The 72,089-nt window shown below is 37.5% G+C and overlaps 3 protein-coding genes and 1 long non-coding RNA gene across 4 annotated transcripts; 2 read left to right on the forward strand and 2 right to left on the reverse strand.

Moving 5' to 3' along the window:
• Positions 1-16,954: 16,954 nt before the first annotated feature.
• On the reverse strand, positions 16,955-23,885 carry LOC105446995. Its single transcript, XM_030977576.1, has 4 exons — positions 23,674-23,885; positions 20,710-21,045; positions 17,391-17,732; positions 16,955-17,050 (listed from the first exon to the last, which is right to left on the reverse strand). Exons 1-4 carry the CDS (start codon positions 23,729-23,731, stop codon positions 16,956-16,958), a joined length of 831 nt encoding a protein of 276 aa, XP_030833436.1. The 5' UTR covers positions 23,732-23,885; the 3' UTR covers position 16,955.
• Positions 23,886-42,089: 18,204 nt separating this feature from the next.
• Positions 42,090-42,989, reverse strand: LOC115921219 (craniofacial development protein 2-like). The gene has a single exon (XM_030978470.1). It carries the CDS (start codon positions 42,987-42,989, stop codon positions 42,090-42,092), a length of 900 nt encoding a protein of 299 aa, XP_030834330.1.
• Positions 42,990-57,556: 14,567 nt separating this feature from the next.
• On the forward strand, positions 57,557-59,164 carry LOC100894003 (uncharacterized protein K02A2.6-like). Its single transcript, XM_003726912.1, has 3 exons — positions 57,557-57,815; positions 57,917-58,206; positions 58,865-59,164. Exons 1-3 carry the CDS (start codon positions 57,557-57,559, stop codon positions 59,162-59,164), a joined length of 849 nt encoding a protein of 282 aa, XP_003726960.1.
• A 6,913-nt stretch (positions 59,165-66,077) lies between these two features.
• LOC105444862 lies at positions 66,078-70,036 on the forward strand. Its single transcript, XR_004062872.1, has 3 exons — positions 66,078-66,093; positions 68,580-68,673; positions 69,969-70,036. It is a non-coding gene; the product is annotated as an uncharacterized LOC105444862 (long non-coding RNA).
• Positions 70,037-72,089: the final 2,053 nt, after the last annotated feature.

Here is a 72,089-nt window from a genome sequence, read left to right on the forward strand (position 1 = left end):
GCATATTTATGTATATGTGTAGTCAGAATAAAGTACTTTGAAAATTGCCTTTCATCGCAGAAATCGAATTTTCACCATTGATTTTATACAAGCACATATACGCTGTATATACTTTTTACACACACTCCTCTTTCTCTTTATGTGTATTGATATTTTATGTAGCTGTTATGTAGAGTATGTACATAGTTTTTTTGTATCATATGTTTGTTTTGTTTTGATGACCCCACCAAAAGCGTTTTGCTTTTCGGGAATGTCGCCTCCTTCCTAAAAACATAGCAAATATACTGTATATTTCAAAGTGAAACACAAATACATACTCTCTTTCTTTCGATCTGACCTTTTCCCGGCTGATATGCCTGAAATATGACATGAGAAGTATGTGTGAGAGAGAGAGGGACAGGGAGAAAGAAAAAGAGAGACTGAGAAAGATGAAGAGAGAAAAAGAGAGATAGAGAAGGAGGGAAAGAGAGAGAGAGAGAGCAAGAAAGAGAGAGAGAGAGAGAAAGAGAGAGAAAGAGAGAGAGAGAGGGAGGCAAAAAAGGGAAGTGATGTACTCATTTCATGGTACTTTTGGCAATCCCCTTTATCGCAGTACTCGAATTTTCTCAATTGATTTATATATTACAAAATATTAATCTCTTTTCTAATAAATATTAGAATCTTAAATAATACATGTAGAGATGTCGTCAACATTGTGAAAATCTAAAACTACTTCACGTAGTAAGCCTGGATGGAAATTTTGATAATGAACATAGTCTGCTTTATCTTACAATCGCACAACAGTTCATTTCCCTGTTTACTGTCTATTTACAAGGTATGAATAGGGGATTAAATGAATTAAAAACTGTAATTTCTTTTAACATAACGCGAATGTTCCTTTGTAAGCAAGCATCGGAATTTCGTCAAACTTGAAGAGTATAATTGGGCTGGGATAAACAATTGATCGTGGTGGATATCAAGATATAAATGCTCACCTAGAAAAATGAGAAGACGATGGTTAATTGAAACAGTATTGAAAATAAATGAAAAAAAAGAAGGGAATTGCTAATTCGCTGAATAAGAAAGTATGAAAAAGCTCAACAAAACGTTTTACACATTTCCCAAAACTCAACCTTTTTTTTAAGACCTGATGCAATTTGATTGCCCCACGATCGATAGAGAGCATGCAGAAGTAGACTACAACGCCTACGGATGTGGAATTCCCCAGCTTTCTGGAAATACATGCACATCGTCTGAAATATGACAAACAAGGTTCCAAGGTTGTTGACGTGGCGGGTTTCAATATTTTAGGAGCACATTTTTTTACCCATAGTAGACATGTAACCGTACTTTGCCCCAAGACCACAAAGATGGCAACGGTTTACGTGAGGCAGTTTTGAACTTTGTATTTAGGAGCACTTTTGATCAGAAAACCAAAGTAATTTAAGTCTGACTAAATTCATTTCGTTTGCTTCTGCTCTTGATGGGTATGGGCAAATCATAAAATCAAATTACATTTCAACAATACAACATATGAAAAATATAACTGATTTCATGAACGTATACACACTATAATAATGATAGAAATGTTGACATTAGAACAAAGTGTAAATGATAACAGGCTATAAAGAATTAATCATTAATAAAGCTGCAGAAGAAAATTTGATATCATACTATGCGGTTTGCTTTCAAGCACGATAGCCCGATGGGGATGGATGATTAAAAGATTAACCAAAACTGATGGTGATGATGGTGATGGTTGTGGTGGTGATGTTAATGATAAAGATGATGAGAATGTAAATGAAAATATGTTTTAAAAAATCTGTCTTACACAGAAAACTTGTATAAGTATACAGGAGTTATAACATGAAGTGATGGCTGTTTAAAGAAACCTGAAAAAATATTTAATCAGCACTGTGTTCAAACTAGATCAAACTATGTACTTTAATAGAATTGCCTTCTTCGTATTGAATTTAAAGAATTTAAGGTTTTAAATGATTTTGTTGAGTCTGGGAGTGCATTCCATAGAATGATATGGACTATGACGTCTTATTGATTTATGCAGGATCAATAATTTAGGATTTATCAAATGAAAGTTTAATGAATTCCAAGGAGGGTAAGAATGGATAGTGTTATTTTATACAAAGAAATTCTAAGATGAATCATTGAGCAGGTTATTTATTCATGTAAACACAAAGATCTAACTCTTTTGTACGTTAAATTCAAGATAGTCAATGTTTTGACTCTCCCCAATGTTAAATATTGAGTATTTAGAATGAATTATTTTCTGATGAAATCACTGTAACTAATTTATTACCTATTTCTAATTTGAAACCTCTTGTTGTTAAAACAAATTGGATTACAATCGTAACACATACCATAATCTTCTCAAACGCATTAAATAATAAGCATAATTAAATAATACACTAGGATATTTCAGTTCATTCTCCCGATATTTATCAATTGTCCGAATGTTAAACACTTATTTAAATCTCCTAATAAAGAATAAATAACACGACGTAAAGAAAATAGTGTAATAAAGAATTCACTTTCCACCCAGGTGTATTTTTATTATAATTATCTTGATTATTATCGATATAGTAAGTATCATTATAAACGTCTTCATCATCGTTTTTTCGCATTGCTTTATGACATTTTATCCAAAATATAATTAGGTAAAACAAAGGATAGAGAAGTTGAATTTGAATTTAAACAACAAAACTCACGTTATATACTTTCCTACCACTGCATGGCGTTCAAGTAATGGGTGCTTACTTTTTGTATTTAGCATGTTTGTACAGTTGAGTTCCATATTAGGGAAATGCAGCATTTAATGATGTCAAATCATTGATGAAAATGCGTTACTGCATTAAAGCATACTTTGCTTAAGTCATGAGATCATCTTTATCTAAGCCACTAAAGTTATAGAATTCATGTGGATGAACAAAATAATTACGTGTTAAAAAAAAAAAAATCAACATTCCTTATTTTTGATAATATTAGGTTGAGTTTTTTGAAAGATGAAAGATAAAAGTAATATATAAAACTAATAATACAATAGCTTTCATGTCAGCGTGGAAGAAAATTATAAGAATTGAGTCGTTTAAGAATAAGTGCTCTTAAAGTGAACTTATAATTGAAAAACAGACAAGATATAACTGAAGTATTTGGATTAGAAAAGATCATCCAATATGTTTGTATAGTCCGTATATGCACATGGAATGAAATGAACATGAAATATGAATTGATCTTTTGTGGTTAAGTTTTTAATAAAGATAATTGCTATCAAAAAATTATAATCATTGAAAATGTGTCCCCTAAAATTTACTGCTCTGAAAGTGCCCAACCTGAATATTTGGACATAAATTTCATTCCACATGTTTTATTTATGTGCAAGTGCAAGACTGAACAAATATCTTATCATTTCTATGAGTGTAAAACCTCGCAGTAAACATGAATGTCTAAATGATACATAATCAAACTTTTGCTGTCGATTCAAAAATATTTTTTTGGTCACAATACAATTGCATTTTAGCCTCTTTACATTGAATGATTGAGATAAAATGATATATTATTGATACAGTTGTTATGTTCTCAGAATTGTATTGATGAACCTAAAGAGTCACACAAAAATCGATAAATAGAATTCCAAGATGTTATCAACTTTATGTATAAAGAATAAACCAGATTGTCACAAGCATTGATGAAAAGAGGCAAGAAAATATTATTCCAACTATACTGTATGGGCGACACAGTATATTCGCCATATATACTGGTATACACCTCGATACAGTGGCTTTTTAAACACATGTTTACTTCCTGATACATATTTCATATTCAGTGAAAAGGGAAATGCCATAGGAATACTGATTTTCTTGTATCCAAACACAAATGCATTATTTAAATGTACATAGTTACGCAGCTTGTAGTCATAGATATGGTATTTTCAATTTTCAAGGGCCTTTGTGTTGATCTCATCACGTTTGCTTTGCATGCTCTATCAGTCGGTCATTTTTTGGATTCGAACAATCATCTGTGAACAAAGAAAGCTCCACGAAGCGCTGTGTAAAGTAAGCGTTTTCCCGCTCCCTAGTGGCGTAAAATGGGCTCAGTCATTTTGTTTGTTGTTCGGGGGGGGGGGGGGGCACCAGTCTTTAGTCTACTAGATCATTTTTTTCAACCCTTTTTTTAATGTCAAGGCACCTTTTTAAGAAATAAAAAGCTTCGCGTCACCCCAATCCCAAATTCATCACAGAAGATTCACTTAACATGCGTGCGAATTTTCGCGACGATCACCCGTTTCACGGCCAAGATTTTAAGGGGGGGGGGGGGCATAGTGGCCCCCGGTACTAGAAAGATTCCAAATGTTCTTTATACAATTTTCAATAACATTATAAATAGAGGATAAAGAACACCTATAGACCTTTTCGGCAGTTTGGACAGGTATTTTTTTTTTTTTTTTTTTTGGGGGGGGGGGGGGTTGTTTTTATTAAATCTTAGAGTACCATACATACTGGAGATACTCTTTTTATTTCTATGCCTATTACCCTGATCCTATTTAGCATTACTTATCTTAAAACAAAATAATCGAGCGTCTTTTCTTCCAAAATGATTATCGATACTGATGTTTTACTTTCATCGATAAAGATAACGAGATTCTATAGCCACTTTAACAAGAATATTTGCGAACAAAGAATTTCACTTTTGTTGGATAAACTGGATTAATAGGACCATGCAAATGTAATAATTACTCCAGTTTATGACTGAAAGTTAAATTTCATTGACTTTTCCATGCATGCATCATAATACTTCATGGTCATATATGGACATGACTCAATGTACATCGTGACTCACGTTACGGAATTTAATTACAATTTTAATTATCATGTTTTTAAATAGCTAACAATTTACATAATTGCATTTCGTACTTTTTCATATATTTCATAGTCCCTTGAGCATGATGAGAATGTCAAATATCAGACGTGAACATGGGGCACTTCTTGCACCTGGACAGGGGCACTCACCAGAGATAAAACAGGCTTATGAAAACGGGAAATGGACATTCGTCGACGCCGGAAAAGGGGCACCCATCAGATTTTGAAAGAGGCATCCATTAGAGCTGACAAGGTACAAATAGTAAAAGGGGGAAAGGGCCCTTATTAGAAAGTAAAAGAGGCACGTATCATTGTAAACAGGGAAGTTATTAAAGGTGAAAAGGGGCACTTATGGCACCTGAAATGGGGCTCTCACCAGAAATAAAAAGGGGCACTTATAAGAATGGAAAAGAGCACTTATACTAAAGGAAAATGTACATTTGTTTAAAGAAAAAGGGCACCTATCAGATTTGATTAGGGGCATCTATCCCAGGTAAAAGGGGGCTTTATGAGAAGGGAGGAAGTGGCTCTTATTAAAAAGGAAAAAGTGCACGTGTTAAAATAAAAAGAGTACTTATCAGATATGAAAAGGGGAAAATTATGAGAAAGGAGAGGGTCACTTATCAGAAGGGAAAAAAGCATTTATTAGAAACGAAAAAGTAGCACGTGTCAAAATTAAAAGGGCAATTATCAGAGATGAAAAGGAGCACTCAGCAGAGAAGAAAAGAAGCACTTAATATAACGGGGAAGGGGCAATTCATACAAAGGAAAATGGGCACTTGTCAAAGTAAAATGAGCAATCTCTCAGATTAGAATAGGGGCGATTATCAGAGGTAAAGGAAACAACTATCAGATGTGAACATTAGTAACTTCTCGTACCTGAAAACAGGCATTTACCACAGATGAATATGGACATGTATGAGAATAAAAAGGGACATTTTTCAAAGGTGAAGAGGGTCATTTATGATGAAGGTAAGAGGGCTCTATTTTTAATGGGGCACTTATCATTAGGAAAAGGGACAATTATTAGTAAGAAAAGTGGCACGTATGGAAATAAAAGGTGCCTTGTCCGAATTGAAAAGGGGCAGTTATTAAAAGAAGAAAGGGCACTTCTCGAATCCTGAACAGAGGCACTTACTAGAGATAAAAAATGCACTTATATATATTGAAAAATAGCAATAAACGGAGGTGAAAAGAGGAAGGGACACTTCTTACAAATACAAGGGAACTTGTCAAAGTAAAAAGGGCACTTTTACTATGTAAAAAGAGCCACTCTTTGGGTATTTCAAGAAGTGTGGGGGGGGGGGGGGTCGCAGTGGTAGGAGCCCGCTAACCTGGTGGGGTAGCTGTGTAATTTAGTATTTTCCCCAAACGTTATTAAAAGAGCTTCCAGATACTAATTCAAAACGAGCAAAATCCCCAATTCATGAATTTATGAGACAACAGGTCACTTGTCTTTAAAATTGCGTTTGAGTGAAAGAGTAGATATGTGAAATGCTCGAAAGCCTGAATAACTTACAATTCGTTTGGCCTTTTTCTGTCTCTTTTTGGTAACACGCTGACACATCTGATACCAGTCAAAATAGTGAATACTGTCAATCGTAGGGTTGTTGGTTCAAACCCCAGCTCCCAGCATTGAAGTTCCTTATTGGCCAGACTTTAATCCACATTTGACACTCTCCACCCAGGTGTATTAGTATTATCATTATCATAATCATGGTTATCATTATCAGTTTGTTTAAATTGTAATCAATATTATTACTCATTTAACTATTGTTATTGATATTTGTTATAATTATTATTTTTCTTTTTATTATTATCATTATTAGTATTGTTCTTATACTTTATTATTGTTATTATTATCATCAGTCAAATGAAATGAAATGATGACAAATATAGGTCTCCCATGGCCGCGTCTGATCTGCTGTTCTTTTCTCGTTGTACACAAGTAATTGCAGTTTAATTAAATATGATGATATTGTGATGAAATTGTGATTACAGGCTATCTGTTATGATGAATATTAATTGTAAACAATACATTAGACATCACTCCTTACATCTGAATCTGAAATATTTATCACCCAAATGAAATTGGAATCAAAGGAATTACTGAAGTTAAAATGGTACCCTTAAATGACAATGGGTGGTGGGGGGGGGGGTGTCTTTGAATAAACTTGAGGGGCACATGCACATTGTGAATAATTATCCATATTCATGTTCATCGTTTTCTATTGTTGAATTAAGTATTGTATTTTCTATCATTTGTATAAGAAGAAAAGCCATTGGAAGCAAAATTTCGATGTAATGTTTGCATGCATGAACCAATAACATAATCTTGGAGCTTGAATCTTGAATCTTGAATCATATTTTTTTTTTGTACTTTACCATTAATAGAATCAGGTGAATGTAGAAGGCTTAATTGTATTTGAATTTAAACCCAAAATATATTTGTATACTCTGCTGCTACTGTATGGCGTACAAGTCATGAATGCTTACTGTTATAAACATGTTTGTACAGTTGAGTTCCATAAAGGAAATGTGGCCTTTCATGATGTCACATCAATGACGAAAATATCACTGCATTACATCATACTTTCTTGAGATCTCTTTTATTTAGACCACTTAAGTTAAACAATTGATGTGGATGAACATTGCCATGTGTAACATTCCTTGTTTCTTATATAATTAGGTTGACTTTTATGAAAGATGAAAGGTAATTTTTTAAAGGTGACTGGTAATACATACAAACTAATTATACAATAATTGTTATGCTAGTGTGAGAAACATCATAGAAAATATGCCCCTAAGAATTACTGCTCTCAATGTGCGCTCATATTTGAGAAAAACGACAAAAATAGCAGCAATGTTGGGATAAAAAGTTCATTCAATCTGTTTGTATAGTCTTTTATACACATTTCTCTCATTTTTTCTGCTACTAGTTGAACCAACTCGATATCAGGATGGAATACCTTTTTAAGCTCTGGTAAGTTTCCATCTTCAAGGGCCTTTGTGTTGATCATATCACGTTTGCTTTGCATGATCTATCAGTCGGTTTGAATGGAATTGAAAAATCGTTTGTAAACAAAGAAAGCTTCATGTGGCCATTCCCTTTATGAGGTCGACTACAGCGCCTACGCATTTGGAAATCCCCAGCAGTCTTGAAATACATACACGTTGTCTGAAATATTACAAACAAGGTTCACAATATGTGTATATATATATAAATGTGTGTTTGTGCGTACACATGTTTATTCATGAACTTTATATATATATATATGTAGTAAAAATAAAATAATTTGAAAATTCCCCTTCATCGCAGTACTCGAATTTTCACCATTGATTTGGTAGTATATTTATATACACTGTTTCTACATTGTATAAATATACAGACTGACACTTCTCCTCTATCTCTTTTAATATATCTATCGATATTTTATGTACATTCTATGTAGATTATGTACGTAGTTTGTATGAATCATAATTATGTGTGTATTGTTATGGCGACCCCACCACATGCGTCTTGCTTTGAGGGAATTTCGCCTCCTTCTTAAATAACATAAAAAAAAAATTGCTAAATCACTAACATAGAAAGAATGAAAAAGCTTACAAATACATTTCCCAAAGCTAAACCTTTTCTATAAGACCCAATACAACTTGATAGCCCAACGATCGCACAAACAGAGCATGTGAAGTAAAACTACTGCAACGCCTACGCATGTGGGAATCCCCAGTTTTCTTGTAATACATACACGTCGACTGAAATAGATCAAACAAGGTTGAAACGTCACTGTTGAAGTATTTGGGTGGTACGGTCATTACCCAAAGTGAACATGTAACCGTACTGTACCCTAATACCATTAAGTAGTTTGTAACTTTGTATTTATTTAGGAGCTCGACACTTTTTCGTAAATTGGATATCTCATACGCTGAAGAAAAAAACGGTATATATTCACAGTCTGGGATTTCAACCTTGCTATGAGCACAATACCCAGTGCTATTTTCCCAAGTACACAGTGCATATACAAGTGTACACAACTTTGGCAGTTTTTAATTAAAAAGTTAAAATGTATGTCATCTTGAATCATATATCATTGTAAAGAGTAACTAAGACCATGTCTACTAATACAATAATTGTGCTGCCACGGACGACTAAGCAGCAGGCTTTTCAAAACGTATTGTCAAAATACTATCGTACCAATTTTGGGCATGAGTATTGGATTTTGGTCACGTAATTACATCGACTATTAAGCAGTTGAAGTAAAAAGAAAAGGTGTTGATATCAAATCAAACTCCAGGAAAAGCTTACTATAAGCAAAATGTATAAATTTTGTTCACTCTTCATTACGATGGTTACAATCTTGTCTTTATTTGTATCCCTTAGGGAGGGATGCAGCCACGACCAACCTAAACGAAGTCTGTTTCGTTATGTTGTTGTTTTAGTTTTGTTAATCCCTTTTTTTGTTTTTTTGTTGTTGTTCTATTAGTGTGTCTTTTCTCTCTCTCAGATTTGTTTGTAATTCTCTTGTCTTCTCCATTTGATTGTTTTCATTGACTAACAATTTTTTGGGGAACAATATTTTCTATTTTTTTCTTTGTTAATACTTTTCATTAGTTTGACAACTCTTTCCGTTTCTTGTTTGCATTGACCAACACATTTTGTATTACTTTTGAGTACAAACCTTTTCTGTGCTTATTTCGTTTTTTGTTAATTAGGCCTATTCATTTCTTTTTAGTCTTCGTTTTACTTTCTCATTATGAAATAACGAATTTATTTCATTTTCACTTTTACCGTTTTGGAGCGTTTTTTAGATTTTCTTTCTTGATTTTGTTACTTTTTAGAGTTTTCTTTGATGATTTTTCTTGTTGTACACTTATTCAGTTTAATCTATTTCCATGTGTCTTTTCATATATTTTTTCCCATTTATTCTGCATTGGCTAACATTATTCTAACTCTATTCATTGGGTATTTCATGATCCGTTAATTACAGTATTCGCAATAGACTCTTTGTAGGGGACAACAAGGGAGGGTCAAGCATCACATTTTAGTAACAGAAAGCTACTACCTCTATAACGCAAAACATACACAAACACACACACCCACACACACAAACACACACACAGAGACAGTTCAAAACAGACAATCGGTTGCAGAAGGGTTATTAACAAAAAAGAGACCACAAGATATTTTTTGTTTTTTTGTAAAACAGTATAATATGATATAATACAGAGCATTATTAAAGCATTCTTGTAAAATATAAAATAGGAAATCAATATTGAGTTTGGGGGTCTTAAATTAATTAGATTATTCCACCACCTGAACGTTTCCGCCTGCTTGCCATTCCCCTCTCCGAGAGCGCAGGCCGGTAGACACAAGGATCCACCGCACCGCGCTCGAAACACTGAAAAGGGGCATGAAAATACCAAAGACGGAGACCGCAAAGGCAGTGGACCATGCTCAAAATACGGATTAGTGCGCTAGGAAAGAAAATGAACATTTCATGAATGAAAAAAGAAAAAAAGAACAACGTTCATTTGATTTCGTTAATGAGACTTTTTCATTAATTTTGAGGGGGTTATATAAAGTTCTTAATTAATGTATTCGCGAGTGGACCCCACTTCTTGACATATACACTTACTTCTCTATGTCTTTTGCTATGTATAACTCTTTTAAATAAAGATATACTAGCAGATGTGGTTTTACAGTTAATATATTTATACATTTTTATACTACAACTAAAAAGCGATTTAAAAGCATTTGTACAGTTTTCTAATAGCCCTGTTATTACCGTCTTGTCATCAAGGAAAGAGAAATCAATGATATCAAGAAACAACTTTACATAATTCCAAAATATTTGTGTGACTTTACAGGTCCGCGTAATGTTTTCGACTGTTCCATATTCAGAGCATCTGGACGAGCATAAAGGGGACGAAATTAATTAATTTTTTATTTAGCTTATAGTTCAGTGCCAAAATATAATTCGATACTTTGAACTGAAATTCTCTTCTTTTGTATCTATTGAAGTTTGAAATATTACTTGGCGTTCTTTGCATACATCTTGTTGGAACATACCAAATCTATTTTGCAAACGAAAAGTATGTGGGTCTTTCATATTTTTCATCTATTAGTATCTTTTAAAAATTTCTGCTATTAAGAACGCTCTTGAGCATCGGTTTCAGTCGAATACATTCGGGAATAATAATTTTCTCTTTTGCTTCTTCTTTAAAGTCGTCGTTGAACATTTCGATATTTAAATCTTTACGCTTTTTGACAGCACTATAGATACATTGAATTCTAAAGTAATCATTGAGATCAATATTGAAGCTGTTCTTCAATGACTTGAAGTTTTTTCAAAGACCAATAGATGAAGCAAGTATATACCTTTCTCGAAATTTCTGTAATTGATTTTTTCAAATCAACTTTGATAAAACAATAATTCCTTACAATATGTTGTTATAAAGAGTTGGTCTGTTAGCATTGTAATCGAAAAAAATTCTCTAAGAGTAATAATAATAATAGCGGGCCCTGCATAACATAATATGTTATTACTACCCTTCTCCAACCTAATATGCTGAGCGCCTATAGCTTGAAGGCGGAAGGTCCCATTGTTGTAAGTCTTTGGTATGACTCGGCCGGGGATCGAACCCACGACCTGTGCATGTGTCTACGATTACATCATATAAATGACAAATCACTTCAATACTAAAATAGGCAGTGCGTATATATCATTTAAAAAAAAAGGAAAATCAACGACCAGAGCTTCATCCGATAACATTGTCTTAGGAAATATACAGATTATACCAAGCAACAGCTGAGGCGTGTACATAAGTGCTCCTACTACAGACTTACCGCTATTATTATTGCATATGCCTAATCTCTAAGAAACTAGTAGCCCATTATATATACATTACTTTGTAATAATGAGTTACTTGTATATCTAATGTGTTTGCACTCCTGATTTTTACATATACTGTATCTATATATATACATATATACATTTCATCAATTCTCATTGTGTTTATGTAAATTTTCGCAATTCGGCTTTGCTGCAATGTATCTTAATAAACCATTTTGAATTAAATTGAATATTTCGAAAACGTGTGTTTTTAGTTTATTGCAGGAACATGAATTGCAATTGAAATTATGCATCTATCCTGTCTCTATATACATTATAAATTCCTATATTATTTGCAGCACTTTTATGACTAATTCACAGGTAGCGAACGCTGTTACGGCTTTTTTTCATTTCATTTGATCAATAACAGATGTTGCTGCAGTTCCAGTATGAGGTAAACATAAAGCAAAGATGATCAATTATTTTGGTATACATTATACGGTATTATTAGGTATAGCACACCAAAATAATTACAACAAACACATGTTATTTGATGGTTGCAATGATCAAGCTTTATGAAAGCTTCAAAAAAACAAAAAACAGAATTGAAATCGGTCAATGCGTTCTGATTTTATATCATTTTTTTGATATCGCAAAATTACCGAAAAACCTGCCAGAAATGGTCAAATGTCAAAAATGGCATAATTCGACAAAGTTGACAACTTAATTCATCACTTTCTTGGACACAACTAATAAATTAAATTATCAAACACTAAAATATCATCTTTGTGGAAAAAAAATACAAAAAAGAAAATTCGTATATCTATTACCGTTTTGAAAACAGAAGCCAACAAAATAAGTCATTTTTGCCATTATTACGAATCTGCAGATATAAAAAGTTGTGAAAATAACTAAGTCCGCCTAATTAATATGCGCATATGTAATCAAATCAAAACCGAACATGATACATCAGTGAAACATATGAATATCAGACAGGTATGGAAATATATTTCATTTGTAATAAAATAGAATCATGAATATTCATCAAATATGCAAATTAGGTCATTTCTGCTAATTATATATTCGCGCACTCATTATGCAAATCTTTAAATCATATATTCATAGATCATATTTACACCAAATATTGACCTTAAATTCCTAATATTTTTGCAATGCCATACAATATGGCGATGGAAATTACTTGGATCACCGTCACAGCTATTTCCTCTTGTGTTTCACAAATAATTCAAAAAACCGATCATATGATTAGAATTTGTAGACTTTCAGCTACATCACAGTATATCTGCCTTTTTCATAGATGTCAGATTTGAGGATTTATGAAGATTTTCCGAGATACCATTCAACTGGCCATAACATTCCACAGGACTGAATTTTAGAGTGACAGAAACTTTAGTGACCCCAGTACAGTTGTGTCTACCTTGAGTGTAAATACATATTAATTCAATGAGTGAAACACATGAGGATATTGCATTTTTGTAGGGAATTTTATACATTGAGGTGCATTTTTTTCACCACGCAGAATAGCAGCGCGAGTCAATGGCGATCAGTGGGCCATGTCACACATGGCTGAAAATACAATATTCTAATTCAATATTAACATATTTCCACATGCCTACTACAATAACACTACACAGAATTGTAGTTAAAGATATGCTTGAATATATGTGAAATACAATTCAAAATATTGTTTAGTTTTTTTTAAAATACATTTACAAAAATTGCTATTTTCTACCACTGACTGCCGTTGTGTGTGTGTGTGTTCGCGGGGCAAACTGTTTGCACAGGCAGTGTGATCACCCTAGTATTATTTGAATCTCTGTTTTTACTCTATTGTTATTTGTTTAATCTTATCAAGTAATTTATCAACTAATCAGTTTTTTCTCTTTTAACAGCTACATGTACTGTACTTAATAAGAGTACGTACATTTTCAAAAACTGTACACTCTAATGGCAAACAAAGAGGAAATGAAAATAAAATCTACCGATGCCATACGATGTTTAATGCCGTTACCCGAGTAATGCATACGGAGTGTAGTAATAATGATTCATTACACGATTTGAATAATATAGATCACTGGAAGTTGTTCCAACACCAATGATAATGTAAAGCTTGAAATTACCAGCAACACGAAGTACAAAAAAAAACTCAAAGGTAATTTCAATAGCCTAATGCATGCCCCACACAAATTATTTTCGGATTTCGTAAAATGACATTGTCATGTTTTCACATTTCCTATGTAATGCACATGGCTACTAAATTTGCATTAGGTTGATTTTTTTTCTCAAAAGTATCTTATGGTTTAACAGTAAATATTTTGTATATACATGGTTCAATAACAGATCTTACAATCCATAGACAATGCCATTTTGAGTGATTTCATTTTTATGGAAATTTTAGGTAACTATTGCTCGATTAAATCAACTGCTGATTATTTCAACAGTGTATTTACACATGTATACTATGTTATTCAACAGTGTATATATACATGTATACTATGCTATTCAACTGCAATACATGAACAGGAATAGTCTATGCTGATCGAATATTATACACAGACGATCACACACAGAATGAATTACAGCTTTGTCTATATGATAAAAGATATGAAAGCTTAATGCTGTCAACAAAAATAATGCAGGAATAAAGTTTAAATTCAATATGTTCAGGGTACACAACCTGAAATTTCTAAGGACTCTTGATTCGACCATTACTACAAAACATACCATACATATTATATATATATACGTATATAACGAGCATTTCCATAGAATAGCCTTAAAAACACCACAAATAGCTATATAGATCACCGAAGGAAGTATATTAAATTCATTGTGTCGAATTTATCTTGAAATCATTGTGCTCAAAATGGTAATGTTTTGAAAATTTAAATCATTGCCTCTTCAAACACGTCGTATACGTATTTATTCGCACTTTCTCCCTTCTTCTTACGTTATAATTATCACATTATGCAACAATGAACTTTTACTAACGTAGTATACTTTTATCATGCATAATTATTATGCAATAAAATTACGTATTTCTAACATCTTAAATTATTTTGCGAATATTTATACATGTATATGTGTAGTTTTTACTCATGTGTTACGTTTCTCTTATCTCTGCATGAATTTAGATGTAATCTGTTCATTTCAGGCTTTGCTACTGTTAATAATATATCAACGATCGAATAAAGGTGGGGCTAAAACCGGATCGGGTTGTTTCATTACAATCTAACATCAGCTTTATGCCGGTGTACATTGAAAATATATAACCGTCATGCCCGTAGCAAACAAGCATTATAATTAACTAGAAATAAGTTAGTAAACTAAAGATACTTTTGTTTCACTTTCCTTATATTTACTCAACGGTGATTTATTTTAAATAATCAATCAAATGCCAGTTTAAGTATATTTCATTTAATAATTTCACAAAATTATATTTAATTAACTAATGGAATGCTATATTAATTCCGATGTCAGGCAGCCAAGCCTGAACTGTTCACATAATCACCCCCCCCCCCCAAAAAAAAAAATGCAATTAACATTCCATCACAATACTATACCAATATGATACTTACAAGGAACACCACAAAGGATAGGCGATTTGGAGTGGTGTAAGAGCATCATAGTTAAATATTTCGTTTCCTTCCCTCTGGATAATGTACTTTTTGTCTTCTCTCGGACTGAGCGATCAGAGCCGGAGAAGCACGTACACTAATCCTCGAACGTCAGATTAGGCGGTGTCACACAGAGGCAAACATCAAGATTTTAGTTATCCGGATTATTCGTAGCCTGTCTGTCACCAGTCTGGGCCAGTCTGTCAACGACGTAAATGAAAAAATGGATTTCTAAAATCTAGTTTATTCAAGATGGTCGGGATTTTTCTGTGTGACACCGCATATTGAGAGTCAGAAAATAAGTCAAATTCTGTTTTTTTAAGAACTTAATGTGCGTATATAAATGGTGCGTATAAATGATGCGCGTATAAATAATATTGCACATTCACATTACACTGATAAATCATGTAAAAAATACATTTAATGCTATCAGGCCATGAAAGTAATTATACAGTCAAAGATCATACGGAGATAATACTATTGCATGGTATTTAATTGAAATTAGACAAAAATATTTTGTAGTGAAATATGGAAGAATTTAGTTAAAAGCTAAGCTTGTAAATTCCCTCGTACTGTATAAACAAGAGCAGGTTATTGAGCATCTGGATTATGTTAATTACAAATTGAAAGAACGAATGGGGCCATCTCGAGCCGTCACTTACCCCCAGCAATGCCGTAGGGAGCTGACGCATTACCTCCTCGCGCTCCGTGCCCCTGCTGCAATTCTGCACGCCACCGATGACACTTCCTCTTCGCTCTTCTTGGCCCTGTTGTAACTATGCAGGCCACCAAAGAAATTTTCTTCTGAACATTAATATAAAAAAGTGGAATGTAATAAGAAAGAAATAAAAAAATAATAATACCAAAATGAATTTACATAAAACAATAGATGGTTACATGAGGAGTTATTATGGTGTAAGAAAGAAATCACTTGTATCAGTGATTACGCCAGGGCTTGGAAACATTCTCTTCCATTCAAAACAAATTCTAACCGAATTACTGACTTGATGACAGAAATGGATTAATTAAGAAAGGATCAAGTACAAAAGGTAAAGGATAAAGAAAATAATTTATCAGATTTCCTCCTTTGAACTTTCTTTAGTATGTGTGGTCGACGTAACAGTGCTATACATTCCTATTCAAGTAGACATTTTTCATCTTCTAAGAACTCCCATAGTTAAAAAAAAAAAAAAAAAAAAATTGTTATGATACAAATCCTTGAACAGCCTGAATAACAAACTAGCTGAAAGCCCCTCTAACAATTAATTTAAGAGAATTAAATAATCAGGACAAATTGTTTATCATGCTGGATCATACAGGTAGGCTTATAGACTGTTCATGGTATATACTGTCCTGCCGTTATCCTTGTATGATGTTCTTCTTTGTCCTCCTATTTCGTTTCCTTGTCTTTTTTCTTTCTTTATTTTCTTCTTCTTGTTTTTTTTTTCTTTTTTTCTTCTCACTGTTCTTTTTAAAATTTCCGTACTGGTAAATAAAGTCCTTAGGGAAGGGAAACGAAACCAACAAGAGTCAGCACACACAAACGCACACACACACACACGCGCGCGTGCTCAGGCACACAAGCATAAAAAAATGTTATGGTTTGTGAAAATATAATGTATTTACTTACTTCACACGATTCGCATCATGAAGCCTGCCAATGTCAAACCTATGTAAATCTTCCAATCAATGAATGCTGTATTGTGAATCGTTCTACATCCATTGCCTAAAAAAGGTAAGAATGTATATGGGTGTTGAATGTATCAAAGATATTATAACAACTGGAATACGCTTGATTTATAAAATGCAAATATATTGAGTGCTATTTGCACAATCCTGAATAATTACAATATACCACTCATGTTGGTCAAAGAAAGATGAACGATTAAGAATAGATGCGTAATATAAGCTTTGTAAACAAAAAAGAAATGGAAAAAAAAAATCTGCAATTTAGTTATTTCTTTATTCAGTTTTCTGGTGATATAACGCACATACATGTAAAAACAAAATCTATTTGCTGCTCTCAATTCTTAATAATGCTCAAAGGAAAACGTGGTTTATCTCACCTGCAAATGGCACAGATGTGACCAAAGTTGACACCGTTGTTGTTCTTTTTTCCATCAGGCTGCCAGTGGTGATATCACGCAAGTCCGATGACCCTCCTCCCTGGTAGTTTAAGTAGGAAAAGGAACAATCTACTCGTGATGCACTCTTGGTCTGAGGCAGTGTGCAACTGACCGATATCGTGTATGTCCCGTCTTCATGCACGACTGCATATGTCTCAGTACTGTCAGGAATTCCGTCGAAATTCAACACCGGGAATGTCAATGGCTTCACGTGCTCAACAGTGCAATGAACACGATTCAACTCAGTGTCCAAAGCTATCTTCGGGTCGATTCGAGGCAGAGCTAAACAAATGTAAAAAAACGAAAAAATACAAAACAAAAAAAGATTAACGAAAATTAAATGATAATTGGAGGACTTTAAAACTTCCTGAGCGAGTCGAACATTTGACACGTAATCTTATACTCCCAAAAATGTTCGGAAATTTGAGTTGTACTGAAAATATCTGTCGGATCCCTACCGTTAGCACCGCGCTTTTTCTTGTATTCAAGGAAAGCCTTTTTATTTCCTATTAGAGAATGGCTCATGTTCAGTGGTCATTATGTTTGTTAACATCGGTAGATATGAACAAGAGAATGAGTCTGAAGTATATTCCTGCATGCATCGCTATCGTTAGAGATGTACTTATAATATTTGTTTGTCTGTTTAGTACATTCTGTTTGGTAGAAGTTAAAACCCTGAACATGGAAGCACCTCAGCGGTATGCCATCTGTCCCATGCTCTTTTATATCTATACTTGTAACCGTGTAAAGCTCTTCCTCAAGCCAACTTTTCAAGTATGCAGATAAAACGGTACTTTTAGGTTTTATGACTGACAATACAAGCAAAATGCTCTTGTAAGCAAGTTTGTAGAGTGGCGTAATCGACACCACCTTATTGTTGAATGTCACGAAGACCCCCCCCCCCAAAAAAAAAATTATCACTTTCTGAGAAACCCAAACAAAATTATTACCTCCGATTACTATTCGTGGGCAGGCGCGTACGTAGTAGGGGGGGGGGGGGGGGGGGTGTTTAGGGGGTTAAACCCCCTTTGGGTTTTTTTATGTGTGTAAACCCCCCTAAAAAATCCCTAACCCCCCCCCCCACCCTTTGGATTTTTTTTTTTAATAATAAAAAAAAAAAAAAAAAAAAAAAAAAAATTACCCCCATGGCTGACCTAAGAAAGGTGACCTTACCCCCCCCCCCAACGGAGCAAAATGTCAAATTTTCCCCCCCCCCCCCCCCCCCCCCCCCCCCCCCCCCCCCCCCCCCCCCCCCCCCCCCCCCCCCCCCCCCCCCCCCCGAGCGACTTTTTGGCCGGCGCGATTTTCAAATTTCCTGTGTCGTTGAATTTTGGACCCGATTTTAAAACCCCCTTGAAAAAATCCTGCGTACGCCACTGCCAGGGGCGTAGACAACGGGGGGGGGGGGGGATGAGGGGGATGCATCCCCCACCTCACAAGGTGGGGGATGGCATGTACAATCATCCCCCCAGGTTTTGGGGAATGATATTTGCTTACTTAATAAGTCATAATGATGATAATAATAGTAATAATAATAATGATAACAATTATAATATTAATAATAATAATAATTATGATGATGATAATAATAATCCTCATCATTATTGTAATTGTGTTTATTGTTATTAGCCGCATTCACACGGTGAAAGCTAATTCAGACGGTAAAAAAAAAGAAATCTTACAAGTATTTTGTGGTTATCTATTGTGGTTTGGAAACCACAAGATAACCACAAGATTAAACAGGCGCGGATCTACGGGGGGGGGGGAGGTTAGGGGGTTTAAAACCCCCCTTGGGCGGCCCAAAAAACAAACAAAACAAAAAAGGAAAAAAAAAAGAAAAAAAAAGAAAAAAAGAACGCACGCTGGAGAAAAAACCCTTTCAAGTGCAAATATTGTGAGAAGATATTCAACTCATCTGGTAACTTAACCAAACACATGATAACTCTGGATATAACTGTGTATTTAACTGTTACTTGATTTAAAAAGACGTTATCATGCACTGCTTTTTATGGTCTCCATTGTGTTAATAGATGCCAGGAAAACATCACTTACGGGGTTCAAAAAACACACAAAAAAAAAAATCGGCTCGCCGCTTCGCGGCTCGTGGACGATGCTCCGCATCGTCCACATCGTCATTATTTTGGTCAACCCCCCCCCCCTTAGCAAAAGCTAGATCCGCCCCTGAGTCATCCCCCCAGGTGTACGAACCTGCCTACGCCACTGTTTTCAACAGAGCCCTGATTGAGAGTATTGCGACGTACACCATATTATTCTATTTTTGGGAATGTAGTAATGCAAGCAGACAAGAAAAAAGAAACCGTGCTAGGAGAATAACACAACGTATCATTGGCAGTAGTCTATATACAATACCCAATACAATTCTGTAAGAGGAAAGAGAAGTAGCAAAAATCACACATTTCGATAGATGTATAGTTGTATATAATCATAAATAATTATGACCTATAATGCCCGTCATACACGCACACGTATCTTACATCCATCGAGTGGATGTATAGTTTTATCCAATCAGAACGCAGGAAACTGTACAACTATACAACCCTACATCGTCAAATGGATGTATAGTTTTAACCAAATTAGTGCTTACCACTGCGAGATCCCATGCATTATATAAACTTAATTATTAATTTCGTTTTACCCTTTCTTTTCTCTCACCTCAGAATCTTCGGAACAATTTAGCACTGATTGTTTTCTGTATGACATTATTTTTTCCCCGTTTATCACCATCATCTACCATTTGATGTTGACTTTCTTTTTCGTCAATGCTCTATCCAACTCCTCCACAACTACCTACATTTGGTCCTCTTCTACTCTCTTACTCTGTCGACATCCTCATCGTAAAAAACTTATTTCATGTAACTTACCAAACTAAAGCTGTTATAAATGTATTTTATCATTACTTGAACTGTCTAAGATTGTAACTAATTATTTTTGTAAATGGATTTGTAAACTTTTACGAGTGGAAAGCAAATTTCCGAATGGATAATAAATAATCGGTTTCAGTTGTACTGAAGAGTGATATTTTTTCTTTACAGCAATACCATAATGCAATGGGTTTTTTAACCACATGTAAAGCATGCATCTTTTTCGAATGTCTAATTAATCGATTAGGGTTTCACATATATACATGTACATATGTATGTGCATTTTTAGTGATCATGTTTTTCAAACATTCATTATATTCTTGATCATTGTCCGATCTTGTTTATACGAATTGCCCTTTAACAAAAATGACACTCACCATACATAACCGTACGGGTGAAGTACTCTGACTCAGTTAAGGATCGTCCACGTACCACGGAGCACCTGTAGAGACCTTCGTCCTCCAATGTAGCCATGTCAATGGCCAAGGAGAAAGTGGTTTCGTCCATGTGGTAGTTCGGTAGGATTCGTGATTCTCCTTCCCTCCATGATGCCAGACTGGGATCACCGTTTTCAAATGCATCAATGTTCCTGCTCTTGTACCACTGTACTAGACGAACATCTTCATCAACGTTTCCCAAACCGTCACAGGGGATCTTTCCTGTAACTCCTATTTCCAGTGGCGTGACTTCGAATTCCATTGCGTAAATTAGGCCTAGAGAAAGACAAAAAAAATAATTAAAATGGGTAAACGGGTAAGTACATTTATCAGTTTGAAAAAAAAAGCAAATCTATTCAAGCTAATAAAAGAAAAACCAATCAACAGACATTATACGTGATACGTACAGAAATGATCAACCGATCAAGATTATAATCCTAAGACCTGTAATTAAAAGCATTATATTTAGCGCATTATATACTACTTTTGTTATAGAAGCCTATAGTCATCTATTCAAACCTTACATTTTCATACATAAGGTATAAGCAATTCGCGCACACACAGACAGACACCCATTATATTCAAATTATCAGTTTAAAAAAATCATATAAAAGTCCATAGTATCAGACAATATTTACTTAAAGATAAAGTTGAGTTCTGGTCATATGATTGCATTGTGACAGAAACGTTGTGGAATCGCTCAGAAAAGGTTGATCATCTAGCATATAAGTATCGGTAAGTACTGCAAGGTTCTGGAATCATCAAAATGATAAGAAATTTGGCCCAGTCTTGGTAAAGTTACAAGCACTGTACACGGACAGATGTATATGGGACTATACGAACATGTGGCATAAAAATCCGTCCCGATTTTTTGATGTTACACGCCTCATTTAGAATATTAAGGCATTTGAAGAGCCATGCTTTTTCAGGGAACATTTGTTATCTGATGCTGTTCCACACTTGCTTAATACAATGATAACGCTCACAAATTATTGTTCACTTCTTCCTAGAACTCAACCTTCTCTTTAAGTTGAAACTTTGAAGTAGATTGATGTGGATTCAAAGTAAAAGAAACTAATCTATAATTTATGAATTAAAAATACACTTCATGTTTCGATATCTTTATTGCTCAAATGTTTAATACAAGTGAACATAGTCATTAATCTTAAAATCATATACAAAATAGCCTCATATTCATTCGATGATAGTGAAACTAAACATTTATCGAGAAGATTTGTACATAACAATGTTGGTAACCCACATTTTGATAGCCATATATCACATTTATGATTTAAGTGTACCTAACTATGGTTAGACGATATATTTTCTTTGTACATAATTATGTTTAAAATGTGTTATACTAAAGGCACTGGTTTATTTAACCGATATTACATCATTTTGAGGCACCTGAGGGGACCCCACGGGCCCTGAAACTATTCTTCGCGGCCCAATAGTAAATGCTACCTCCCAGGTTGCAAGGCGAGTACAAAACTATAGGGAGAATCTCATGACAAACGAGAGCAGATTCATCCGCCCTATCCAGTGGCACGTTCATGTACGTACACCAGGGGTTTCAGCAGCGCAGCGATCGCACTACGCCGCGGAGGTAAAATGGTCAATGGGCGCGGCAATCGGCCGGCTGCATTTCGTTGTAGCTGTATAGCACTAGCGAACTCCGAAGCGACACTACTATGCGATGTACGTCGGGTAATAATAATAATAATAATAATAATAATAGTGATAAAAACGGTGCTTATTTAAAGGTACTATGTCCCTTTAGCAGCCAACCTCATATTCTGTAGAACTTTGCCAGAATTATGAATATGTCATGTACGTCCTATCTGTGAAATTTAAACGTTAGCAGTGTCCTCATATTAAAATTATGCAAGGAAACCTGTTTACTTGCTAGACTTCACTGTCAGACACTATTGATTGACTGACAGGCATTTTTTCTTCGTTGGTAATAACATACATGAAAAGAGTTGTAAAGGGTACATGAGCATTTTTCTACATCAATAACCCACTTCTTGTGATGGCCAAGATTAAACTGATTGAATCTTTGCGCAGCATAAAACGTATGACCATTCGGTCCAATTGTCTGAAAATCAAGACTATTACTTTTGGGCTCTATAGCCCTAAAGTCGATTTGACAACTAATAGTCATTATTTTCCCATTTGAAGACATTTTCAAGCCCTAACTTTTTCAGGGAAGTTCTAAATTAGTATTATCTTTCAAATGCAGTTGGAATTTAACTTTTTCATTTTTTTGGTCTGCAAATGGGACATAGTACCTTTAAGCAGTGTGACGATGAAGTTGGTTGGATATTCGACATTCATATTCAAAGTTGGTGGGCCCTAAACCCCGATGGGCCCGGGCAAGCATATTTATTTTAAGGAGCCTTGGCCATGGGGCTAGCTGCATGCCCCAGTAAAGACGTCATGTCATTTCTATAGCCCTATATATTCATGGGATACAATTCAGAAATTCTTTGTATAACTTGCCCATGAAAAATCTTGTCTTTGATACCCCTAAACCCCATGGACCAGGGCAAGCTAACTAATTTTCATATATTTCCATATTCATATTCATATTTATTTCATTTCCCGGATCATCCTTGACCCGTTGGGATAGCTGCCTGCCCTGGTAAAGCAGTTAGACGGTTTCTACACCCGGCACCCCTACAAATAGTGCAATGGCTACATATTTGAATCACAAATATTGTATATCCCACGAACTTTGAGTATAAATTTTGCTTAGTGAACGATCTGGTTGTTGACCAAACGGCAATGCACATACGGAACCACAGTCACACCTTCATTTTTAAACTCTCATATGAGTCATACACCTTGTAATTTTAGATGATCATATTGGACGCCTTATTTAGTTGAAAATTTGAAACTCACCGGCTAAAAACGTTAATTCCACGAACACAAAGATTATCACGTATATCCTAATGAACATATCCGATTATCCAAGTTTGGGGCACATATATCCTTATGCAACTGCAATCTTTACCAATCAAGTCTGATCTACGCACGGTGATTTCTTCAGTCAGCACTATTTGTTTTCCGAGCATGCAATGTTACTACTGTAAATTTTCGAAGGGCGAACTAAATTGGTGGTTCGTCTCTCGATTATATATATACAAATTCTGTTACGGTACGCGAATGCTGTACTATCACGCATCCTGTACGGTGGTACCACAGCTGCAGTTCTTCCGTGAACCGTTTCCGTATCGTGCGCCCAATCAGCTGAGAGAATAACAGTCACTGGGTTGTAGGTGGGGGGGGGGGGGGGGGGGAAGAGAAGGGTGGCGGTGGTTGATGTACGGCTGACTACGGCGGGGTGTAGGCGGTGGCGGCGCACAGTGGGCCAGGGAGGAACCAAAGTGCGCCAACATTGTTTTTGGTGATTTTTTGTTCTTCAATTTTTTTCTTGCCCAGTTGAAAGGTAATACATTGAGGAATACCTCAGTAAAATATGTAATTCCGGTTTGCACAATAAGGGTATAAATGTACTCCCTCAAACTACACAATCATTTATATTCACAGTTTTTGTGCAAACGTGACTTATTTTATAAATCTCTCAATTTAGCTCTCACATATTCCTGATAGTTCATTTCGTTTTATGAATGGGTTAACAATGGATAGAAATACAATCTTCATCATATATTATATGGTAGTTCACTGAAAAATGGACTAATTATCCACGTTTTTTATAAATCCAGAGGAAATGTTTGGATTTCCAGGGATTTCCGCTTTAATCTTATTACCAACATCTTTTCTGATGTCTAAGCTTTAAGTTGATACCAGACTAGGCTGCCCGATTCTTCCCGTTGTTATGTTAGAGCCGATTTGCCTTGCAACATTGCCCCGAAAATGTGTTTATTTTGGTCCGCGGCTGAATCATCACTGAAGCATTCGCGGTCATAAATTGCGGGTGGGGGCGCGTAACACTTGTTCTGACACCGCGGACCAGAATAAACACATTTTCGGGGCAATGTGGCAAGGAAAATCGGCTCTAACATAAAAGCAGGCTAAAGAGGGCAGCGAAATCTGGTATTATATCAATGCGGACTGCACACAAAGTCCCGCTTTTTGTGTTTATAGTCTTTTCCTCCTATCATAAATTTATGCTGGAAAGAGTCACAGATTTTAAATGATATCCTGGAAAAATGTACACCACTTGCACGAATTGAGTTTACAAATTCGATTTTTCTTCAGCTTGTCAGGGGGGCACATCCCCCTCAGACGACCCCTTGATTTTCTCACAAATTGCCCCCCCCCCCCCCCTCGCCGCCGGATGGATCCGCCCCTGGATGTGTTCGTGCATTGTTTGGCGTGTTTGACGATGTCGGACTTGTCCCGATCACTGCATGAGTCTGAAGCTGGTTTTGTGTCGTTTGAGTCGTGTTTCTAAATTTCTCCCCGGCCCCCCACTCCGGGGTCGGAATGACCGCATGCGTGTTACCAAAATGTCCGGTAAAGGGGTACTTTTCACGCACCAAAGTCCGGCTCGTACATAAACATTATTGACTTTACACACCGGACTTAGGGGGGTGTTTTCAAAAGGAGGGAACACGCATGTGCGTACCCTAAATAACACTGAGTGGGGGGGGGATTTCTCCCAGATTCGCCAATGTAGTCTTTTCCGCATAGAACACTTTCCAAATTTCCAAATTTTCACTTAAGGCTCAATACCATCTTACTATTTACCCATAAAAAGAGGTAGCTTCAAGTAATATTACAAATAAGAGATTTTAAGTATATGCCTACAGGTAAAGTAAAATAGGCCGATTAGTGTTTCCGCTTCTTAATATAAAAGAGGCTATAAGGAGAACATTCGTTTAAAGGAAATTAAAAAGATCAAAAGAAAAGAAAACTCCTGCTTCTGCTTATAGTGAATTTAACTACTACTATCTGGTGTCCTACTTACGTAGTCTGCACCGACGTTCTGCAAGAGCCCATCTCAGGATCCTTGCGTTTACTACCTTCGATTTTGCAATACACTGCAGTGGTTGGTGGTCGGTTTCCAAGTAAAATGCTTGCCAGTGATTTTCTCATTCTATAAGGAGAACATTCGTTTAAAGGAAATTAAAAAGATCAAAAGAAAAGAAAACTCCTGCTTCTGCTTATAGTGAATTTAACTACTACTATCTGGTGTCCTACTTACGTAGTCTGCACCGACGTTCTGCAAGAGCCCATCTCAGGATCCTTGCGTTTACTACCTTCGATTTTGCAATACACTGCAGTGGTTGGTGGTCGGTTTCCAAGTAAAATGCTTGCCATATGGTTCAAACTTCTGAATTCCACATACTACTGCTAAGCATTCACGTTCCATAACGCAGTAACTCTGCTCTCTTGAGAGAAGTTTCCTTTACTGGCGTAGGTGATAAGGAACCTTTTCCCCTCTGTCTCCTGTAGCACAATTGCAACGTACAAGACCATTATCTGAGCCATCAGTCCTCAGGATGAAAGGATGATCAAATTTCTGGAAGATGGAGAATGGGTTCACTACCAAGTTTCTTCTTCAAGGTAATGAAAGCTGCCTCTTCCTCATCTTCGCATTTCACTAGAAGTGGCTCTCCTTTCTTCGTGTGGTCAGTCAGGGTTACTGCTATTGCTGCGAAGTTGGGAATAAACCGCCTGCAATAACCTACACGACCTAGAAAGGATCGAAATTGCGCCTTGAACTGCATCGACTTTGTCTTGCACTGGTCGAAGCTCTCCTTGACCTATTTGATGACCAGGAAATTCGATACTTACACCTCCTTTACCGTGCACTTGGTTGGTCTCGCCGTCGAGTAACTCCTGGAGGGTATCTAAATGCTCCTCAAAACTTACGCATGTATATGCCCCTTTCAGAGCCGGATGACCACTCACTGGCCACGAAACTGACGCCGCGTAGGGGCATTCCCATTTATATATTCGAATGAAATTGTCTACACCATGCAAGCCACGGAACAAAACCCTCATGATACGACTGAGGCTTTCCGGAGCACTAACCAGCCCAAATGGCATGCTTCGAAATTGATACAAACCATCCGGTGTCACAAATGATGTGAGTTCCTTGGCATACATACCTTCTCTTAATGAGGTAGAGACAAATATTCTTGATAAACCAAAATATGAAAAAAAAATTGTATAGTATTGTATAGTATTGCTGCAAATGAAAGCCCTGGAAATGACTGCCTTCCTGTCGAGTTTTATAGAAAATTTTGGAATATCTAAGAAGATATCCATTTAGAATCAGTGAGTTTAAGTTTGGAGAGGGGATAATTTACAACTTTGCAAAAACAAGCAATCATCACGCTGATTATAAAAGAAAAGGAAAGGATGAACAGTACCTGAAAAATTGGAGACCAATATCACTACTCAATGCTGATATTAAAATTGCATCGAAAGTTGTTGCTACCGATTATGTAAAATTCTGCCACAGTTAATAAATTCATGTCGGACAGATTTCATAAATGATCGTTACATAGGCGAATCAATTCGAACAATTTAAGATACTATGTTCTATACAAAAGAAAAAGACATTCCAGGTCTTCTTTTATTCTTAAACTATCAAAAGGCTTTTGATTCTTTGGAGTGAGATTTTATTTTCAATATTCTTGATAAATTTGGTTTCGGCCAGAATTTTCAAAAGTATTTTCGGTCTTTTTATACAAATATTAGCAGTTGTATTTGTAGCCATAGACATTCATCAGGATATTTTGAATTACATAGAGGTGTCCGACAAGAAGACCCCCTGTCGCCTTATTCATTTATAATCTGTATTGAAGCCCTTGCATGTGGGATCAGACAAAGAGATGAAATTAAAGGTGGTATACTTGTATATGATCATATGATTAAATTTACTCAATATGCAGATGATACAACATTGAATTTAGCGGACAAAGTGTCAGCAGAAGTGGCCTTGTCAGTTATTAATAATTTTTCTTCTTTTTCTGGTTTAAAAATCAACAAAGATAAGTGTAAATCTATGTGGTTGGGCTCAAATAGAGAGTCACATGATAAATATTTTGAGATTGAATTACCAGACGAACCTAGGGTCTTGGATGTTTTCCTCTAATACGACACTGATTCAGCTTTAAAGCTTAATTTCCGTCGATAAATGTATTAAAGATGTTAAGATATTTTTAAAAATATGGAGAAAAAGAAATCTTACTTCATAATAGGAAAAATACAAATTCTAAAAACTTGCTGGTAACATCTGTTTTGTAAAAGAACTATTCTGTATTGGTATAGACAAATAAAGATAGCTGGTAACAGTTGTTTTGTAAAATAACTATTTGATGTTAGTATATGGTATATAGAAGATTTGTTTGATGAAAATGGAAAATTAATTGTTTTTCCAAGTGGCAACGAATTGGTTTTAACAAATTATCTTCTTTGGCGTTCAGTCGTTTCTGCCATGCCGCAGCGTGTATTGAGTGTCTGCATCTCTCAAAACAGCTGGACAATTTTATAATATTTTGTAATAGACAAATGTATATATAAACATTTTCAACAAAGATGATTAATATGGTACTAAAAGAAAATAAATATCACAATCCCACTTCAGAAACCTACTGGAGATCAAAATATGAAATAAATGAAGAAGATTTTGATTTTACTTATGAATTACCGTTCAGAATTATTCCTGATACAAGAACTAGATTTTTCCGATATAAGACAAATACACGATGCTTACTGGCAAATCCAAAGATGAAGAAAATGAAAGTAATGGACAATGGAATGTGTTCTTATTGCAATCAAATTCAATTCAAATTCAAAGTTTATTCAACACTCTTCATAAAAAACATTTAAAACATACAAATACATAATGGAGTTATAAAAAAAACAAGAAAGTGATAACAAATACAATGGCAATTTATAAGAGCATTTGGGAAAGGTAGAAAGGAGGGATTCCTTATATAAAAGCCTACCCCTCAAACACACATACAGGAAAACGAGAACAAAAAAACAAAGAACATACTAAAACTTATTATCATTCACGATCAGAGTACAAAAAAAAATTGCCTATGCTATTAATACTGATTATTATACTTATTTAACAGAAATTATTTATATTTAGTTTTAAAAAGATTGACAGTTTTGCATTTTTTAATTTCCTAAGGTATACTATTCCATATTAATGATCCTTTAAAAAATAATGAATTTTTCATACAAGTCGTTCTAATCTAGGGGAGGTGATAATTTAGGGCATTTCTAGTATTAAAAGACTCAGAAACGACTGAACACCTGTTTGTAGAATGTTCATGTGCACGAGATTACTTGAACGAATTTGTAAGATGGTGGCATACTAGATTTAATAAAGAAATTTTTCAATTGAAAGACGAGGAAATGTTATTTGTGATACAAGACAAACAGCATGTTCTTGAATCATTGTATTATTATTGCAAAGAAAACAATATATCTATGTAGATCTCTTGAGATACTCCCTTCTTTTAATTAATTTCTTATCAAATTAAATCAAACGTATCTCACAAAAAATATATTGGTTATCAGGTTAGATTCATGCATAGATTCCGCCAAAAATTGAATATGCTAGAATTAGGAAGATATAGTAACCTGTTATGTTGTTCCGTTTTTTCTTTGTTTTTTATCCATAATCTCGGTTTCTACTCATATCATCATTTTGTATTATGATAATAATGTATTTTAAATGCATGTGTTTCATTTTAATTTCTATTATGTATAAGATGTTTTAACCGAATTTAAAACAAGGTTATTATGACAAGTTAGTGTGGCTTGTCATAGGAGTTGGACATTAAAGGTACTTTATCTCTTTTGCAGTCAACATCAAATTCTGTAGGACTTTGCAGGAATTATGAATATGTCACGTATGTCCTATCTGTGAAATTTAAACATTAGCAGTGTCCTAGTATTTAAGTTATACAAGAAAACCGTTTACTTTCTAGACTTCCCTGCCAGACACTATTGAGTGACTGACTAACATCTTTTTTTCTTTGGTAATAACATACACAAAATGAGCTGTAACAGGTACATGAGCATTTGTCTACATCAATAACCCACTTCTTGTAATGGCCACAATTAAACTGATGGAATCTTTTCGCAGCACAAAACGTACGACCATTCGGTTCAAGGGCATGAAAATCAGACTATTACTTAGGTGCATGCAATCACTTATGTCGATTCGACAACTAAAGGTCGTTATTTCCCACGAAAAGACATTTTCAAACTCTTTCGTTTCGAGGGATGTCCTAAATGATAAATATTGTCATTCAAATGTAAGCAGACATTTAAGTGGGCTTTTTTCTTAGTATTTATGCATGAAATAGTACTTTTTAATACATTTTTCTTCCATATATATATATATATATCGTCCTTGTTTTCACGAAGTGACGGTAGTGAGGAAAATCGTAACGCAAAGTGAAAGAAGAAGAATTACCCCCGAGGACAATTCGTCGCTGTTTTCACGAAGTGACGGTAGTGAAAAAAAATTGCATTCACTTTGCGTGACGATTCTCCTCACTATCGTCACTTCGTGAAAACAAGGACGAATTACCCCGAGGACAACTACCCCCGAGGACAACTACCCCGAGGACAATTACCCCAAGGACAATTAACCCCCCTATGACAATTACCTCTGAGGACAATTACCCCCCCGAGGACAACTACCCCCCCGATGACAATTACCCCCGATGACAATTCCCCCCGTGGACAATCAGGATTCAATAGCAAAAGAGGATTCGACACATTGAGAGATGGCTACGATCCCCTGCATGAACCCATATTCTTTCAAATACTATAGCACGTTGTCTTCCTCATTACTACACATTTCCCTGTTATTATAATTTATGCAACGCCAGCGCGGTTGCTAATTTCCACGAAGGATGTAAGTTTTGGATAATTGTCCAGCGCTTTTCAAAATGCATAGAAATACATTTCTCTGGAGCAGCGTTATTTTAACTTTTTGTTTAACAAAATCGTGACTTAATAAGTCACGATACCCTCTTAAGAAATGAAAAGTTTCTCCCAAATCCCAAAGTCTTTGCAAACTATTAATTTTGCATTCCTCTGGCTCTCGTCAAGTGCTATGCACACACGTATGGGCACATTTAAGAATAAAAAGGAGAAGACATTTTCAAACTGGTAACAAATTAGTATATAATCCACACACTAGAAACTATTTAAAGTACTGTATGCGGGCACCTTGCCGCCGAATGTACATAAATAAAAAGCGATATATTTGTTCATGACCTTGATACACGAATATGAGGATATTCGTGCCTCTCGTTGCCCTTATTTGCCTTGCTGTCAAAATATTGTCAGCGAGCGAGAAAGGAAGACACTTTAGTATCTTCAATTTTTATTTTTTTTTACAAAATCAACGCTTTCCAAATCATTCTCTTGCGGCACCCCGGTTGAAAAACGCTGTGCTGGAGTTAAACAATCAAATGAGATGAATTACCAGAGAGCGGATATTTATTTTCCTTTGGCATGGCACCGTACATATAACTTGAAGGCAATTTCTATTTCAAAATAATTTAACGTACACGAAAAGATATTATACTTCAGCATCACAACAGAAATAAATAGATAACGTAAAGAAAACCTTAATTATGGATCATGACATGGATGAGGGCCCATTATACATACAAAGAGAATTACACGATCAGCTGATTAAAAAAGTTATAGAGGATGCATAAATGAAATCTTACATCCTAATTTCTTTGTTGTGCCATTGATGGTGAGAGAGACTGTAACGCGTACTCATTTGCGCGCAATGTATTGTTCAATTTCTAAGAAATGTAATTTTTGTTCTTTACTCTGTAGCACACCTACAGGGGAAATGGGCAACATCCCCCCCCCCCCCCCCCCATTGAATTGAATAATATGAAAAGACTGAAATGAACTTCATAAATAACAAAGAAAATGAAGGTTTATGCAATTTTCTGTCAAAAGCAATTTGGAGAGATGCGTTATATGTCACAGTGTTATAAATTCCTCGGGGTAGTTGTCCTCTGGGGGTTATTGTCCTCGTGGGGGGGGGGGGGGGGGGGGGGAGTTGTTCTCGAAGGGGAAGGGGTAGTTTTCCTCGGGGGGTAATGTCCTCGGGGGTAGTTTTCCTGGGGGATAGTTGTCCTCAAGGGTAATAATATTGATAGTAATAAAAACGATTTATATACCCAGGGTAGCCACTTCAGTTATGAAACTGCTCTTCCAGCGGGCCTTGCATGACATAATAAGTTATTACTACCCTTCTCCAATCTAATATTCTGAGCGCCTTGCTAGAAGGCAGAAGGTCCCATTGTTATTAGTCTTTGGTATGACTCGGCCGGGGTTCGAACCCACGACCTCCCGTTCATGAGGCGGGCGCTCTAACCACTGAGCCACCATGCCCAGTAGTTTCCATGGGGGGTAATTGTCTTCGGGGGTAATTGTCCTCGGGGGTAATCGTCCTACGGGGGTAGTTTTCCGGGGGGTAATTTTCCGGGGGGTAATTTTCCGGGGGTGATTGCCCAGGGGGTAATTGTCCTGATACGGGCTCAGCCCTATAATAAAATGTGCAAAAAGCCATAACCTGTCGGTAGCTATATGTTTGATTGAACTGTTCATACAAATTGGGGGTTTAAAAAGATTGGTGTGTGTAAATGACCAATATATCGAACTTTATAGGATGCCGCTACACGACCCGCATACAGCAGAGCGAGTGAACAAAATAGCTCAAGAGCTGCTGTTACTGGTCGCTACGAGGCTGGCCTTGGCGGTCGTTGTGTGGATATTTTCGGTTGCCAGTGGAAGCAAAATGAGTGGCCGCTGGTCGCATTAGTTGTGCACGGGTTCTTAACTACTTGAAATCTCACGGGGTATTTCAAGTGGTCTTTAATAGACAGGTGGTCGCTATGACATAGTGTAGCTGATGTTTGGATGGGCTATAAATGATATTATATACCTCACTTAAGAAATCCAGCCATCTGATTGGTCGAATTGCATTCATAAACTTCAACTGTTCCTGTAAAATTCCCGGTAACCATGCATAAAACATTTCAATATTTTTAATAACCATGGTTATTAAAAAAATAGGTCAGTCTCCATGGTTACCTCATAGGTTTACATGTTAAAAAATGGTTTGAGCGATGGAGGATACCATACGTGTGCGAAAAATTGTTCGGCAATTTCAATACAATTGAATCTCGATCGATCTTACCGACAATTTATCTTGCATTGTTGACATTAAGACGAAAATTAACTCTCAAAAACAAAAAAACAACATCTGCCGATAGATCTTGATCTAAGTTCGTGCCAATAGGCATTGCAAAAGTAAAAGAAGGGTCCGTTTCATGGAGCTTTTGCGAAGCATCCCTCACGCGGAGCCGTTTTCAATCCATTTTAATGTATATATTGGAGAAAACTGCCAAGCATGTTAACGGCGCGCGATAGCCGAGTGGTCTAAGCGTTGGTTTTCGATACACCTCTTGTTGTACGCAAGAGTTCGAATCCCGTCTTCGACAAAAATGTAAATTATTTTTTATTTTTTATTTTTTAGTCTATTTTTTTTTGGCATATAAAAGTATTAATGACTGCTTTAATATTCGAGAAATAGTTGTTTTCATACGCTCTCGGGAAGGTTACAATCGGGCTATTCCCCTCGGCAAGCCTCGGGGAATAGCACAATTCTAACCTTCCCTTGAGCGTAATAAAACAACTATTTCTCTCAAAGCAGTCATTAATACTATATTATTATCCACATATATTTATTCTTTCATGAAAAGAGACACTAAAGCCACGTGTTATAAGGTCAACTACCCCGGACAACTACCTCCTAGCCAGCTGCCTCTAGGACAAACACCCTCTAGGACAACTACCCCCGGGAAATTACCCCCAGACAATTATCCATTGGATAGTTGTCCGGGGTAGTTGTCCTTGAGGGTGGTTGTCGTAGGGGTTAGCTGTTTCGGTGTAGTTGTCAGGGGTAGTTTTCCTAAAGGGTGGTTGTCCTAGGAGGTAGTTGTCTAGGGGGTAGTTGCCCGGGGGTAGTTGTTCTGGAGGACGGTTGTCCTAGGGGGTAGTTAGCTGGGGGGGGGGGTAATCATCCTAGAGGGTAGTTATCCCGGAGGTAGTCGCTTTAGAGATTGGTTGCCCTATATGACGGGCGGAACGTGCTATAAACATGACAACTATACAACTATACATCCATCGAATGGATGTAAGGTTTTAACCAATCAGAACGCAGGAAACTATACAACTATACAACTATACAATTATACGACTATGCAACCATACAGCTATAGAACGCATGTACGGTTGTTACGTTTCGGGCTGAAATGCCATAATTGCGAAAAACCATACATCCATTCAGCTATATGGCTGTACGGTTTTGACCAATCACAATGCTGGAAACTAAACAGCCATGGCGGCGAGAATGTCTGTATAGTTTTATGGCTGTACGGTTTTAACCGATCACAATGCAGGAAACTATAGGCTGTATAGTAAGCAAATAACTACCGTTGGTGAAGGTGATGGGACAAACTATCATTTCCGAGGGGATCTGGATGTAGCTATCTTTCCGAAGCGAAGCTGAGGAAAGATAGCGTATACATTCTGATCGACGAGGAAGTGATAGTTTGCCATCGCCTGAAAGCAAAAGGTGATTATTTGCTTTATATTCCACAGCTAGAACAATTTAACTAAACAAAGAAAGGACGTGTATGCATCTACATAAAAGACACCATGCCTAAATTCACACCAACAAAGTTTAACAGTTAACCCAACCCCTTGAGGGTACGGTGCGCGCATGTGTTCGTTTTAATTGGGCTCATTGGTAATGCGCGCTTAATTATACGCCTGTTTTAGTGCGCTTTTGGATAATCTTCAGTGAAAGTGCGTTGCCCTGTGTAGATAAGACCTCTATCTTCAGTGAAAGTGCGTTGCACTGTGTAGATAGTAGTACTAACTACACAGTGTAACGAACTTTTTGATTCTCCCATCAATAATGGTCGAACTATCATTCATCACGTGATTTACTTTTGACCAATCGTAGAGCAAGATTCTTAGTATGTGGAATATAATTTTAACTAATCAAAATTTCAATGCAGTATACAGCCATAGCCGCGGCGAGAATGTCTGTACAGTTGTATGGCTGTACGGTTTTAACCAATCATAATGCAGGAAACTATCCAGGCGAGAATGTCTGCAAGGGAGGTCCTTGAAAAGTAAGTAAATTCCGTTTTTATTCAAAAATATTAATTCTGTTGATGAAAACTGTTATTTTGGTAGAAGGAAAGTATTCCTATCATTTTGGGGCAAAGAATTTGTTGTTTAACCGAACGATATTATACATAAACACAAAATTAAATCCCCAACTGGGCAAAGGATGACGAATTGCACCAGCTCATGCATTTAAGTCCCATTCGTATACATTCATGCAGGTCCAACTGCAAATGTCTACCAAAGTTTAATGTTCGGTAAGGAAAGGTACAAATGAATTAATCTAGTTTATTCTTGCAATTGGTAACAATGTAGGTCCTCCACGTCATTAGGAATAATCATGTTATATATAGGGTATAGTCTAACCTAGACCCAACATAGATTCTAGACTAGACTATTTGCCGATGGGTCTTTTGCTTAGTTACTTATAGTCTACTAGAGTCTAGACTAGATCGAGTAAATGCAGTAGCCGATTTAGGAAATTAGATCTAGACTCTAGATCAAGACCCAGTATTAATAGATCTAAATAGTAGATCTAGGCCTAGTCTCTAATGCAGCCTTTGTACAGGACCAGTCCTAGGTCTGGACCTAAAATCTTGATCTAGACTAGTCTAGTGTATTTTGTAAGGTCTAAATGGACAGGGAGTAGCGTAGGTCTAGTCTACACCTAAGTAACAGTAACAGTAAGTAAGATTCTAGACTAGCTGTAGAAATTCATGTAGTAGGTATGTCTATCAAACTCTAGGCCTATATTTTACCAGGTGGGCTGTAGACTATAGTTAGTCTATATTTAATTTCTTCTTAATTTCATTTTTCTTTTGACAGACTCGACGATGGAGTGGACCTGGAGTCGTATTCACCAAAATAGACCTTGGCTTTAGCCCACGTCCAAGAGTTCTCTCCTGCCATGTCTCCACCGTCTTGGACTTAGTTCTCATCCTACCTCGGCCCAAGAGCAGGATATCCAAGATCAAGATTAACCTCCATAGTCCATCTTGCAAATGTCTAAAACCTTCAATGTGGTTGGTAACAATGTGTAGGACCAAATGCATTGGAATTATAAATTAAAATCACTGATGAAAATATACTTGTTCTTTTGAACATATTAGATACAGTGACAATTGTTTTTTGTGAGAAATATATTTGCTCTCTTCACGACATAATATATGTATATATGTTTTAAATTTTAGGTTGCACAGTAAATAGCTGTGGATGACTGATCTACTGCTAATTCATGGTATCTGGACTTTCATCCTTTAGTTATTGTCCATCTCTCCAAGTTGATAAGGTAAGTAGTAGGCCTATACAGGGGGGCCGGAAGCAGTTTGGGATGAGGGGAGGGGGGGGGGGGGAGGGGCAAACATACCAGGGGGCTCACCTTCCAGGGGGAAGTGGCGTAATGAGCAAAAACGTTTGGAAGGGGGAGGGGCAAAGGAATAATATGCATCACCTCCACTCTTACACGTTACATGCAGGCACCGCGGAAGCTCAGGGTTTTTATGCATTAAGTTACGGTCAGATAAGCATATTTAGATACCTTATTTGTGACTCTGGCAGGTCACTAATTGGCGGGAAGTTCAGGGGACAGAGCCCCCGTAAGTTCAGGGGTTTTAGGTATTTAATTACCGTTAGATGAGCATCTAGGGGCCCTCTTTAATGCCATTGATATGGTCCAGGGGGCAGAGCCCCCTGAAGCTCAGAGATTTTAGATATTTAACTACGGTCAGATGAGCATCCAGGGGCTTGCCTTAGGGCCCTTGTTGGGGTCCGGGGGAGGGGCAGAGCTCCGGAAGCTCGGAAATTTAATTCCTGTGAACTTTACTTTTCTTTGAATGAAATTATTATGTGATTTAATTCAGGTTTTTATTATTGTTATGTTCTTTTGGGTTAAAAATACAAACCATCTTTGCTCCCTTTCTGCTTTTTGTTTGGAGAGGGCAAATATGCGTTTTGCCCCCCCCCCCCCACTTTCTTGGGGAGCAAGTGCCCCCTGCCCCCTCCCACTTCCGGTGCCTATGGGCTATAGGTTAACATAATTGATCTTATCAGTATATTCTGTGTCTGTCATTATTGCCATGCACCTACAGCATTCATTTAAAAACGAAAAGACTTTAAGTATAATCCTTGCTTTATATCAGAATTATAATACCTATGTTACTCTCTTGTAGAAAACATATAAAATTGATTATGAAAGGATTTTTTCCCCTCCAAAAGCAAACAAATTAATTATTTATTATCTTATTATCTATCTTTACTTTTTACTTTATCAGCCGTTGTCAATCCACTGCAGGATGAAGGCCTCAGCATGATATCTCCAAACGCCTCTGTTCCGCGCCTGTTGGTGCCAATTTGTCTCTCCCCAGAACTGTTGCAGCTCGTCATCTTTTTCTTTGCCGTCCTCTGTTTCGCTTTCCCTCATATGGTGTCCAGTGAGTGATTGCTGAGCTCCAGCGATTGTCATTTCTACGACTGATGTGGCCCGCCCAATTCCATTTCCTTCTCTTCACTGTTTCAAGGATGTCCTGGACTTTTGTCTGTTCCCTGATACATTTGTTCGTTTTTCTGTCTTTGTATGTGATGCTTAGAATACTTCTTTCCATGTTATGTTGAGAGGCTGCTATTTTTCTTTCCATTTTTGATGTTAGTGTCCATGTTTCTGCAGCGTATGAGATTGCTGGGATGATGCACTGGTTATATACTTTCTTTTTCAGGCATAATGGAAGTTTGCCTTTCATGATGGCGCTGTATCTGCCGAAGGCTTGCCATCCAGTTTTGATTCTTCTTCTTATTTCGTTATCTTGATTTTTGTCTTGGAGGGAGAAACGTTGTCCTAAGTAAATGTACTCCTCTACTTGCTCCATTTTGGTACCGTTCACTTGGATTTGTTTTGGATCTTTGGTTGATCCTGCCATGACTTAAGTCTTCTTCATGTTCATTTTGAGGCCTGTTAGTCGGCTTGCAGTTCTTGCAGCATTATTTCGAGGTCGTTTAAGTTGTGAGATGTGATGACAATATCGTCTGCAAATCTTAAGTGACTCATGTTTCCCCGTTTATGTTGATTCCCTTTGATGACCAGTCTAATGTTTTGAAGATGCTCTCTAGGCAAGCAGTGAAGAATTTTGGTGAGCCGGTATCTCCCTGTCTAACTCCCTTTCTTATCATGATTTTGTTGCTGGCCTTGTGCATTCTGACAGTGTTATAGCAGTCTGAATAAATGTCTTTAAGGATTTTATGTATGCATTGTTAATTCCTTGGTCTTGAAGTGCCTTCAGTACTGCATATGTTTCTACGGAATCAAATGCCTTTTCGTAGTCTACGAATGCTACGCATAGAGGCATGTTGAACTCTTGGCATTTTTCTTTCAGTTGATTAATGGTGCGGATGTGGTCCATAGTTGAGAAACCCTTCTGAAGCCTGCCTGCTCCCTTGGTTGGTTGTTATCAAGGATTTTCTCTAGTCGGTTGGTGAGGATTTTTGTGTACAGCTTATACAGGTTTGAGAGGAGACTGATGGGTCTGTAGTTCTTGAGGTCTCGCTTGTCCCCCTTTTTGTGCAGAATTATCATTGTGGCTTCTTTCCATTGATGTGGTATCCTCCTTGTTTGCATACATGCATTGTAAAGTTTGGCTAGTTCCTCAGTTATTGTGTCTCCTCCTTCTTTGATTGTGTCTATAAGTGTGTTGTCTGGGCCTGGTGGCTTCCCTCTCTTCATTTGATTTATTGCATGTTGAACCTCCCAATCAGTTACAACTAGGGTCTCTTCTTGTGGTTCTCCTGGATCTTCTGTCTCTTTATTGCTATTGTATGGTTGTTCATAAAACTCTTCAATTCTTTGAATTATCTGGTCCTGATCTGTGATTTCTTGTCCATTGCTGTCGAGGAGGCTTGTGATTTTTTGTTTTCCATGTGCTAGTTTCTTGTAAGTTTTCTTCAGGCTTCTGTTTTCCTCAATTGTGGATTTGATCATTGTTGTGTTGTAGCAACGGATGTCTTCACGAAGCTTTTTCCTTACTGTTTTGCAGGTTTCTACGTATTCAACATTTTGGGTGCCTATGTCTTCTGCTTTCATGTTCCTTCTTTTTTCCATGAGTTTTCTGGTAGAATTTGATATCTTGTTTTCACGAGTTTTTGTTTTTTTCCCTGCGATCTTTATGGCGGTTTCTTGGGTTTTTTCCACTAGCAGATCAGTCCATGTTTCAAGAGATCTGTTTCCTTCTTCGTCTGTGCATTTATCCGTCAGGAGTTGAAATTGGGTTTTCAACTCCAGTTGAAATTCTGTTCTCTTCTCTTTTAGTTTCTCTAGACTGATGCAGGCGCGAATCCAGGATTTTCCAATAGGGGGGCCGGAAATTTGAAAATTGCGCAGACCGTTTTTCAACTCAACATACCAATCCTGACAAGGTCATATTAGAAGCACCATACCGGTACAATTTTTGACATTTTCACCGGGGGGGGGGGGGGCTTTCACAATTCGGCTAGTGAGCGAAGCGAGCGAGCAAAAATTTGAGGATAATGTTTTTTTTGTGAGAGTGTTATTTATCACCAAAATAAAGGGGAAAGATATTAAAAAAAAATCATATTCGGGCAGCTCGCTTCCCCCCCCCCCCAATTACGCGCGAAGCGCAGAAGCATTGATGTTTCATGAAGTTATTAGAGAAAAAAGAGAATTCGTTGTACCATTCTCGACTCCTAATCCTAGTCTAAATTTAGTTCCTCCCCCCTCCTCCCCCCCTCCCGCGCGAAGCGCGGAAGCTTTGACCTTTCATTAATTATAAGAGAAAGAAGACGACTTGTACCATTCTTGATTCTTAATCATTGTCTGAGTTCATCCCCCCCCCCCCCCTCCAGCGCAAAGCGTAGAAGCTTAACGTTTTATTAAATTATTAGAGAAAGAAGACGATTTGTTGTACCATTCTCGACTCTTAATCCTTGTCTGGATTGAGTCCCCCCCCCTCCCGCGCAAAGCGCGGAAGCTTTGACGTTTCATTAAATTATTAGAGAAAGAAGACGATTCGATGTACCGTTCTCGATTCTTAATCATTGTCTGAATTCAGCTCCCCCCTCCAGCGCAAAGCGCAGAAGCTTTGACGTTTCATTAAATTATTAGAGAAAGAAGACGATTCGATGTACCGTTCTGGACTCTTAATCCTTGTCTGAATTGAGTTCCCCCCCCTCCCACGCGAAGCGCGGAAGCTTTGACCTTTTATTAATTATAAGAGAAAGAAGACGACTTGTTGTACCATTCTCGATTCTTAATCATTGTCTGAGTTCATTCCCCCCCCCCCCCTCCAGCGCAAAGCGTAGAAGCTTAACGTTTCATTAAATTATTAGGGAGAAAGAAAACGATTCGTTGTACCGTTTTCGACTCTTAATCATTGTCTGAATTCAGTTTCCCCACCCCCTCCCGCGCGAAGCGCGGAAGATGTGACGTTTCATTAAATCATTAGACAAAGAAGACGATTCGTTGTACCGTTCTCGACTCTTAATCCTTGTTTGAATTGAGTCCCCCTCCCCCCCCCCCTCCCGCGCGAAGCGCGGAAGCTTTGACGTTTCATTAAATCATTAGCGAAAGAAGACGATTCGTTGTACCGTTTTTGACTCTTAATCCTTGTTTGAATTGAGTCCCCCCCCCTCCCGCGCAAAGCGCGGAAGCTTTGACGTTTCATTAAATTATTAGAGAAAAAGACGATTCGATGTACCGTTCTCGATTCTTAATCATTGTCTGAATTCAGCTCCCCCCTCCAGCGCAAAGCGCAGAAGCTTTGACGTTTCATTAAATAATTAGAGAAAGAAGACGATTCGATGTACCGTTCTGGTCTTTTAATCCTTGTCTGAATTGAGTCCCCCCCCCCCTCCCACGCGAAGCGCGGAAGCTTTGACGTTACATTAAATTTTTAGAGAAAAATGACGATTCGTTGTACCGTTCTCGATTCTTAATCATTGTCTGAATTCAGTTTCCCCACCCCCTCCCGCGCGAAGCGCGGAAGCTTTGACGTTTCATTAAATCATTAGAGAAAGAAGACGATTCGTTGTACCGTTCTCGACATGTCAGAATTTTCAAAAATGTTTCTTTGTCTGCTCCTATTTCGTCCTCTTACTGCCCCTACCGCCCCTAGCTACGCATGCTTTAAAGGGGGAAATGAAACAATCATGATTGTGATAGCACACAATTAGGTCAGTAGAAATGAAAGGGGAAAAAAGATCTATTACACCGACCATGGAATAATCACGACCGGGAGCGTCATATCATAGTTTTGTGTTATCGGGCGAGGGCCGGCGCGTAGCGTGGCCCTCTATCGGGCCCACGATCGCCGCCCATGTCCATGATTACTACCGACATGAGTTCAAATATAAGCACAAGCGAGTTGGTATGAGCTGAATCCAAATGAATGGCAAAATAAGAGTTGTGAAGCGGCCCTACCGTTAATTTAAAATTTGACTGTTGAGTATATAGCTTCTATTTGAAAGACATCCAATATATTGTGCCCTTTTCAATTTTTTCAAAAAGCAGGGGCTGTTTTTAACGTTTAACTTTGAATCCGTGGCTCGAGATTTTATGCGGCCGGCCCGGCCCCCTCTATTCAATAACGTTTCCCAATTCTTCTGGAATGACCCCAAATTTCCTGATTACAGTTTTTCCCTTATTCGTCGTTACTGTCACTTAGCGCCATTTCCTTGTCCTTCCCCCTTTCTTACCCGACTTTTCTCTTCCCCCTCCCCCCCACTCAGTGTTATCTCGGGTACGCGCATGCATGTTCCCTCTCTTTGAAAGCACCCCTTTATCTTCGGTGTGTAAAGTCAGTGCGGGCCGGATTTTTGTGTATTACGGGCCGGACTTTGTTGCGTGAAAAGTAACCCTTTATCGGAGATTTTGGAACACAAATACGGTCCCTCTGACCCCGGAGTGGGAGTGAGGTGGGGGGGGGGGGTATCTTCTTTTTCTTTTCTCCTTTTTCTCTCTCTCTCTCTCTCTCTCTCTCTTCTTTCTTTTCTCTTCTCTTTTCTCTTCTCCTTTTTTTCTTCTCTTCTCCTTTCTTTTTTCTCTTCTTTTTTTTTGCGCCGCCAATAGGGGGGGGGGGGGGGGCCGCGGCCGTTTCGGCCCCCTGGATCCGCCACTGTGATGCTACTTTGTTTTGGTTTTAGGAGTTTTTTTGCATCTCTAGTCGGGTGTTGATCTTCATCTTGCCCATTACCATCCTGTGGTCACTTCCCACGTGCACCTTATTGATTGTTTTCACATCTTGGATGATGTGAGGATTATCAGTTAATATGAAGTCAATTTCATTATTTGTGTTTCCGCCTGGGTTTTTCCATGTCCATTTCCTGGATGCTCCTTTCTTGAAGAAAGTGTTCATTATTTTCATTTTGTTGCTAATGGCGAATTCAAGAAGTCGGTCACCCCTGTCGTTTCTTTGCCTACTTCCGAAAGGGCCGATTGTGCTTTCTTCTCCTTCCTCTCTTTTCCCGACCTTGGCGTTAAAGTCACCCATGACTATTGTGAACTGTGTTTTACTGCCTTTCATCAAGTCCGTTATTTCCTCGTAGAGTTCCTTTACCTCTTCATCGTCGTGTGTTGAAGTTGGAGCATAGACTTGGATAATCTTGATTTTGTATCTCTTATTGATTTTAATTGTTATTTGTGCCAGACGTTCATTTATTCCTTTTATTTCAGAAATGTTACCGGCGATGCTTTTGTGTACCAGGAATCTTACTCCTGCTTCAGTCTTATTCTTCTTTCCTATATGGTAGAAATGGTGCCCACTTTTCAGTACTGTGAGTTCTTCTCCTCGTCTGCGGACTTCACCCAGTAAGACGATGTCCCACTTTATTCCTTGTAGTTCTTCCTCGAGTTCCAGTAGTCTCTCTTCTTGAAGTAGTGATCTTACGTTATAGGTTGCAATGTTCAGTTTCCATTGGTGGCCTGTCCGAACCCAGGGATTCTTAGCACCCCCTGCTCCTTGCTTTATCGGGCCGCCACCTTGATCCGGAACAAATGAGCTGCTGGGGACTGGGGGCCTTTGCTTATTTGTGTCTGTCATGCTGGTTTGTGGGGGCCTACCCAACCACGCTGGCCCAGTGCGGGTTGAATGGGGGATTTTACATCAGAGCTCCGACTCCTAGGTCGATGGCCTTACTGGGCTACGAAGTCAACCTCTCCGCCTATTTTCCCATAGGTGGGGCTATTTAACCAATATATGGAGCTTGGTTGGCGGGCGCCAGGGCATGTCCACACGCCGGTGGGCCTGCACGCCGCATCTCTGGGGCCCAAGGCTACTCCGAGATCTCTTACAGTTTTGCGTGGGACCGTGAGGTGCCCAGTTACCGTGTGTTGCCGCGAGGAGGCACTGTAAGAGTCTTGATGGAGGAGAGGCTATGTACTGGCAGGGGGAGGCTTACGCACTCGGCTCCCTTTTTCACCATGCGGTTAGCCAGCGGCAGCAGCTGAAAGCAGAAATTGCAAGCACTACGCTAAAACTACACTATGCTAATCTATTTCTACACACTACTGCACTAGACGCTTCACTACATCCTGTGTCTACTGACACTAACACATAGATCTATCTATCTATCTATTATCTACTATCTATTATCTATTATCTAAAACCAAAACTGCTTTTGTCTCAATTTTTTTAAAGAATACATAATATTCTTCTACTGTATTAAATTTGCAATCAAATATATTTGACATCATCAGAAATACAATTGTAGAAAAAAAAAATTAAACTAGTATTTATTAATAATTTCATTCATTTATTACATAACTTTGACTTCCTATTCTAGACTGAGAGGCCTGAATTACCTGCACTATTATGCTTCATATGGAACATTAGTCAGCCTACAGCTACCAGCTCTTTTTCTAGCTCCAAGAAAGAGGGACCACAACGCTAATAAGATGTTGCTATCATGGACTGGTTGCTTTCTTTTTCAACTAAAACTTTTAGTAAAAACAGATTTTCAAATTAAATTCTCGGAAGCTATTAAAATGCTCCAGTGAAGATACTAGCATTTTGCCATCGAGTTTGAGATTATTGGCTTAATAATATTTTTAAGGAAGTTAAATTGATAATTAATTTCATGTAGACGAACTATCGTATCAAGAAAAACACATTATCGCCAACTGCATGATCTGAAATGACGATGAGTTTCGCCTTTAGATTAAAAACCATATGAGTACGATAGCAATCCTTGCCAGAAATATTACTCTTTTAATCTCCATGAAGATACTTCGACTATACAGTGGCAGATATCAGCTGCAATAGTTTTAACAATTGGCTGTCAATTTAATAGTAACACTTTCATTTGTGTCATTGAAAATGTTCTTATTGTATCACTTGAATGTATGTGCTATCGCTCATCAAAATGTAGATTTCATTGATTAAAGTATAATTATAATGATTAGACATTTAAGCTTTAAAAATCCGTGTTAAGTTTAGTTTGTATGTGAGCAATGTATTTTTTTGTCATTAAACAAGATAAAGGTGGGGGGGGGGGGGGCAAAGAGTGAATGTATGAGATTGTACAGCGGTGTAATTATAAAACGATAATAAAGGGAAATGTGATTCAATGATGTATTTGTTTGATGGTGAATATTAAAATATCCTATCTATGCTTTTTTGTTATTTTTGTTATAGTAATTTTTTGTGAAGAGGGGGGGGGGGGGGTGTTGAAAGAGCAAAACAATCACTTTGAAAGGGACGGAATGCAAAGAGTTGTGATGGGAGTGTGGTTGTATGTTAATGAGAGAGAGAGAGAAAGAGAGATGTTTATGAATGGAATAAGGGCACATATTTGTAAGGGGAGCCTTCCAAAGTTGCGACTGTGTCGCGACGCGTCGGGGCGCAGAGCAGGATATGAGAACAAAGGAGGCGCCTTTATGCGCCCATTAGCGCCTTTTTGCGTCGGATAGGAGAGGACTTCATTTGGTTGCCAGCTCATTAAAATCTGGCTATTGTTTGGAGTCTCATTGTTACGAAATTACCCCGCCGGGGCGCGCCCCGGTGAAGCACTTGACATTTGTGAATGGGAGCTTAAACTTTGAATAGCTTTCGCGCCCTTTCGCGCCCGGTCCGGCGCATTAGTTATTCATGTAGTGCCCGCTTGTGTGTCGCTCTCGTCTTGCGAGATTTGACTCTGAAAAGCATTACTTTGGCTACTGATTTGTTTTAATATTATTTTACGTACATGACATTGATTACAATGTTTGTTCTGATTGTTTATTTTCCTCTCGAAATCGGAGTTCTGTAGGCGTTAACGTTGGCATGATTGTTCATTTTTTCATCTCCTCCTGTTCTGTTCATGATTGTGTTCAATATACTGTATCAATTTTAATACAAATTGATTTGTTCACGAAAAAAACAAATTTATTTTTATACTTACCCCACTCTCTCTGACATTGTTTTCCTCGTGCATGTTTTGACACTTTAATTGTAATTTTATATTTCCTTATAGCGATGTTATCGCATGTTTCGATTTTCTTGTTTTTTTTTTAAACAATTTTTTGTTGCATCTTGTAAACAGTTCTGTCGTATGATCATTATAAATCATATAATTATATCATCAGTCTGTTATTTCAATAAATAGATCCTTTGAATCTTCTTAAAATTAGAGAACGTATTTTAAAATCCGTGATGTTGAAAATGATACTTAATCAAGAATGTCATAGTTTCTCCTTGAATTGGATTTAAAAAGCGTTTTATCTGTATTACGATTTTTTTAATGCAAATGATATCCGTATTGTCGGGAACATCATCAATATGAATCGTTAGAAGGAAGACGCTCATTTTCAGAATGTTCTTTCTTTGCAAAACACCAATGTTACGAAGAAAATTAAATACACTGTACCCGTATCATCGGGGATATCGCAAAACTCCCAGGGAGATTATCAATTGCAAATCAACATAGTAAATTATGCCTAAATCGTAAGAATAGAGCATGCATTAAAAAAAAGAGAGTTACCAGGAAATGATGTTTGAAATTTCACCCCAAACATATCTCAAGAAGAAATTAGTTTATCATTCTGTGTCAAAGAATTTTATCGAATATTTCTTTGCGACGAAGGGGGGGGGGGGGGGGGGGGTTACATCCGCGGCCAGTTTTAGATCTAGGTCATTGTTAAGAATAACTAAAATACGTATATATAGTGCTGAATAGGGGCCACGTGTTATCGAAAGAGCGTAGTGCGTTCTAGAACATTGCTGAATTGCTTCTCGTAACAGAACTGTCTCACTGTCTAAATAAGGATCCATCCGGGGGATCCATCATGCACGTGTTGGTATCAAGTAGTAAACGGAATTAATAATGATTGCGTTGTTTTGGGACATTTTTTTTCGGGGGGGGGGGGCAGGGTAGCCCTTATTCTTCTTCTACTGGGTCATCAAGAAACACAAATAGTGTTGAAATTTTCCGCAATCCCTTTAGCGCCGAGGGTAGAAAAGCCTTTAGAAAAGTCAGCTGGACAATAGCAATTTAATGTTTGTCAAACAATCAGCGAGAAATACTGGGCAAACAGATATTAGCCCACGTCTTCAATATAACCAGGGAATCCCGATATAACTAAGCACATGCTCACAATATGAATATCAAATCTGGCTATTGTTTGGAGACTCATTGTTACTGTCTGGTAAAGGGGTACTTTTCACGCACCAAAGTCCGGCTCGTCTAGTACACACAAATCCGGACCGTATTGACTTTACACACCGGACTTAGGGGACTGTTTTCAAAAGGAGGGAAAATGCATATGCGTACCCTACATAACACTCATTCGGGGGGGGGGGGGGGGGGGGGGGAGGGGTGCGCTTAAAGGCGAAGCGCTTTTTGTGAATTGTGAATTTGTGAATTTGAAAAGCTTTCGCGCCCGTTCCTACGCATTAGTTATTCATGTAATCCCCGCGTGTGTGTCCGCTCTCGTCTTGAAAGATTTGACTCTAAAATTTTCACTTTGGCTACTGATATGTTTTATTATTATTTTACGTACAAGACATTGATTTAGATTGTTGTTCTGATTGTTATTTTCCTCCCAAATATCGAAGTTGTGTAGGCGTTGACGTTGTTATGATTGTTCATTTCTGTTCATTAATGTGTTCACTACTTGTATTATATTAATTTCTTCACGAACAAAACAAAAACGATATGTATAATTGTATTCCTTCTGTATGTTTTGACACATTATTTGTTTCATATTACATTTATTTTGTTCTGTCATCCGATCAAAATAGGTCATATATCTATATCATCACTCTGTTCTTTCTCATGCAAGATCGATTTAAAGAATAGAAACGTTGGTTCTCTAAATCTTCGCAAAATCAGCTATTGTATTTGAATACCCGTGATTTAAAAATGATACTTATAATCAAAGAGATTGAAAGATTCTGCTTGAAATAAGATTATAGGGCGTTTATAAATATGTCATACAAAACAAACAAACATCTGCAAATTAAAGATATTACACAAATGATAGTCGTATTGTCGGGAGCCTGCATCATCAAAACGTTTCGGTAGATTGAACAATTCGAAATCGCCTATCTGTTCCAAACATGAAATTCGATCGAATATTTCTTCGCGAAGAAACTTTATTGGTGGTGTCATTTGTCTTAACAATTTGTTATCTTCAATGTTCGTGACGTTTTGACGTTTCATATTTGTTAGCTAGCGCTAGTAAAGTCTTTTGTTTTAGCGTGCACTGTATATAGTTATAAGGCCTGAACACGTCATGTTCACATTGGGTGTTATATAGCATACGGATATTATAGTACATGTAACTTTTAAAAGCACTTTGTTTTTGCAACGCAATGACAAAAGACAGCTCTTTGAGCAGCTAATAGTTGTTGCGATCATTGTTCCGCTCACAGGCGGCTATTCCCAATTACCGGGCATTATTTGTTATTGTATCATTAGTTAAGTTTATTAATCTATTCATGTTTTCTATTTATTTATTTAGTTTTGGGGAGGGGGGATGTCGTATTACGAATTCATGACCCTTATACATAATGACCATATGTTCTCAAATTACGAATAGCGGTCTTCATGAATAGTAATTGTCCAATGAATTAGCGGTCCTTATAACTAGCGAGCGGAGCCCTCCTGATTGACCTCTGCCATTTTGGTCCGGCCGTTCACTTCGCCGCCCCCCTCTCTCACACACACACATATGTGTAGCTAAACAAGAATCTATAGCAAGTCGGACAATTATAGCGATCAAACAATAGTCGCGTGAAATCCTGCCACGGCATTCTATGTTTTTACCTTTAGAGCGAACTTTTCTTTTGTATTCGCTCCATAGAACTCTACTTTATCTTACAGCGAGGTGAAATGAAAAGAGCGTCATCATGAGTAGATCTATTGTTTGATGTTATCCTTCTTCTCCCTAGTTAAGCCAAACCTTCAATTTAGGCCTATCCATAAAAGGTAGCTTCCTGTACCGTTCGCTTTTTTTTTCCTGACTGCTATATGAAGCATGTGTATGCTCTGAATTAGGCAAACAGGGGACCGGCGGGTTTAAGATCCTCTCCGAACGAAATGTAATGTTGGGTTATGCCTTACAATAGCATATCGACTTGGTTTCTAACCAGGGAGCTCCCGGTTACGAGCTGCTCTGTTCTACTACTGGGCTATAGCGCCTCCCTCCTTTTAAAAAGATCGTTTAAAATTTGCCGTTTTTTTTTTTTTTAGAATAAGAATCAAAACATGTTTGGTATGTTTTTTGTATCTGTGCATTAAGATTTCAAAATTTCACTTTCGCCACTTAATTATAACAATCTACGAATAAATGATTCGAATGTTGTGTCGAATGATTAATTATCATCATGAACTGATTAATGTTTTGTATTGCATTTCCAATTGCTGCTCAACTTTATCACCATCAGGCTACACTTTTTTGTTTACATCTTCATTACACACATGTTTTATAATCTCGATATAGTTCCCGGACTCTTTTTTCTATTTATTCCACTTTAAAAAAAGAGCTATGGAATTATTATGATTTAAAACGCCTTTTGGACGGGCAATTTTCGAAGGCATATCTCGGGCGTGAAATCCTGCCACGGCATTTTATGTTTTTTTTTCCCTGAGGCCACTTAACAAAATATACATGTTAAGCGTCCCCGCCTGCTTCCTTTTTGGGGGCCGCCTCCTATTTTTATTTTTGGGGAAATAATATGAAAAACAATACTAAAATGGATCTATTACTGATTTTTTTTAAAAGTTAAAAGATGTCGGCGGCCATTTTGAAAAATAGCCCGACTGTCAGGGAAAATGTACCGAGCGGCCATTTTGAGCGGCCATTTTGAAAGAAAAAGAAAAGAAAAGAGAGGGCCTCCTCCTTCCTAGTTTTCGAAAAAACAGGACACTAATAAAAAAAACTTTTATTTGGCCTTAGAGCGAACTTTTCTTTTGTATTCGCTCCGTAAAACTCTACTTTATCAAACAGCGAGGTGAAATGAAAAGAGCGTCATCTTGAGTAAATCGTTTGTTTGATGTTATTCTTCTTATCCCTAATAAGCAAACCTTCAATTTATTAGAACCAAGTCATGGGAAGAGAAAAAAAAAGGATTAGACTGACAAAATATAAATTCTTCCAAGCTCAGGCTGTGGCGATGTGCAACGCGTAGCGTGAATATGAATGACGAGAGAGAAAGATAATTCCTTTGTCCATTATACGACGCTAGAATCATATCGCGATGTGGGAATTATACAAATATGTTGATAATCATTCAAATTACAAACATACACAAGCGACCCAAACAGTAATCAATTTGCCGACTATAACCGCATACATGTAGTCATTCACATCATTCGTCTTTTATTTTTTGTTGTTGGGGACAATTAAGCTCGCAATTAAACAACCATTAATCGTACATAGTCATCTTTATTTCACATTTCATACAGTCGTCACAAAAATTAAAAGGAGGCGTATTAAACCCAACAAAAATAAATCATAATGTATTCTGATCAAGATGAACGAGTGTGTTGATTGCCCCCCAAAACAAAGACGATCCCACCAGAGAAGTTCATGCTGTGCTGTAGTAATGTACATCGCAAAGCTTCGCCACAATGATTGGAAAGGTAATACCCCGCCCGTTACGACGCAAAACGGCGCGAGAAGAATAGATCGCGACGCGAGAAGAATACATCATTTTTTTTTTTTACAAACAATGGAAAGTTTATCAGCACGAAAACCGGAGGAGGGGAAGACAGGCTTTGGCCGACAAATACTTTCTGTATATCAAGTTTAAGCTGTACCGCGCATCACGAGCGTGAACAATGACGGGAGAGATAATCTTCCATCGCCTGGTGAGGCGCAAAAGGGCGCAAGAAGAATAGAGCGGGTTTATACTAACAATAGACGGTTTCTTTTCATATGCAAGAATCAGGTGAGGGTGACTATTGCGCCCCTTCGCGCCCCTTTGCGCCTCAATGCGTCTCTTGGGACGCCACTGTTCTATTCATCGCGCCCCGACGCGTCCGGGCACAGTCGCAACTTTGGAAGGCTCCCCTAAGCAACTATAGTAAAAAAAAAATAAAAAAAAAATAGAGAAAAGGGTGCACATAAAAGAATGGAAAAGGGCTCTTCTAAGAAGGAAACAGTAGCAGTTCTCAGAAATAACAAGAGGCACAAAAAGGACAAAGTACTTAAAGGAAAAGTACACTTTATAACAAATTAAAAGGGATATTCAGGAGAAAATTGTCCGCACACTAAAGTACATACTTTGAGAAATGGGCCATTGTCCCCCCCCCCCCACCCCCGAAGTGCCACCTCGGGTATTGTTCATGCCTGGTATAAACTTGGATGATTTAATTAAAATTTTAGTAATTACCAAATATTTGCCATTAATTTGAACAGATTTATTCTTCATTTTTTGATGCATAATCAAATTAAAGCCAAATAATGCTGAACATCAGGGTCAGATTCATCCGGAAGGCAAGGGGGAGGGGCCCAATTTGTGAGAAAATACTTTAACTCCATACCCCGCCCCCCCTCCCGTTGAGCAAAAAAATAAATAAAAGGTGAAATAGTGTTTACCATCTTTTTGATGGTTAAACTTTTTATTTGGCCCGTGCACCCCAGGCCCTCCCCATAGATCCGCCACTGCTATGAACAAAGCATATTAATGATGGAATGAATAATAGATAAAAGTTGTTCTTGACATTGATGGATCATATCTTAACTAACAATTGATTTGATCGGATCAATTTCAAGATAAATTTGTATCTTTATTTATTCCATCATTGCTTTGCTATGTTCAGCATTCATTGGCTTTAGAGGCATAAGTGTCGGCTAACTTCAGACATTCTCGCCGCCATATGGCTGTATAGTTTTCTGCATTACAATGGTTAAAACTATGCAGCCATAAAACTATACAGACATTCTCGCCGCCATGGCTGTATAGTTTCCTGCATTGTGATGGGTTAAAACTATGCAGCCATAAAACTATACAGACATTCTAGCCCCCATGGCTGTATAGTTTCCTGCATTGTGATTGGTTAAAACTACGCAGCCATAAAACTTTACAGACATTCTCGCCGCCATGGCTGTATAGTTTCTTGCACTGTGATTGGTTAAAACCGTACAGCCATAAAACTATACAGACATTCTCGCCGCCATGGCTGTATAGTTTCCTGCATTGTGATTGGTTAAAACCTTACATCCATTCGATGGATGTATAGTTGTATAGTTGTCATGTTTATGGCACGTTCCGCCCGTCATAGCCCTAGGGTGTAGTTGTCCTAGAGGGTGGCTATCCTAGGGGTGGTTATCCGGTGGGTGGTTTTCCGGTGGGTAGATGTCCTAGAAACCCTTTCATACAATTCTTTTGCAGGTTAGGGATAATACTAATCGTTTGCTCGTGGCAGGAGATGGTGCGACAATTCGAATGTTAATAACAATGCAAAAGGAGCCTGCTGAGTCCCAGGGGTCTCATTCATGTAGATATACTGTAAGCATGCGTGATCACAGGTTTTCCAGACACCCTAAACGAGGATTTCCTCTGAAGCCAATTCTATTCTAATAAATGGTATCGAACTAGAATGTGTTCAAAGTAGAAAATTCCTTGGAATTTTTGTCGATTGCAAATTAACATAGAAAGTGCATATTAATTATTTATGTAAATTATTATCAAGAAACATTGGTATCATAAATCATGTTAAAAATACATGTGCTTTACCGGTTTTATCAGCACTGTATACAACCCTAATTTTGCCTTTCCTAAATTATGGGATTTTAGCATGGGGTAATCCTTGTAAGACTTTAATGGATCGAATATTAAATTTGCAGAAGCGTGCATTAATAAGACTTATCCATAATGTCTACTTTCGTTCCCATACTAACCACTTATTTTTACAAGACAACATTCTTAAATTTGATGATTCGCATTCTTGGTACCTCGGATCTTTATGTTCCAACTTATTAAAAACGAGTTACTTATCCCGATTTCCTCCATTTTTCAAAAAGATAACGAGATACATTCATACCTCCCTAGACAGTCTTACAACTTCCACACTCCTCGAATGAGAACAGCTTCGGCACAAAAAACCATTACTTACAACGGTCCAGTATTTTGGAATAATATAAATCCATTTGACTCTCGGGTCAATCCCTTTTCCCTTTATTTTACGGATCTAACCTCCTTTTTCTAGAGCTTCTGCAACCATTCATTTTCCTTTTTTTTAATCTTTCTTTCTTTTTGACTTCTACTGCTTTCCTCTATTTTTTTTCCCTCTCTTTTATTTTTTATTTCCCCCCTAAATTCATTATTTCTTTGCTACATATTTGTTTCATTTATTGATGTTCTAAGTATACTTTGTTCAAGTAATATTGTAAAACAGCATCTGAGGAACTAACACTTTAACAAGCTCTGCTTCTAGTTAGTTCCTCCTTTCTCGTGCTATTTCTATTATATTTGTCGTTTCATTGTTTATTTTTTGTAATATACGTATTCATTGTATTATGTTTTTCATCAGAAATTAAAAAAAAAAAAATCATTTGAAACACACCCTAAGTGAGGATTTAGCGTGTTTTTTCTCCTGACTACACACCCCAAACGAGTAAATCACAAAAGTGTACTCCTAAACAAGTATTGTAAAATTGTAAGCCCTTAAGCATCTTGAAGTGCGATAGGGATTACCATTAAAGTTGTTGACAATGTACACAAAATAATCAAATTGTGCTTCTGATGTGAAATTCACAATGTAGGCCTACACATTTATTTCAATAGAGAAGCAATTACATCAACCTGTACAATATCAAATGGGTTTAATGCATATTCATCATAAGTCCTTTCTTTGAAAAAAAGAATTAAATTTCAAATTTGATCTATTTGATATAAGTACATGTAGTGTTTACAAAAAGTACACAATGTACAATGAACAGTTACTATTATACTATGCAAAACAAAATCTAAATGTATAATACCTGAGGACCACATATACACATTTACCCTATACCAATAACACCCATCCATATCAGTAGAGGGCATCCAATATATACAAGAAAGTTGGTGACTTCTGTATGAATAATAAAATAAAATATGCTTTCTCTTACTTTACACCGACATTGGCATTTGAGGGTAGTATACTTTTGAGCTACTTTTTCGGCTTTTGTCTTAGTGGGGATTGTTTTAAGGTTGGGTGAGGAAGTGCGGACCAGCTATAAGTTGGCCTTAGAGAAGCATTGCCTTTACAAGTAGAACATGGTTTGACCTGGGATCTGGTGATATTGAGTAATTTTAAGTTGTGTGTTTAGGGCTCGTGTTAGTGTTTAACGTACACTAACACTAGCCCTCAGCACCGAAATGGAAATCAGCTGGTGTTAAGGCTTTGACCTCTGAATATCGTCAACTTCCAGTAGCTAGCGTTATTTGCTGAACCGAGGGACGGATCCAGCCGGCGGCAAGGGAGGGGGGCAAATAGGGGGCCTAATTTCTGAGAAATATTTAGCGGCGAAGCAGCCAGCCGGCGATTAAGCGGGGGGGGGGGGGGGGGGGTAAGAGCACTATTAAAAAAAAAAACTCAACACCCACTCACCCCCCCCCCTTCTTGAGCTAGGGGAGTCAGGGGAGGAGGCCACCTTTTTTTCTTCAAAAAAGGTTAAATTTATACGTTTGGGCCAGGGGAGGGGGCCTGGACCTCCGGCCCCCTAAAGCCGCCACTGGCTGAACCAACCTTTGTGGCTCGTGTTAATATTTTACATACAAATGTCCTATTCACTAACACTAGCCCCTAGGGATTAAGCAAATATTGATTTCCAGTTCTGTGTGAGTGTTGTAGCCGCACAACAGTCTACGCACGAACGACAGTAATTTATTGTCTGACGGTTAAATAAAAATGTGTGAAACAAGTCCTTTACTATGTGATTCATACATTCTTCTTCGTAAAATGAGTTATTTTGTTAAGACCAGAGAAATAAGTTTATATTTATACTAAGCTTTCCAAGATATCTTTAGTTTGTATGTACTATTATTAAATCACCTTCGTGAAATCAGGACTGTGTGGCGATGTGACCGTGGTGATGTTTTTTACTTATTTTTATTTTTCTATTTGTTTTCTTTTAACATCATAATAGTTTAGTGTATTTTAAGATATCCCTATAAATTAACATATTAAACGTACATGAAAAAATAAACACCTTAAGCATCCAACACCCATGAATGGGAACCTATGTAAAAGACAAACAAAAAACATAGAAACAAATAAGCATACACTTAGTCTTTAACAAAAACATGAGAGAGAAAGAAAAAGTAGAAGCATAAACAAAACAAAACAAAGAGCTTTGTGGCATCCAATAAACATGTTTTGACACTCATGACAGTCTCATTTTCCTTCATTCTTCCTTATTACAAACTTTATGAATAATATCAAAGCTTAAAAAGACTATATTTTAAATTTTCCTACTTATATGATGGATTCCTACGGAGTTATGATCGATTGCCATTTTGTATTCTTGACTTTTACTTTCTAAAAACATCCTTTTGTATTTCTGTCGTAGAGGGTGCTCCTCTCTTTTCCCAACTGCGTTAAATCATAAACTTGATCAGCAGAATAACATGATTCACTACATTAAAAAAAACCTATATTTGTATGATTTATCCCTAAATGAACTTCTTTCCATGTCAGTTGTTTTAGTATTGGACTATATAAAGCGTTTCCATTTCCATCCATTTTAGTTGTGTACATTTAAATATGGCATGTCGGTAAGTTTTTTCATCTTTATCACTAAATTAACAGTTATTACTTTTTGTAAACGGAAAACGATATAAGTGATGATTTGTGTAAATTATATTGTACAATATTTTTAATTGAAACTCTCGGAGTCGGCTATTTAGGGTATATTGCCTTAGTCTAAAATAGATCTGCTCTATTTCTTGAATCGACATATTGTGGTCTGAAGACAGATTTTGAAATGAAACGGATACAGTGAATATACGTTTTATACTTGATTCGTAGATCATGTTTGATGTAACATCCGAAAAATTATATATCTTTTGGAAAAAGTAGAATTCAAGAACTAATTTGATATCATTTGGTCTATGCTTGAATGCAATACTCCTCTTCCAACTACAAGGAATAGTATTATATATTTGTTATATCGTTAACAAATCCTCTGTTTTTAAACCAGAGTTTTCAAATATTTCTGTACCTTCAAATTACGATCGCCTTCCACGGTATGGTGAATTATATATCTATTGTTAAAAAACAAGTTCTCATCAAAGAAAGTTGTCCCATTATACTTAATATATTTGTTATTAAAAATAACTTCGTTATCTTGCTAATACTCATCTTTTCCCCTGAAATTGTCCATATCCAGCCAAAGTAAGACCATATCTTCATAATACTTAGGTAATACTAACTTAATGAAATGGTCTCATTAAGAATGATTGTGTTTACATTTCATACTTTGATCCCCTGTCAAAAGTCTTTTATCCACATGACTCTTTGTACTTTCACGAGTAGCCTGAAATGCATCATTTTAAGTCCCCCTTTTCCATATTCTTGATATTGTCGTTCTTTTTATTTCTCCGTTCCTTTCCATAAAAAATTGAAACAGGCTTCTTCAACTTCTGGAAACACCCATTCCGGAAAAGAAATGACTGAACAAACATAGGACAATTTAGATAGTGCAAATACCTTTAATGAATGAATTTTCCCAATTAAGGTTGGATCACGTTGCTTCCACCAGTTTAAACGTTTTTTTGATCTCACTGAGAATGTCCTTATTATTCATGCTTTCCTTTATTTTGACGTCTAAGGAAAAATATATACGTAATATCTTTACAAAATTTGTCTTCTTCCCAAATGGGGGTTGACTTTCAATTTGTGTAGATGAACCTAAAGGCAAGATATACGTTTTGTCTTTGTTTACCTTAAGTCCAGAGGCTTTATAAAAACTATTAAATGTGTCATTCATGATTTTGCGTCTTGTAAAACAAATTGTAATATCATCAGCATATATTATTTGATTAACTCTTTTAGTACCAAATTCAATACCGTTTATTGCTCTATTCTTACGAATATAGTGGGCTAAAGTTTAAATGCACACAAGGAATAAATATGGTGAAAGTGGGCCTCCAGGTCTTACTCCTTTTTCAATTTAAAAATGACTGTTTGACATATTTTCAATTAAAACAGTGGTGCTAAGCTATTGATATTGATGTCGGTACCGGGCTCTTAATTTCATCAGCAAATTTCTAGCTCGATTTAATAGCTTTTGACTGCTCTAAACACTAACACTAACACCCAACTGGGAAAGCACTCACTGCTAGTATCTAGACAAGGCTAATTTTGTTACGCTAGTACTCGCTGCTAGACATTAACGTTAGATACTACTAGGCTTACAGTCTATATATTGCTGTGGTATGTTAGTCAAGATGGCGACAACATTTGGTTCATTGGATTCTTTCAATGGTGCCATTGGGACATGGACTAAGTACGTTGTGCGGATGGAACATTTCTTTGCAGCGAATAATATTCCCGAGGGGAAAAAAAAAAGTTTTTTTGTTGCCGTCGGTAGGAGCTAAGATGTACAAGTTGATAAAGACATTTCTAGCCCCAAGCTTTGGGGCTTGAAGCCCAAGCGAGAACAAACCAGGTTTCAAGGGAAGAAAAGTGGATACTCTACAATTCACCATACCCATGGAGTCGAACGTGAGGATGAAGAAGAGTATGATGTGCCTACTTACAAGCTCTTCACACAGGGCAGTAATCTGTGATCTGCGATGGGTGAACAGGATTTCAGACGTAATTGGTCTAAGGATGAAGTTCAGCTGATGGAATCTTTAGCTCGCATCAAAACATACACAGGGAAGACGATCAGAGTTCTAGGGAAATGTTATGTCAAAGTGATAAGTCAAGGAAAAGAAGTAAAGCTCCCCTCTACTGGTTGTCCCTGGAAATGGCTCCAGTTTGCTAGGTCGAAACTGGCTTGCTCACATCCGCCTTGATTGGAGCGGAATCAAGCTAGAACATGAAGGAGTTTTCTTATTTTTATCCTCTGCTTGGCAAATATGTCGACGTTTTCCAGAAGGAGTTAGGTGAGATCAAAGATTTGGAGGCTAAGATCTTCCTGTAAGAGGGTGCTACTCGTCGCTTTTTCAAAGCTCGACCAGTGCCTTACAGCATGAGAGAGACAGTAGAAAAGGAACTTCACAGACTGCAAGCTGCAGGAATCATCACTCGGGTCGAGTTTGCAGATCGGGCAGCCCCAATTGTCCCCGTAGTGAAATCTGATGGTACTATCCGAGTATGTGGAGACTGCAAGATGACGGTCAACCAAGCAGCAAAGGTTGACAGATACCCACTCCCGTTGATTGATAACTTTTTTGCCCAGGTTGGAGGGGGCAAAATCTTCACGACTCTTGACATGTCATATCCTACTAGTAAGTCTATTTTAATACAGGAAAGTTCTAAGGAGTATTCAACAATAAATACTCATATTAGCTTTTCAGATACAACATGCTTTCTTTTGGAATTTCTTCAGCGCCAGGGATCTTTCAGAAGTCTATGCCTTTGCAGGGTCTTCCAGGTGTGGTAGCCTATCTGGACGACATTCTTGTGTCAGGTGAAACACAGACCAAGCATGAAGAGAGCTTGGAAAGAGTACTTCATCGCTTCCAAGAAGCTAGAGTGCGTTTGAAACGGGAAAAGTGCGTGTTTGGTACAACAGAAGTGGTCTATCTGGGCTATAACATAGACGCGCAAGGTCTTCATCCTGTTGAGAACAAGGTTCAGGCAGTACGAGATACTCCCAGCCCATCAAATGTGTCAGAGGTAAATGTCTACTTAGGTCTGCTGAATTACTATGGCCGGAAGTTAACAAGAAAGCAAGAGAAGGCTAATACAAGGAATCAAAGCAGTTACATCTCACATCATAAGTCTTGTACACTATGAACCTAAAAACCGTTGGTGTTTCATGTGATGCTTCACCCTATGGGGTAGGGGTTGTGCTGTCTCATCAAATGGACAACTGTGAGGAAATACCAATCAACTTTACATCAATAACATTGTCTAAGGCTGAACTGCGTTACTCTCAGCTAGACAAAGAAGGTTTTGCAATTAGGTATTGAGTAAGGACATTCCATAAATATCTGAACGGACGCAAGTTCAGAATTTTGACATATCATAATCCTCTGCAAGGAATCTTCGGTGAAGCAAAGGGGATTTCGCAGATGGCTTCTAAAAGGGTTCAGCGTTGGGCACTGACCCTGGCAGCATACGACCGGGATGTACAAATCGGGATGAACGCAACAGAATGCGGATGCCCTTAGTCGTCTACCAGTGGATGAGCTCCAAGCTTGGTACCTGTACTAGGAGATATCATCTCCTTACTGGAGTACATTGATGGTTCTCCAGTTACATTGAAGCAGATTGCTACCATTACTATAGGCGATATCCAATCCTTTCAAATGTGTATCAACTTCTTCAAAAGGGTTGGGCAGGAGCATACAAGGAAGAAACGTTGAAGCCATACTACAGTCGCTGGAACGAGTTAAATACAGATAGTGAAGTTGTGTTGTGGGTATCCAGAGTAGATGTTGTCCTACGTGATGTTATCCTACGCCAACTTCATGAAGGTAACCCTGGGGTTACTCGCATGAAAGAAGTGGCCCGTAGCTATGTGTGGTGGCCAGGGATGGATAAGCGACTAGAGGACACCGTCAAATCGTTTTGTCAGTGTCAAGACCATCGCCGCAACCCACCAGTGACTCCACTCAACCCATGGCCTTGACCAGAGAAGCCTTGGTCAAGAATGCATGTGGACTGTGCTGGCCCATTTATGGGAAATATGTTGTTAGCAGTAGATGCCCACTCAATTCGATTGAGGCTATTCAAATGGACACCAGTACTTCACAATTAGAAGTACCCCTGCTTGTCTGCACTCTTTCAGACTACTTGAGTCCTACTGCAGCAGTCCTACCTGTGTTAATTGTTGCTGGTGAAGACTCATCACCTATTTTAGTCTAGTAAAGTAGTATTAAATCCTACTCCAGTCCTACTCCTACATGTGTATTTTTTAACTGCTGTTCTTTTGCAACATAATGTACATGTAGGGTAAAAAAAAAGAAGCTCTGCGTCCACGTCTAAAATCAAACTATTCATCGCTGGTGGGGTGATGAACGCCAAACACCCCGCCCTCTTGTAATGTGGGGAAAGGAAGTTTAGCTACCCCGTTATCTTCTCGCATATGTGATGACAACTTCAGTCCTGATCAGGACTGGGATCACTTACAGTCAATTGTTGAAAAAGCAGTCGAGAGTGCTATAATGAAGTAACGGCAGTCTTATACCAAAACGCGATTAGTGATATCTTGGATGAGAAGACCTGGAGGTAACCATTGATACGAAGCTCCTCCAGGAAAAATACGTGGACTTGAAGCGACATTGGAAACCACTACAGTAGATGAAGGATTTAGAAGCCAGGCTAGACCATATCGACCAGTACTCGAGCCGCAACAGCATACGGCTCCTTGGAGTCAAGTCATCCCCTGGAGAGACACCAACCATGTTCAGTTTACTCTCATTTCGTATATTTGCAAGTCACCAACTTCAGCCAAAGGCTGTTCTTCTGCAGGTCCGATTAACATCGCCAAGCGAATTGGAGTTGATCTAAAGATCGAATGCATTGATCGTTACTCCGGATCCGATCTCGTTTCTCACAAGATAAATACCACTCAAGTTACAGTCCTTCCAATTCCCGCCCACCACCAATTATTGTCAAATTTGTTTCACACAGATCCAAATTCCAAATGGTAAAAAATCGTAGAAGATTGAAAGGGTCTGGTATTGTGGTAGTAGAAGATCTTTCGATATAGTTATAATCAATGTTTGCCTGTTTGCTCATTTAAATATATATCAACTTTTAATTTTCTCAATTAGCTGATCGACACGCTTTTGATCCCGGGGCCTCACAGTAAGAAGGCCATTGCTTAGCCACTGAATCACGACTGTACGCAGCGGGGGCTATGGTACAAATACAAACAAACAAACAATGAAAATGCAATAAATTATCAATAATTCATTACATTTCCCCCGGTCCCCAACAGGAAAAAAATCCTCTGTAGGGTCATGCATTTTGGTTCAAGGCTTAAGTGGTTCCAACTCCGTGTATATAGTATACTTAGGCTCAATTCCCCCTGTGTGTTATTTTTTATGGTATTTAGTTGTCGTGAGAATATTGATGAAGTGTGATATTTGTGGTGAATGCCTGGGACAATCTATGCAAAGTAATTTTTGTGATGACTGTATAAATGGTGCGCCTTTTAAACATTTCATGATTGAATTCCATTTCAATTACTATATTTCTTCAAATGAAACAAGGATATCGATTATGATAATTCGGTAAATTCAATGTTTCTTAATCCTACGTCGGTCTATGAAGTTTTTAAAATATGCTCTACTTTAAATCCATCATAGTCATGCTGCTCTAGTGATTTATCACCCCGTGTTCTTAAAAGCTGTATGAATCTCTTTGTAGAACCACTAACTACTACCGTTACTCAGTCTTTTTTTTTTATGGAGTTATACCTGATGATAAAGGATTTTTAAAAGGAAAGAAAACAATATTTTGTTTATGTTAATGCAACTTCATTTGAAAAAAGAACTTGTATGTGGAGTGCCCTAAGGGTCAATAATCGGGCCACTGTTGTTTATTCTATATATAAACGATTTGCCAAATGTTTCCTCAACTTTGTCATACATTATTTTTGCAGACGATACCAATGTCTCTTTAAGCGAGAAGAAACTAGATACTCTTGTTCATAATATGAATAAAGAAATACAAAAGGTTAATATTTGGTACAAAGTGAATGGGTTAAGGATAAACATTGAGAAAACAAAGTGTATGCATTTTGCACCATTGAATAAACAATATGATAAGAACTTACTTACTCTTAAGTTTGTTGATTCACTAGAGCCCTTAAAGCAAGTGCATAGTGCCCGCTTCTTGGGAATTAATATTGATGACAAGTTATCATGGTCTTTACATATTAATGATATTGCATTGAAGATCTCGAGAATTACTGGAGTTTTGTCAAAACCGAAATTTGTATTACCGTCAAAAGTACTGCTTTTACTATACAATTCATTAATTCTACCCCATTTACAATATAGGAATATGCAATAGATAAATGCATCAAATACCTTGTTTAATCGTTTACATTTGTTGCAAAAACGTGTATTACGCATAGTTGCCAAGTCTCATTATTTGGCCTATACCAAAAATATCTTTAAACACTTAAGGGTTTTGACTGTATATCAATTAGGTAGGTTACAACTGGGATAATTTATGTACAGGTCTGAAAAGGGACTATTACCAAACTCTCTTCAAAACTGGTTTAGATGCAACAATGATGTACATTGTTATAACACCCGAAACTCCAAGAATTTGCATTTATTACAGACCTGCTACTGGCCAAAGAAGTGTCAAGTACCAGGGTTACCTTACATGGTCTGCTTTAGATGACAGTCTCAAACAATCCGCATCATTACGACAATTTAAATTGAAATATAAAAAATACCTCTGCAATTTTAAATAGTCATATCAATCTCAAAAATAATTATTATTATGTTTCAAATCGCAATTATGTTTTCATCGGGTCAATTTAATCTAATTATAAAACCAGACATTTGAAGGGAGAGTCCACCCTGAGGATGGGTTTACTCCGCCTTTACTTGGCCACACACATTCTCAGGGTGGACTTCCCCTTCATTGCTACCGGGGCTAGACTCGATAAGCTTCGCTTTTTCTAGCCCCATCTACATTACTCACCTCTTTATATTTTAATGTTGATGTTTGTTAACTGATGTAGATTTCCATTGTTATGCTTATGTATCTGTTTTTCATTTGCTCTATGTGTCAAATGTATAAAATGCATTTTCTTACTTTGTATATTCTTCTGGTTTTTAATGTGGAAAATAAATGAAATGAAATGAAAAAATGAAATGAACTGAAAGTATCTACATTTATTCCTATATTTAAAAAAAGGTAATAAAAGTGAAATGACTAATTACAAACCTACACCAGTACTACCAATCTTTGCAAAGTTACTTGAAAGACCTATTCATAAGAGTAGGTATAGCACACCGAAACTAAGTAAAACAAACACATATTGTTTGATGATTCCAAATGATCAACCTTTATGAAAGCTTCAACAACAAAAAAAAATAAAAAAAATAAATAAATTGGTCAATGCGTTGTGATTTTATACCATTTTTTTGAAATCGCAAAATTACCGAAAAACCTGCCAGAAATGGTCAAAATGGCAAAAATGGCAAAATTCGACAAAGTTGACAACTAAATTCATCACTTTCTTGGACACAAATAATAAATTAAATTATTAACCGTATCAGACATCTGAGCAGGGCAATTTTTTAAATGCCATTGCCCTCAAGGTTTGATGGATAAGCCAACAAAATTACAATATTTTAGCCCGCTCAGAAAAGTCAATGGGATTTTGTGTGTACTTTGCCGGTCAATATGGTTATACAGTAAACCAATGAACAAATATTTTAGCCTGCTCTGAAAAATCAATGGCAAAATGCGTGTTTAACTAGTGAGCAATAATTACCGTGTTTACACAGTGATCCGCATCGAGGGTTGAAGCCGGGTTGAAGCCGCGAGGGGATTGAAGCCGGGTTGAAGCCTGCAGTTTTATGTGTGTAAAACGGGATCCCAGTGAGGATTGAAGCCGGGTTGAAGCCGCCCCTTGAATCCACCAGAATTGCAGGTCTCAATCCACCTCGCAGCTTCAACCCTGCAATTTTATGTCGTGTAAACGGGATCTGATCCGCCTCGAGGGTTGAAGCCATGTGGGCTAACGCACAGTGGGCCAGAATCGCCTCAAAGTGTGCCAAAATTCAAAATTGGCGAATGTGAATTTTTTTCATTCGCTTGGGGAAGAAAACATTCTAAAGAATATTTTTCCACCCATATTTTAATATTCAGCGAGTTTTAAAAGTCTCATATACCCCTGCGAACATGGGAGAATCTATATGTTGCTCCAAAAAAAATGAAAGAGGCAACTTTACAATAGGTGTTGAGAATTTATGAAGGGAAAAGCAATCAACTTGATACTGCGTGCACTTCTTGTCTATTGGTAACCCAATTAGAAAATACAATGACCAAATTTATGGAAGCTTCATTTTGGGAAAAATGAGCATTTATTTTCACAAAAAAGGGAAAAAAAATTGCAATTTTTATATAAAAATAGCATGTTTATTAGGATTCCGGCCGATTCCCGCAGTGATGTTAAACTCAAAATGTCCGCCCAAACCTAAGCTTTTCATGTATGGTATTTTTTTTTTGCCAGAATGCGCAACACTGCATGTGCAGGCGTTTTTCCTCCTCACGTTCATCGGTTATTATTAGGCATAATTGGTACACATTTGTACTGTTTACGTTTACGCACAGCCGATTCAACGCTCGTCCGCGTAACCATGGCAACGGTTACGTGAGCGTAGAGCGTATAGCGTAGTGTATATTGCTTTCACACGTTGATGCAATTCGCAATCATATATGGTATCATTCTAGGAGAACTTGGATTGAAATAAACGATGGCGGTATTAAGAAGACAGCTTTTTCATGCTGTGCATTCAGCTGGCTTCATTTCAGACATCAAACTGGCATCCGAAACATCCATTGATGCATTATGTGCATATCATAATGTGGGTAACAAGTCAAACATCCCACAAAAACTTCTCGAGAGTTTGTCAAAGACTATTGGACGCTTTCTGTATCGTATGCGAGAGAAATAGAACAAGTGTGGTCGTTACCAGGAATATTTCATGAAAGAAAACGAGGACTGGCTTAATCAGACATTGACATTCAATACTGAAGTAGAAACATTTCTTGCACAGCAAAACAGCACAGATACCGGGACAGAAACAGAGCCAACTTCAGACTTGCCAGGCACGTCACAGGGCGCATCCAATGTGGGACGTCCAGCTAAAAATTCGTTCATTCAAGACAATGATTCTGCAGACAGTGACTCGTAATGAGAAGCAGAAGGTCCCATACATAGAGATATGGCAAAAACGTTTAAAACGTTCAAGGGTATTTCATATTTTTAAATCATAATCATTTATTTGATTATATTCCAAATCCCTTTGAACATCCTCTGAAATCAATCGATGTCTCATTCTTTAAATTCATATGGAAAGGGAAAGCCGATACAATAAAAAAAGAAAACAGGTAGTTTGTAAATACGAAAATAGTGGACTAAAAATAGTTGATGCCGGACACTTTTATAGAGAGAAATTTAACTCCTAAAAAGTTTCCCTAGTCAGTGTCATATGAATCTGTCTATGTGTTACAATGTATTTTAGCCTTTTCCAATCAGAAAACTGTATTTTAATGACGTGAGAGAAATTTTAAAATGCTCTAATAGTGTTTCTTAGGTCCAGAAACCCCTTATAACTTCCACTAATCAGTATAATATGAATCAGTCTATGCGTTACAATGAATACTTGCCTTGTCCAATTAGAAAACAGTATTTTAAAGACGTCAGAGAAATTTGAAAATGCTCCAATTGTGTTTTTTAGGTCCAGAAACCTCTTATAAGTTCCACTAATCAGTGTAATATGAATCTGTCTATGTATTACAATGCATATTTGCCTTGTCCAATCAGAATACAGTATTTTGATGACGTCACACGGATTTGAAAATACTCCCATCGAATTCTATGGGTTTGAAAATAGATACAATAACCAGGAACTTCATTAACCTTCTTCAATGAGAAATTAATTTTGGCACACTTTGAGGCGGTTCTGGCCCACTGTGCGACGTGAGCAGCCAATGAAAATGGTAGTAGGCCTACTGATATGCGCGCATAGCTTTCCTTTAAAGGGGCACGTTCCCGCCAGTGTAGTTATCGCTGCTCTAGTCATCGCCATCTTGGTTCCGAAGATCGACTTCTCATTTGCATACAGCTGTCAATCAAAGTACGCGCGGCCTGGCCTGCCTTCGCCAAGCCAGCTGATCGCTGCCGATAGTGACGTCACGAAAGTGGGTGGAAACAGCAGCTGAATCTTAGAGCCGAACTGCGATTGGTATGACTTCGGCACATGTATGCGATAATCGGCATTGTGCGAGCATTCGGAACATGCCATCTGCGTAAGGGCCGTATTCTGGTGGTGTCAATAGGCAGCTAGCACCGTCCGCCATCGGGTACATATTTTGAACGCCCTCTGGAATACGGGGAACATGCCCCTTTAAGCGCAACCTTAAAAGTATAAATAGGCCGCGCATATATGTTACTGGACCCCCAGCTGAAGCTGACGTAGGTCCAATTCCCCGCATTGTGACGTCATTGTGATCCGTCCGGCTCGAGGGTTGAAGCCGCCTTTTTTCACATTTGCGCGCTTTAGAGGCTTCAACCCAAAGACGTTTAAATATAATTACTAGACGGAAAGCAGCACGCGCGGAAACCATGCAGACGAATGGGATTAGGCTCCGCCTCTTTTGGATCATTTGAAGACAAAATAAGCGCCTGAGGCGGCTTTTTGATTGGATAAGTGCCTCATGAATATGTATTTTATCGATAGTGTCGTTTAAGAAACCGGATAATATATTTGACCTCATTGCGTCACTTTAATTATGCAGATTTATGCACGACGCTACTACACTCGCACAAAGTGAAAAGAGATAGTTCATTGAGAATGGGTGAGTAATTGATTGAAATATGAGTAGATTAATTGAATTTAGTCATTAATTTTGAAAAAGCTGCAATAGTCTTCGTGATGTACGGTAATTTCGTTACATTTAGAGACAGTTCTCAACAGATTTTTTTGGAAAAGACTAGTTAAAGGGATCCGGTAACTTTGTCTCAGATTCTGAAACGAAATTCTGGATTTAGCTCATGATGCAATGATAATTAAAAACCTTTAGGTCAGTCAGGAACCCCATTACTTTTACAAGCCGATCGCCTGTCCGATTATCAAGATATTTATGATTGGAATTACAAATTTTGAAAACCGTTCGCCTGACGGTTTTCATAACACTACAGTCTATTGGGGAAAACGAGTATGGTAAAACCGGTCACTCAAAGATTTTTACTTTTTTGAGGCACTTCTTGATCATTTTGAAGCGAGATTTTTTTAGGGCTTCAAAATTACACCATATCACAGACACTGATGACACGTAGGGCCGTGTATCTCAGATTTAACATTGTTAAACGATCCCTTTAAATATTGCTCTTGAAATTGCACTTTGATTTTCATCGCCATGAAGTAGTTTGACTGCGGTTTGCCGTCATTTCACCCTCGTACTCCAGTTAGGGCCCCGGGGTTCCGGCAGGCCCACCCCGGGGAATTTCGGTGCTCATTTGCATCAAGATCAAACTTTCTAATCAAGTTTTATTTCAGATTTGATCGTCATCATGAATCTAATTCACCAATCACCGTTTTAATTTAAATCTAGATTTAACGTTACACCTTAAAATAATCTACGAGGCATGATTTTTTTGATAATCCAAGTAGATTAATTCTTGTTAAAATCTTTAGTAGATGTGGACTCTGATGGCTTTACTTATCAATATCGGTGCCATCCGTTCGCTCAGTTGCATCATCGGTACGCGGTGCGTGTCATCTTTATTTCGACCAAAATTATCTGTGACCATTGATAATCAAACAACTCCAAATCCTATTCATTTAGATGTAGATCTAAACCTGAAACTTATTAATAAAATATATTTAATAAACATCAACACTAGGATTTGTTTATTTAATATTTAGATTTTGTGTGGGTCCAGCGTGCTTGTCAAGTTGTCATTATTTATACTAGAGTCTAGACCTAGGCCTACTACTAGTACTCGATATAGATCTAGATCTAGACCCAAGCTATCAGTGGCGTACGCAGGATTTTTTCAAGGGGGGGGGGGGGGTTAACATTTTGAAATCGGGCCAAAAACTTCGCAACGACCCAGCCAGCCGCTGAATAGGCGGGGGGGGGGGGGGGGGGGGGGTAAGAGGACTTTTTTTTGGGGGGGGGGGGGAGTTAAGAGGACTTTGGGGGGGGGGAGTCATCTTTTTTAGGTCATCCATTATGATTGTTTGTTTGTTTGTTTTTTTATTAAAAAAAAAATCAACACTCAAAAAAAGAGGGTGGGGGGGGGGGGGGGGTTCCAGAAAAACATACAAATAAATCTTTTTGTTTGTGTAAGAGAAGACCCCTAGTCCACAATTATGTTTACTTATGTAGTCCACTTCTTCTCGTCTTAATAAACCAATTCTACTTAAAGGCCCGGTCCCACTGGCCGATGGACACAAAACGTATGCATAAAGGACACAGCGGACGAGCAAAATTTCGGGGGTGGCTCCATCCGTTTTCATCCGCTCCAGAAATGGACAAAATTGGCGAAAACAGAACGGAAAATAACGGACGTGTGTAGTATGTAGCGGGTATGTTAAACGGATGTTCTTTGGAAGCCTAGCGGATGAAAGCGGATGGAAGTGGATTACAGCTTCGAATACTTTATATACGAGATGCATACGCTTACATCCTTTCTATTTCCATGCTACTAACGGTGTATAGACGTTCCATGTACCTTATCTTTCCTCCCTCTTTCCGTTTTCAGCTGCAGCGGATGTGAGTTGCGAGGATGCCCAGGGGATCCAGAGAGGATACAGCGGACGTTTAACGGATGATAACGGACATAGAACGTTTGTTGCTCGTATTTGTCGCGGATTTACATCGTATACGGCGGAAGTTCATCCGTTCTGAAAGTTTTGTGCAGCTCAAAACTTTTTGCGCGGATGAAATCACAGTGGACGGATGCTCGATGGATAGAGCGTATGAAACACGTATGCAATGAGTACACAACGGATGCATAGCGTTTTCCAACGGGTGGCAAGATTTTTTACGTTTTACATCCTCTTTGCATTCGTAAGTGCAGTGGGACCGGGCCTTAAGACTACTTTATATGTAAAGGCCGTATAAAGCCCATTTTTGAGGCACAAGTTACATCTTCCATTTAATTTTAATTTGTACTGTGGTCCATTAAATTGGAAGGTTGATTTCCACACCATATTAAAATTAAGGCCAACCAGAACATGAAAAAAAGCTTTCATGCTAGATATATTCTTATTTTGTTAAGGAGAAAGGGACGCCTTGATTGTCATATTAATTTTGTTTTCTTTTTGTTCCAACAGATTGAAACTGATGAAGAGCTGGAAGGAGTTAACTGATGAGTAGACATTACAACATTTCTTATATTTGCAAGATGAAGCTGAAAGTCCCATGCAGGTAAAATTTTCAGGATATTTAGCACACAAATATTAAACGACCACCTATTCATTCATTAAAAAGGAAATGGAACTAAGTTTATGTTGCAGGTGTATATAGTGGAGGGGATATTATAGTATTAATAACTGCTTTGAGAGAAATAGTTGTTTTTATACGCTCAAGGGAAGGTTAGAATTGTGCTATTGCCCGAGGCGTGCCGAGGGCAATAGCCAAATTGTAACCTTCCCGAGAGCGTATAAAAACAACTAATTCTCGAATATTAAAGCAGTCATTAATACTTTTATATGCCAAAAAAAAAAAGGAGTCAACTTATGACACCACCTTTTATCTGCACGGTTGTTTTTTATGAGTGTATCTTTGAGAGTAGACTAAAAAATAAAAAATAAGAATATTTTTTGTTTGTCGAAGATGGGATACGATCTCTAGCGTACCAACGATGATGTGACTATAATCACAGCCTTAGACCGCTCGGCCATCGCGCATTTATTACATACCATGTAGTTTTCTCTGATGTATACATTAAAATGGATTGAAAACGGCTTCGCATGCTGGATGCTTCGCGGTAGCTCCATTAAACGGGCCCTTCTTTTACTTTTGCAATTGGCACGAACTTAGATCAAGATCTATCGGCAGATGTTGTTTTTGGAAGTTTATTTTCGTCTTCTTATCAACAATGCAAGATAAAATTGTCGGTAAGATCGATCAAGATTCAATTGTATTGAAATTACCGACCAATTCATCGCACACGTACACTGTACGGTATCCTCGATCGCTCAGACCTTTTTTTAACACGTGAACCTATGGGTATTTCACCAAGACTGAACTATTTTCCCAGAAACCATGGTAACTGGGATTTTAGAACTATTTTTTAAAAACTATTACATGGGTTTTATTTTACCGGGAATTTTACAGGAATAGTTAAAGTTTATGAATGCAATTTCGACCAATCAGATGGCTGGATTTCTTAAGTGAGGTATATAATTTATTCTAGTTCTTCCCTTTCTTTGTTTATAAAGGGATTTGTCCTTATTTACAGGAGGTCCTGTGTGTAGAAGAACGATGTCTAATGCACATTCAAAGCACTACATAATAATAATGATCATACATGTAGGGTATACACAGGACCCCTCATTACTTTTTTTTGTAAGTGGTCCTTTCACTTCTTGAGCAATGAAGATGAAGAAGAACACAACATAAGATTAATGAAAGTCTGTTTATAGGATGTATTATGGTTGATATGTATGTATTATTATCACTTTTTAATTGAAGTACCTACATTGTTTTCTCTTATGTAGGATGATGCTTCTCTACAGTGGATGATGAAGGCATGCTGATTACAAACCCAGGAGAGGAACAAAGAACATATATTGACAGAATCACTATATCTAGAGATGCGGGCTATCGGGTTATCATTACAGCCCTTTCTTCTGAAAACTAGGCTACAACTTTATTGATGAATGCAGGAGACATCTACATGGGACTACGTCTTGAAGATGCCACCCTCATATAATGAAAGAGGACAGTAGAGATGGGTTTAAACTTGAATATTTACATGATATTTATTTATTATTTGTATTATATGTTTGTAGAATACCACATTCAATAAAGCTAATGAATTTATCATCATGTCAACTTTCAAATAATTAAAGATAACTAATCATCAATGAATAAACATTAACATTTTAACAATGTCAACTACCATCTTATAGGAGGACTGGGTCGAAAGATTCTCCTTGAAATTTGAGTGATAAAGATCTACCAGTCTATATCAAAGATTGAATTAATCAATGATATTTTAATTATAATTATACATGTTGAAATTCATTTACCTCTATGGACTTCTGAATTTTAGAGGATTTGTAGAGTATTACATTATTGCAGTATAATGCTGCTTCAAGTATTGTATGTAAGAAGGTTTGAAAGTCAACCCTCTAAATGCATTAAATATAGAAAGACATAGACAGACTGCCATTTCATCATTGCCTTTCGTATCCAAACTACTATTTTTTTTTTATAGAATCATGTTTTGATACTTCTTAACTTAAGAAAACAGGGGGGGGGGTGGGCTTGCAATCCTCTTCCTGGTGCTGTTTCTACATGGACCATGTACATAATGTAACTGGTTGCAAAAGTGTAAACAATATTATATTTATCATATGTTTATATTAGAAGGATTTAGAAAGTGAAACATTTTGAATTATAGCATTTATGTTGCTAGAAGTAATAATATAAGTATGATTGCAGTGTTTATTGTTAAGGGAAAGGGATGGTTTCCAAGTGAAATTAACAGTAGGCCTATACCAATGTTAAATTAATAAAAAAAAGAGAAATTATTCTTTAAAATAAAAATTATGCAGGACATGGGCTTCCTAACTAAAACCCTGGTACCACTTTTGGGCTGTTGTTGATTTTCTTTAGGGCCGGGGGGGGGGGGGGGGTGGCAGGCAACCCGGCCAATTCAAAATTTTCAGTGTTAAATTCAATTGTCTTTCAAAAAAAGAAATCATTTATGTCAAGATGAAATTAAACAATTAATGTTCACTTCCCTTTTTTCAAGTTGGAACATTTGAATAAAATGATTAACATACTTTCCGATCTCTCTGCATGGTCTCTACGTTAAAAATGTTCAAAGCTCCTGCAAAGGCTGCAAAAAGGAGAAGTGAATAGAATCCAAGTGAAATGTGGAGGGTAATGGAGTGAATATAAAATGGTCGATCGTAGTTGATAGCGAGTGCATGCAAATGAGTGGTAATAACAAGTACGACTGAAAGTGAGACAGAAAGGAATTGTAACAGGTTGTTCAGTAAAGAGAACACAACTTGCAGACGATATTTTTCGAAAGATGGAGAAAGAGAGAGAAAGGGAATTTTTAAGGTCACGATGAGAGTGGATGGGGAAAATCCATCTACTGTGCCACATAATTTGTTTGTCTAAAATAAGGAAACTTAATACATCGGCATATTTAAAATGTATAATCATAGCCAGATAATGTGTTGAAAATGGATGTTTATTATCATTTTTTGGTCAATAAAGAGATTTTCAGAAAAATCTAATGCTGGAATATTAATAAGTAGAGGTGTAATAATGTTTAAATTAGTTGGCGTAAATATTCATAAATGAATGATCCATGCCATTAAAACTCAAACAACACAACAACGATTGGAACTTTAAGGTCCACTTCCCAGATGCATCCTGGGTACACCAGCTGTTTTACTGGTGATCGATAATACACGTTCGAGCGCGTATTTCACCTAACGGTGATCGCATCAGAATAATCCATGCTGATTCGCTGAATCACTTGCGTTGCTAGCGCGCAGCGTGATGAATAAATTACCCATAATTCCGTACAGTAGATTATTTGACCTCTCCAATTACGCTGATACGCGCATTGTCTTTTACCATCTAGTGAACATCAT

This window comes from Strongylocentrotus purpuratus, unplaced genomic scaffold (assembly GCF_000002235.5).
Source record: "Strongylocentrotus purpuratus isolate Spur 01 unplaced genomic scaffold, Spur_5.0 spur5_scaffold_1, whole genome shotgun sequence".
Classification (NCBI taxonomy): domain Eukaryota; kingdom Metazoa; phylum Echinodermata; class Echinoidea; order Camarodonta; family Strongylocentrotidae; genus Strongylocentrotus; species Strongylocentrotus purpuratus.

Bases quoted from the DNA above. Each gene is read 5' to 3' on its own strand.
- LOC105446995 (XM_030977576.1), bottom strand. From the start codon at position 23,731: ATGTTCATTAGGATATACGTGATAATCTTTGTGTTCGTGGAATTAACG. The intron at 21,046-23,673 runs GTGAGTTTCAAA...GTCTTTCTCTAG, and splicing joins GGAATTAACGTTTTTAGCCG to GCCTAATTTACGCAATGGAA. The intron at 17,733-20,709 runs GTGAGTGTCATT...ACATTTGTTTAG, and splicing joins CACCCGTACGGTTATGTATG to CTCTGCCTCGAATCGACCCG.
- LOC115921219 (XM_030978470.1), bottom strand. From the start codon at position 42,989: ATGACAGACACAAATAAGCAAAGGCCCCCAGTCCCCAGCAGCTCATTT.
- LOC100894003 (XM_003726912.1), top strand. From the start codon at position 57,557: ATGAGAGAGACAGTAGAAAAGGAACTTCACAGACTGCAAGCTGCAGGA. The intron at 57,816-57,916 runs GTAAGTCTATTT...GAATTTCTTCAG, and splicing joins TGACATGTCATATCCTACTA to CGCCAGGGATCTTTCAGAAG. The intron at 58,207-58,864 runs GTAAATGTCTAC...CTTCTTCAAAAG, and splicing joins GCCCATCAAATGTGTCAGAG to GGTTGGGCAGGAGCATACAA.